This window comes from Manacus vitellinus, unplaced genomic scaffold (assembly GCF_001715985.3).
Source record: "Manacus vitellinus isolate BGI_N305 unplaced genomic scaffold, ASM171598v3 scaffold_3_pilon, whole genome shotgun sequence".
NCBI classification, from domain to species: domain Eukaryota; kingdom Metazoa; phylum Chordata; class Aves; order Passeriformes; family Pipridae; genus Manacus; species Manacus vitellinus.
In genome coordinates, this window is record NW_021940535.1 from 8,774,257 (window position 1) to 8,842,653 (window position 68,397).

The 68,397-nt window shown below is 40.8% G+C and overlaps 1 protein-coding gene across 1 annotated transcript; it reads left to right on the top strand.

Moving 5' to 3' along the window:
- Nucleotides 1-22,244: 22,244 nt before the first annotated feature.
- TBX20 (T-box transcription factor 20) lies at nucleotides 22,245-56,268 on the top strand. Its single transcript, XM_008920948.3, has 8 exons — nucleotides 22,245-22,371; nucleotides 24,540-24,774; nucleotides 26,082-26,246; nucleotides 31,477-31,585; nucleotides 37,072-37,230; nucleotides 40,692-40,768; nucleotides 51,525-51,634; nucleotides 55,915-56,268. The coding sequence occupies exons 1-8, from the start codon at nucleotides 22,245-22,247 to the stop codon at nucleotides 56,253-56,255; spliced, it is 1,323 nt and encodes a 440-aa protein (XP_008919196.1). The 3' UTR covers nucleotides 56,256-56,268.
- The last annotated feature ends 12,129 nt before the right edge of the window (nucleotides 56,269-68,397 follow it).

Genomic DNA, 68,397 nt, shown 5'->3' on the forward strand with positions numbered 1-68,397 from the left:
TCTTTTTCATCTATGTTTCTGATGCCATGGTGCAACAGGAGCTTTTACAGCAGCGCAACTGTGGCTGTGCTCAAGTTAGCTGTATTATCAATATATGCTGTTGGAACATTATCCAAACACATGGTAATAGGATGCAAGTAACCAGTTCTTTCACAGATGGGTAGAAGATTACCACTGACTCTTCTGACTGCATCAGAAAGCTCAGAAAAAATGTTATTTTGTATTTAAAAAGAAATATTGAAGGACCAAGACAGGATTTGGAATAAGCGCTTTGATCTGAATGCAAACTTGATGTAGGACAGTGCTTCTAGCATTCTCCAAGTCCTCTCTTCTGTTAGAAAGCAATTCATGAGGACTTGCATGGACAGATGTCATGGCTGAACAGGGAAGCTTACTGCTTTGGTTTTGAAAGGCTTTATGGTAATGGGTATACCAGGTATGACACTTTGTGACCTCTCTTTTACATGTTTGGGTTTTTTGGTGCTTTTTAAAGAGTTTTCTCAAATATATTGTTAATACACCTATGGATAAAATTCTGCAGGAAAGTTTCTTGCAAGTCTGTGCTGATTTGAATGTGGAGAAAGGTGTTGATGAGATAATCTTTCCCTATTTAGACAAAGTGTAGACTACAGAAAGTTGAAAACCCATCATTTGAATGAAAATGAGGCCTACTGCAGATGCAGCCAGAGATAAGGAAGCTGTTTTGGTGCTAATGCGCTAAAATAGAAAACCTGTGCTTTCCAAATATAAAAGCAAGGGTGTTTTGTTATTTCTGGATTTTTGTTATTTGCTATTTTTGTTATTTCAAGGTGTCATGAGTGAAAGATGACTGAGGCGAATTTTTGCTTGTGCTATTCCTTTGATTCCAGACCACAGTAGAGCTAGAGATGGTAGCAGGAGAAAGATTGCATGGTCTGTGATATTGCAGCTCTAAATATATATGCTTGCAGAAATTTGAAAGAGTCAGCTTTTAACTTGAATCCCCAAAAGTTGAAAGGCTGAGGTGACATTTTTCTCTTGAGGTGTCACAAGAAAGCAGGACTGGAGCAGTCTTATCCACACTAGTGGGCTATTAAAACAGAAATGCAAAATTCTTTTGAACTGTTCTAGAGAATTATTAAGAAAGGTCTGGTGTGGGGGGTTGTTTTTTGGGGTTTTTTAGTATATATTAGCTTCTACCTCTGTCATAGATTTTAAATCGGATTGGATCTATGACAGTACTTTGCTTCTCTAGGGTCTCCTTTTGCTGATTTCTCCCACAGTTTTGTGGAGTGCTGTCTTTCACATTCTTGGACAGTCTCACTGAAAATGGAAGCATATCCTAAACAGAAAATATTTTAAATGTCAAATCTTGGAAGAAAATTTGAAAGTCATATTAGAAGTGCTGTGTAAAGCCCTAAACCCCTTGTAATTTAGTAGTGCCTTCTATGAGAAAGCTGATGTTTAGCATGCTGTACTGATTAATACATGTTCCTAGAATATCTAAAAGACATTTCAAAGGGTGTAATTTCACAGATCTTCAATAATTTCATAGTTCCTGTCCAGCCAGTTGAACTTCTGCAGAATTAATTTATTTGGAGGTTGAAACATTCTACCTGTATCCCTCCCACTTTCTTACGATTCCAAGCAACTAAGGTGGAAAGGAATATATCTGTACTGTGTCTAGAAATAAGATTTCTTGTTGTCCAAATTCTACTGAGCAGCAAAATAAGAACTGGAAGATATAGAGATGTGTGCATATGTACCTATGTAGAACATATTTATTTGAAGGATACTGGACAAAAGGAGCAGAGCAGTTGATAATCACTACTTTTCCCAGTGGAGTTCAAACAGAGATTTCCAGTAGAGATCATAGCTTGGAGTTTCTTTTCTTCTTGCTGTTGACATCACAGTCAGATCTTGTTCACTCTTTACCTCCAACTCACATTGGATAGTTGAAGTCCTCTTGAGAACATCATGTCTGAAATCAGACAAGAGAGTCTTCACTTGGCTGAAACCTCTCCTGTTTCCCTTGGACATCTATACACAGTACATGGAAAAGTCTGTTAAAGTTGCACAATGCCCACTTTTTCAAGTCAGGTTCTGAGGATGATGATATATATGCAAGTGATTTCCAAGCTGTCTTCCCCTGAAATCAGAAAGCTATGTCTTTGTACTCCTGAACTCATCAGAAAGAACAGGGGGAAAGCCCAAACCAAAAAAATAGAAATATCTCTTCCCTCTTTTGCAGAGTTGTCATGCTTCAATTGTAAATTATAATTTTAGGACTTTAGAGGAGAATGGAGCATTTGGCTGCCCCATTTCATGCTAAACTAGAAATAGCAGAGCAGAGCACTTATTTTGCAAGGAACAAAACAGAGACTACTGCCCAGAAAACTGCCAGTTTTCTCCTCCCTTTGCAGCCAAGCCCTTGGGCCCCTTTCATCTCAGACCCTGCTATAATTGTAACACCTGCTCTGGAGTTACACTGAGAACTGAGTCGATAAAGGTAGTGGTTTGCAGACCTGAGCACACTGGAGTGCCTTAACTTTTTGGAAGGCCCTGCTTTACCTGGCCCAAATCCAATACACCACTTAGACATCTGCTTAACTTTAAGCATGTGAGTATCCCCTTTGAAGTCCTATGTATATTGTTTTGCCGGACTGAGGTCAATGAGCTCAGTACCTTGCAGAATTGAGCTCCTGAATGTCAGATTTGATTAAATGCTCCCCCTTTCTTCCCCCCTCCTCCTCTCCTACCATGAAAGCCTGACCAGAACTAAAACAGCCTCAGAAAAAAAAAAAAAAAAAAAAAAAAAAAAAAAAAAAAAAGAAAGAAAAAAAAAAAGAAAAAAAAAGGCAGCTGTTGGGAAGTGAGCCTGGCTCAGCTGTGGTAGTTTGGTTTTAAACTGTTGCAGATCAAACCAGAAGAAAAGCAGAGAAAAAAATCCAATTGGAGATCTGGTTAAAAATTAAACCATCTACATTTTCCTGAGGGAGCTGAAGAATCTCAGCTAGAAGTGACCTGTGTATCGATCGTGCTACCTTTTCCTCCTCAAATTCTTTGTGCTCTCGCTTCAGGCGTACGACTGCCTGTTTTATCTAACTGCTCCCTGTTAATTGTACTCCTGCTTCTGATTTTTTACTGTGGCTCAGAAACGCGCTCTCTGCGAGCAGAAAGAACCGTGTGCGTGCTCTCTCTCTCTCTTGCTCTTGCTCTCCCAGTCTGTTCCTTGTCAATTCGCATCAGTTTAAGGTCAGGAAAGCTAACGGGGAACAAGGCACTGCAGCATTTGAACTCAACCTTGCCTTTCCAAGGAACAAACTGACAATTAGCACAGGGATCAGCATCAAAAAAGAGCAACACAGCGTGAAGCCTGTCTAATTAGTCATATGAACGGAGGGCTTCCCCTCCACTTCCTCAGGAACACATGCCTGTCAGATCTGATACAAAGAGACTTCTCTCCCTAACATAATACTGAAATAAGGTTGAGAACAGGTAGCTTTGGCTGAATTGCTTGTTTAAGCAACAGGAAGCTTAGCTGCAGCATCGACTTGCACACCCCTATCTACAGTTGCAGTGTGCTTATGACCATGTGTTTTGCAAGTGACTGCAGGATGTTTCCTTCCTTGAAAAATACAGGGAGAAAAGAAAAAAGAAAAAGCATTAGTCTTGTTGCTAATCTTCTCGATTTAATAGCACTTCTTATTTAGAGGGAAAAATGAGCAAGGGGAAAAATTAGAGATGAAAGCTGAATGGCAGTCTCCTAATCTCAGAGAATTGTGCTGGTTGAGAGACTTCATGTGTCTGACTTCTCTCTTTTTTTCTTTATGAATCAAACATTCCTTGATCTCCTACAATCTGAAAATCAAAATAAGTAGCAATATAACTTAAAACTTCGAGTACTGCTAATTTTGCTATAGTATCTGGATAGCGGCTAACAGCTTGAACTGAAATTAAGATCCTGTTGCATTCAGTCTGTGATGAAGACAACCAAAGCTCATGCAGCTTGTCTATTCAGAGACATGCAAAAGAAGAACAAGCCAAGTGAACTAAAAGTGCATATTTTATGATTAGTTATACACCATTTAAATTCCTGAGTCAAACTCCTAATTCAGAGTTTAAAAGTCCTTCATCTTATTCTGTGATTCTGTTGAATTTACTTTGTAAGTGAAGCAAAAGAGATGAAATAAAAGCTGCTTTTACCATGTCCTGAAATTTTCTGATGTGGGCTGCAGAATATATGTGGCAAGCTAGCAGTTCTGAATTTTCATTTTGTTCTTGAGCATAAGGTATGTTTTATACTGTCATACCTTATTTCTGGAAGGAAACAGGCATAAACTACTCGGACATAAAGAACTTTTGCATAGGGGTAAAGAAACATCTGCATAGGGGCTACGTGCATACAGCAAGTAAAAAAGAAACACACCCCTAGCACTGCCACAGTTTATCAGTGCATCTGCTGGGTTTTTGTGATGGTGACATGTTGCAACAAGTCCCTCAGCACTGGATTCTGTACAGACCATAGCCTAGACTGGGCTTTTTTCTTTTTTTTTTTTTTTTTCTGTAACCAAAGTGCTTTATGCCTTGGTTTCACTGACACATCTGTCCTGTCAGATAGAAGCTCTGTTCCTTCTGTAGGGGCTGCCAAACAGCCATCAGCAAAGCTTTGCTCCTGTAAGGTACTTCAGGCTGCTTGTTTCTGACAGGATACTGATGCATTTCCAGGTGTGGATTCCGGGCATGGCAGGAAAACACCAGTACCAGTCCAAGCATCTGCATTCAGGTTGCTTCTTCATTTGTATACCAAAAAGGAGCATGGATGTTTTCTATTTATTATAGCTCTGGGCTGAGTCTTGGAAGACATGCATATGCTTCCTACCATGACATTTACCTTCTGGTACTTCAGGGGACAGAACTGAAATAATTTGTGCAGTTCTTCCTTTCCTGTCTATCATGATCATATGCTTATTTGTGAAAAGCTTGAGCTGTCCCACTGAAAAGTGCAATAGGAGGCTGTTTCACTGTTACTCATTATTATTAATGCAGAAGCATGGGCTCGTGAGGAGCACCACTGTCCCTGAGCAGAAATGACTGAGCTGTTTGTTTCCTCGTGGATCAGAGGGGGGGGGGGAAAGAACGATTCCTCTGATTCATTGAGTGATACAGAAGCAATGCCACATGCCTGCCAGTGACGCTGCACCTCTCTCGTATTCGGATAAGTACTCTCTGCTTTGTTCATGCAGATGCTCCATGCATTAATTAACTTATTTCAGATACTTGTTGCTTTTAGCAGCTTATATTTAAATAGACACTTGGTGGCACACTTTCTCTGAAGAGTGCTGTGGGAATACATAGCTGTTTTGTTATCTTCCCTTGCTCTTGGCATGGCATGTTTGTACAGGCTGCCAGCCTTGTCCTCTGGCTTTTGCAGTTTACCTGGAGAGGATGAGCGGATACTTTTATGAAACAAGCAAACAAAATGCTTTCCCACAGATCCCTCTTCAGTTTCCCAGAAAGAGAAGAATATTGACAGCTACAGTTTTCTGCAGGTTTTGATAACCATCTGCGTCATCCAAGCTCAGCTGAATTTCACTGTATTCTGCAGGTACTGGATACACAAAGTCCTTCTCTCATAGACTTCCTGGACATCCCTTTCTACTCCTGCATTGCTGCTTTCTACAAGGCACAATACTATTCAGTAATCACATATACTCAACAAAATACCATCAGCTTTTGCATTAGTGAGTCCTGGTGATACATATTTCTGTTACATTCACACAAAAGGAAGACTATTGCTGTTTTAAAATAATAAAAAGTATTGTACAAATAGTAAGAAGATAAGTGCCTTATGACTTTTCCTCACACAAATATTCACAACTCATGAACAGTACTTACACCACTGCCTTTGTTATATGAATACTTGCCTAATACTATTGTTCAACCATAAAGATTACTTTAGCTTCCAGCAGAGTTCAGTGGTGTGAGCTGGCTAATACCAGTACCGTCTCAGTGTGAATATGCATTAATGAGTCATTAAAAGAAGAATTGTGTGTACATTGCCCTGAAATTTTACAGTTTTACATTTTACAATTTACTGTTGCCTTCTGGTGCTGGTTCAAAATGTTTGTTGAAATGTGGAAAAAGTATGGGCAGTACCCAGTGTCTGTTGAACTTACCTCTCTCATCATCTTTTCTGCATGCTTCTTCTGGCAGCTGGGACTTCAGCAACGGACTGCACAGGACTGGGCATGGGGCCGGCTAATGAACCAGCAATAAAGAACACCACCGAAATCTATTGCCATTAGAGCACAAATGTAGAGAAATGGCACAAATGGTGTCAAGTCTTTCATATATTTAGCCATGGACAAGAATTGAAGGGGAGGGGGAAAGAACAGCAGGACAGTAGTATGTTACATGTCAAAGGTGCCTGTCATATTGTGATGAACTGGTAACTGGTTCCCTTGTGTTTTATCTGCAGTTCCCCCAGCCCTGCAAGTAGTACATTAATTAACAGGATAGTTGTCCAAAACTGCCTTTACTTACTCAGTGTATTATAGCATTTGCTGCTCTGCAAAGCTCTGAGGACTTCTGTGAGGAGGAAAAGAAACAGCAGATTCAGTTCCCAAATGTTCTAAAGCTCCATTTAAAACCAGAGAGCGAGTACAGCCTTCCCATCATTCACAGGGGAATGTTTCAGATGATATAATAGAGTCTTTTTCATCCTTTACAGCTCTGGTTCAGGTCTGTTAGCCATTTCAGCAGTGTCCCTCTGAGGGAACACTAGCAATGTTGCTGCTGCTGACTCACAAAAGGCTCCACTTCCTTGACACATCACAGTGATTGCAAAGAAAGCCTTTCTCCATGTGAGCCATGCTGCAGCTCAGCCTGGTTCTCGTTATGTTCCTCTCCATAACACTATACTTCTGCATAGATGCAGTACCCACCCAACTGGGGTCACGTCTGCTGCTAACAATCTGCTGACATATTAGATAATTTATATGGGTTTCTTCACTGCTGCCAAGGGCAAAATATTCCCACATACACCGGTTTTTGTCATCTTTTTTTTTTTTTTTTTTTTAACCAGATGCAGGTCAAGCTGCAAAAACAGGGAAAGTTCCTGAAGTATTGTGTGTGAAGCTTAATAGTGCTGCCTGGTCTGCTCCCCAGAAGTGTAGGATAGAAAGCAATGGGGAAGTAGCACTTGGCCTGTCTGATGGGTCTTTTGCTATTTCCTTCTTCCTAAACTCACCTGACATGGATGCTGCAGTTTGCTTTCAGTATCTCTTTTAATTGAGAGAGGTCTAATCTAATGATTCACCTGCAGGATCTTCATCTTCAACACCAAAAACATGGCCAGTTTGCAAGACATCGTAATGTCTCTCATGGAGTTTTTGACCCCGAAGCACTGTCTTTGTTTATATAATACAAAACAGATATGCTTCCTTGTTGTGACATAACCATGAGGGAACTGTGCTTGTTGCCTGTTTCTTAAAACAAACTTCCTTAAGGGAACAAGGCTGAAACAATTCTGTCTGTCTATCCCACTCCTTCTCCAACAAAACTTCTGAACTACTTGTGTAATTTCAATTTAATTTGAAAATAAGGACAGGATGTCAATGATATTTGATGCATGCTTGTTTAGTGACTACAGACAGACTAATATAGGAGGCAGGAATTCTATTTATACTTCCATTTATGGAAGAACTATAGCATGGGTTAGTTCTCTTTCTTATTAGATAATTATTGACATAACAAACTTTATCACAAGTTATAAATTCATGGGTGACCTGCCCTCATAGATTGTACTACTTTATCAGAATATTTCTTTATGTTCCCTTCAATAAATGTAGGTGAGAAATGGTACCTAAATTTGCACATATTGCCTGCTCCACTGCATCACAGAGGAACAGCCCGGTCCTCGGCAAACACAGTATGGGGTAGATGTACTAGTAGACTTGTTCCTTGAGCACAGGCAGTGGGTCTGGCTTCCCAATACACAGAGTTTTGTGAGCTTCCTTGCTTTGTTTACACAGGTTTCATTTGTTATAAGCTGTTAAAACAAAAAAAAATCATAAATTCCAATTATACCAGAGGTGGCAAAATTCACTTTGGTGTGTTGTGTGTGCTACTATCTCATATAATAGTTTAAACCTCTTCCAGTCTCTGGCATGTGGATGACTAAACAAACTTATTGGGAGCTTCACTGTAAGCCTTCAAAAAGGACCTCACCTAGACATGTCTAAAGCTATTTGGTATCAGCATGGCACATTAATATAAGTCTGCTGAACAGACAGTAAATCTGGTTTCTGTCTTTCTTCTTAAGAAGAGAACCCAGCTTTTGTAAAATCTGGGTTCCATATGCAGAGCCAGCTATGAAGTCTTTCCTTTCACAGGAAAAGCCTGCACCAGTGTCCTCAAATTTTCATCAGCTCTGTTATGTCTCTCATGTCCCTTCCTTTCCTCCGGGAGATTCAAAGTACCAGTGCTTTGGTCAGGCCTGCCTCTTCTTTACTAGAGACAGATGATGATAAGTAGGTTTTGTGTCCCCCCTACCTGTTAATAAACAGAGGATAAAAGCCATGTGCACATTGAAGGACCAAGGTAAAGAGCCTAGCAAGGAACCACAGCTTCTGGTGTCAGTTGTATGAGTCAACAAAGAATATGTGACCAGGTTATGAACAGCTTATTAGTATAATTCACTCTTAGTTTGGCTGCAAAAGCATTTGTTGCAATCCTTCCCCCCTGATTTACGGCTCTAAGGGAAGGTTATTTTAAGATACCAAGAGCTAAGTTCAGGAGTGTGGTTTAACTGATGAAATGACTCTGTCTTTGCTAGATCATGCACGGCATGTTTCCTGTGGATAGCTCAGCTAAGTCTACCAGTAACTCTGTGTGTTAGCAAAGCTCCATCTAAACAGTGGCTTAAGAACATATAATGATGACATACCACAGGAAAAACGCTGTGAAATGATCACTGTTTATTAACTCCTCTGGATCTGGGGCTGAATGTGACAATGTTTCAGCTTTACCTCAATGCTTATGTGCTCTGGGAGAGCACATAAGCTGGTATTTCACAGCAGAAATTTCTTTTCTTTAAAATAAAATAAATCTAAAAGTAAAATGAGAACCAAAGTGAGTTATAGATGTCAAGGACTGTAGGCTGCCAGTGGTGACATGAGACAGCATTCAGATGACTTAGGCAGTGTGTGAATAAACTGAAAATTCTTTTGTTGAAAAAAAAAGACAAGAAAGAGAAAAGATGGTTTTCAAAAAGGTTCTTCCTCTCTTTCTCTGAATGTACAATCTCCCTTCTCTACCTCTGTAGCCCATGCAGCTCTCACTTACATGCTTCAAATACATTCAAAAGTTGGTTCTTTATGCTTTTTGATTTTCCGTGAAAGCCCTCTTGTTCCTGTAAGCGTTGGTTCTCCAGACTTCAGCGTTATGCAGCTTTAAGAATGCAAGCTTGTGTAAACAGAAGAAAAACTGGGTAAGTGACATGGATACATTAGAAATCCCACTCTCTATTCAGTGGCTGCATCTCCACCCCCGCCATTGCTACCATCTACATCGCTGTTGGTGGCACAAGTGCATGCTGCTCCTGTAATTCCACCATCACCACCATGGAAAACATAACAGAGACAAATTTTCAGGCTAAAGAGCACAGTCTAGTAAGAGACAAGAAATATCAAGGTTAATATGTTATTCAAAACTGTATATACTAATTTTTTAGTGGAGAAGACCAGCAAAGTGATGGCAACCATTGTTTTGTGCTTGTGACTAGTCTGTACCCATTCAGTCCTTCAGTGCTCAGGTCACACATTAGAGAGGGATCAGTCACTGTAGATTAGCAGATGTCATCCATTTTAGTGACAGCAGAACTAAGTAATACTCCTTTTTCTGCAGCAGTCGGTAGTTTCTATAAAGACATTTCCAAATTCAATTGCTGTTGGGTTAATTCCTCTTCTCTTATATCATACTGCAGACTGGACAGCTGCCTCAGCTGGTGTCTGAATCTTCAATAGAGAAGAGGTCAGCAAAACTATTTTTCAACATTTAGCAGAAATCTACTGAAACTGTCAATTTTAGAAAGCTGATGGCAAGTTGTTTGACAGATGCCAAGTGGTAAGAGCCCAAATATACTATTGGGAATGTTTATTTGTGGGCATAATCTCCCCTGTCAAACTGAAGAAAAGGATACCATGAAGGCTGCAAATATTAAGTGACAGATTTCATACTGTCTTTCCTCTGTTGAAAACATGAGTGCATGTTAAACACAGAAGTGCTCTTCTCAATCCCTAGGAACACATCAGTGCAAAAGGCATGCAACCCTTTGAAACTGAACTGAGAAAATAAAGGGTTCAAGTACTGGTTGTTTTGCTAACAAAAAATTAAAAACCTCTCTGAAATCTGACCCAATTGAATGTGATAGTGTCATCAGCTGTTTGTGGGTGGTAACATCAACTTTAAGAACAGAATCTTCTTCTTTGTGAAAGCTCAGGCAGAGTCTACAAATCAAACTGCCTTTCTAAATGTCCTGTTTTATAAGCTGTACTAACACCATCTTTCTATATGGTGATTTTCACCAGCAGACTCTAAAGCCTTTTCTGCAGCATGTTGGTATCATTGTGCTTGGTTTTGGGCAAAGCAAAGCAGGAACGAAGAGCAGTTGCAATTCTGGGCTGTAGTCTATGACCAGTACATTCTGATCTTGTGTTCTAGTTATCACATTGTACTGATCAAGAGAAAACACGGCATTGCCAAGGAAGGATGGAGGAATCGCCTGAGGTGCAAAGCTGTCATTACAGCTGTGAAAGGTTAGCTGTGTTTAAGCCACTCTTTTTTCCTAGCAAGTATTTCCACTCCGGGGCCTTAGCACTAAATTTTCTCTCTCTCTAACCTTTGGTCTTAGTTTTCTTTCCAATATCAAGTGTCAGATATGTCTGTTTATTTTGCCAGAATTAACCTTGGTTTTCCCTTTTTGATATAAAACACCTGTTTTAAAGTACTGACTAAATTCTGTCCGATCTTTCCTCCTCTCACCTCTGCCACAGCCTACTGTACACTGTTATCTTTCTTTTATGGTGCCAGCGCTGGTTTTACTATCCACTTAGTAAATCCATATAATTTATTTAAATAGGCTAAAGGGAATCTTTTTTTCAATTCTCATTTATTCTGGGAATTTTTAGGCTATCCATGCTAATCACTTAAATAAAAACTTAATAGTTTTAGTATTTTGTACACTATATAAAGGTCAATATCACTTCACACACGATCACTTACATCCAAGTGTTTCAAACCTGAGAGACGAGGTTTGTCTTGGCACTGGCACTCATAGCATTCCTGGTGCTAGAAAGAAAAAATTATTAAAACACTATTTCTTGTACAGTACTTCGGTAGCTGTCTTTGAAATTGAAAGATGCATGACAAGGTTCTGTACTCTGCACTTGTTCAAGAGTTACTGAACAGAAAGAGGAACATAGACTTAGGTATATGAAAAGGATCCATGCCATGGACTTTTAAAGAGAACCCACTCATTTCAACTTGTGCAAGACCTTGATCAAATCCTTAATTTGCCAAAAAGTGACAATGTAAAATATGGTTTTTACTTGAAATATATTATTTTAACCTGGTTCAAATAATAATTTTCATTATTGGAAAAATGTTTCAGTTAATGAAAGAGATTTTTTATTTGACAAAGATTTTTATTTTTACTTTGAATTCCACATATAGGTGGAATTAAAGCTTTTGACTTCAGGCTGACTTTTATCAATTCCTTCATCAAAGAAAGATCTCCTAAAGAGAAAAAGACAAAATGTTTAACCCTGAATTTAAGAGACTATCATGGAAGTAAAGTAAGTTTGCTATAAGCCCAGACCTCAGCAGTGGCTAGGGGGGAAGACAAGCAAGCTAATCAGCTACTAGTGTATACAGGGCTGCCCTGGCTAATAATCATCATCTGCGTTGTGGCGGGATTCAGCTACATTAGATAACTATGGACATACAAAAAGGCCAAATCCTGCTCTGAAGCCCTTGCAGTATTGTAGGCAGGAGAGGGAAGTGGTGAATGGAGGAGTGGTATGGGAGCTGTCTTCCTCAGCTGATGGTAAGAGAAATCTCTTCTGCCTGGCAGTCACTACTGGGGTTCCCCAAAGCTCAGTGTTGGGAACAGTCCTGTTTAATATCTTTGTTGATGATCTGGACGAGGGGATCAAGTGTGACTTCAGTAAGTTCATGGATGACACTAAGTTAGGCAGGAGTGTTGATCTGCTGGAGAGTAGGAAGGTTCTGAAGAGAAATATGGACAGGCTTGATCAGTGGGTGAGGCCAACGGGGTGAGGCTTAATAAAGCAAAGAGCAAAGTGCTGGGTCCTGCCCTTGGTTCACAACAACCCCAAGCAGTGCTGCTGGGGACAGAGTGGCTGGAAAGCATACCAGTGGAAAAGGACATGGGGTGCTGCTCAGTAGCCCACTGAATATGAGCCAGCAGTGTGCCCAGTTATCCTGGCTTGCATCAAAAGCAGTGTGACAATCAGGACCAGAGAAGTGATTGTCCCTCTGCTTAGCACTGGTGAGGCCACACCTCAAGCACGGTGTTTAGTTCTGGGCCCCTCACCACAAGAAAGACTTTGAGATGCTGAAGCCTGAACAGAGAAGAGCAACCAAAACTGGTGAAGAGCCTAGAGAGTTAAGTCATATGAGGAGAAGAGGAGGCTCGGGGACACCTTATCGCTCTCTACAACTACCTGAAAAGAGGTTGTAGCAAGGTGAGGATGAGTTTCTTCTCCCAGGAAACTAGTGACAGAACAAGAGGACAGTCTCAAGCTGTACCAGGGGAGATTCAGCTTGGACACCAGGAAGAATTTCTTCATGGGAAGGATTGTCAAACATTGGAATGGACTGCCTGGAGAGGTAGTGGAGTCAGCATCCTTTAAAGTGTTCAAGAAGATTGGATGTCGCTCTTAGTTTAGTTGACAAGGTGGTGATCAGGCAAATATTGGACTCAATGATCTTGGAGGTCTTTACCAACCTAAATGATTCCATGATTCTTTAAAAAGCTCCCCATTTACCATCCTAATGCTGGGCCAAAAGAGCAAACTGGAATTCAAATGTATCTCAAAAAACCGAGCCCAACTTTTTATCCTGGAAGAATGCTTGAGGCTAACATGTTATTTACTCTCATTTAGCTATATTTTAAACTACAAAATTTGAGCACTGCAAGATCATAAATGTTCTTCATTAGCAAATACTACACACTCATTAATATTAAATATAAATCGTTATAATCTTATGTCTCTCATAGGGCAATGTTAGTTTCTATGTCACCTAGAAGCCTCATTGGTTTGTATTTTCATTACCACCATCATTATTGCTAAAGGCTTTGATATCAACCATGAATAACTTACTATGATCAACAACAAGTTAAGCCATAAAACCAGCCTAAAAATCCCTGCTAAAATTGAACAGAATTATTGGTTCAAGCTCTCCATGCGAAATGAACTGTTAACTTTAAAGGAGCCAGAATTGCATCTCTGATTGCCTGAAAGCTGATGGCAATCTACTTAGCTTGTAGCCATGTTTTATGGTGCGAATTCCAGGTTGATTGGTTTCCTCACTTTGATATAAATAATGGAAGCAAGCTGGCTTCTCCTGCAAACCCATGTGGGCAGAGCAGGAAGTGCTTACCTCGTAAGGTTGTCTTCATGCTGTTGAAATGAAAACCTTTTCAGTGTCAGCCTTCCAGCAAAGTGTATGCTGGGAATTACACAAACTTGTGAACAGTTTTCCCCCAGTGCTATTTATGACCACATTATTTCAAATAAGCTTAGTTTTCTTCTGTGAGCTTAGCTGTTGCCAGATAAATCAGTGGTATGTTATGGGTACTGAAAGATGTTTTTCAAGCCCTAATCCTAAATGCTTTCAAAATTTCAAAAAAAAAAAAATCCTTTTTATGCCAGAACACCCCCAATCCTGTTCCCTACACTGTTAAAATAAGCAAAAGCAAGGCCTTTCACCATGCCACGGTGTGGGAATGCCTGCCTCTCCCTCTATCCTTACAGTGTGGAAACAAGCCAGAAATATCTGGCAGGCCCCATTTGTAGAGCCTGAATGGGCCAGTAGCATGGCCCTATCTGCACACCCGGTTTCTGTGATCATGGCTATAAGGTTTCAGGCAGCAGAAGGCTGCTAGAGCAGTACTTTGGTGACAGCAGTGATGCTCCCAGACCATATCACACGCTCTGTTACAAGCTGCTCTGCGTGATCTGGGAGAGTTGTAAATCACAACACTTCTTCTCACTTTCCAAGCTCACTAGGTGAAAAATGAAATCTTCTTTGTTCTCTGTTCACTTTATTCCTCCTGGTTTTGTAACTTTTTATTTTCTCTCTTTTTTATTTTTTTACTACCATTTGTTTTACATCTACTAGGAGAGATGGGCACAAAATTTAGATACATCACTGAGAAAAAAATGGAAAAGCAGCACTACTGATGTATTTGGAAAATGGCTGATAGCCTTTTTTTGATGCTTTCTACCACTGACCCTCAAAGCAAAACTCGTTGTCTTCACTCGTTGTCTTTGGGCGTATTCTACTGTGTATGTTCACAGAGGGAAAATATGCAGAGGTCAGCAGTTTCAAAGGCACTCTCTAATTTTAGGTTCTTAGCTTTGGATATTTTGGGACAAAACTTTGGACACAACAAAAGAAGTGTCAAGGAACTATAAATCTAGATGAAGTAAGTAACACCCAAGACATCTCGAACTAGAGACCTAAAACCAGACTCCTGTATTTAAAAGAAAAAAAAAAGTTTTAACATTTGCCAGAAAATGATTTTCTTAGTTCTTGAGGTTTCTATCTTTCCCAGCACTTCCCGCTGTTCCTATTTTCATATTGCCTTTCCAGGCAACTCTGAAATTCTCCTACTAGACTGAGGCCTGCAAAAGTCGAGGGAAAAATTTACCCTTTCTCATAATGTGCATATGATCGTCTTGAATGCCGTGTAAAGTCTGATAATTTTTTTTAACCAAAATATGTTCCTTGAGACTTTTTTTTTTAACTGAAATTGTTCTAAATACTTTTAGTTGGCAATTTATTTTTTCTTAGTATACTTTAAATAGAAAATTTTCAAAAAATTTTTAAACAGCAAACAAATTACCTATTTAAATTCCAGTGCTGATTTATTATTTTTAGAGAAAATTAAATATGAAATATGGAAAAAGTCAAGGACACCTGAAAGAAAATGAAAATAAAACAGGTTCACTTAAAATATCTGCCACAGATACAAGAAAAAAAAGAAGAAATTTATATTGTTTCAGGAGCTTGAGTACATTTTCCAGGTAGTCCCACTGCACAGTCATGTCACGCAGTAGCCAGACATTTGCTTCAACCAATAAACAATGGGAGGCACAGCTCTCCTGGAAACTGCAAGCCCAAAATTTCAGGTGGATCACTGTATCTGATCAAAGGAGAGGGAGCCATAATGATCTTGCAGTCTGTCAGGAACTGCGTTTTGACTTCCGTCATCAAGTTGAAAGTCAAGAAGCTCAGTCCTATCTCTAGGACAGATAAATAGACAGACATACATATGTCTGTCAGGACATGTTAACTCCAGTGAGACTTCAGAAGTCATAAACTAGAAGAGATTTTTCAGATGCTCTCACAAACTGCTTCCATATCACTGACATAAATTTTTACATCTTTAAAATGAGCACTGAAATACAGAAGTCTTGTTTTCCCCTAAAATTTTGGTCCAAAGCAGTGGTTTCAGCTTACAGTAAATCTTGCACTCTGCCAGATTGTGGGTTGCTTGTATTGTTTCATGGAAGGCAACTAAGAAAAGCACCACCAGGCAAGTTTAAATGTATGGTACTGCAGATGCATGCGTATAGACATGTGTACACACACACATTTTTTTAATGTTGAATAATACTCCCTAATCTGCTAAGTAAGAAAGTCACATTTTATAATTTATAAAATTTTGCAGTGTTCTGAAATAGTGTGTGAGTAAATAAATTAAAAATTCTTTATACGTAAAGAAACCAGTCAAACAGATCCCTTGGCAAGGCACTTAAATTTCGTTCCCTTCAATGAAGTAGCTGGACAGAAAATTCTGTGTTCTTTTTTGAGGTCTGTGAAGGAGCTTTTCTGAACCCATCCATCCCTCCAACACGCCAGGCTTTCTGCTTAGTTCTGCCAGTTAACGCATATCTCCTCTAACTCTGCAAAACACATGGAAGGGCTCTTAAGGATTTTGGTTTGAAACTGAGCATAAAATGGTTGAACAAAAACAGGGCAATAAAGACGTGGCTTTTTGTAACACTTCTAACTATTGATTTAAACCTCAAAATCCAAAGAGGGTTCTTGGTCACTGCAAGCCTAGGGTGCATTGCATATGTCTTGGCTGCCGTGGGTGCTGAAGGGATGACTCATTTTGCTTTAGTTTTCAATTAAATTATGTTGGGAAAGCAGAGCAAGACAAACTTGTGTGTTAATTATGTATATAAATACCTTCAAAAAAAAAAAAGGCTCATGATTTTTGGTACGAGAGATATGAAAAGTAGCAGAAGTTCCCTCACTGAATGGAGTCAGGAAGGCCCTGCTGTCTCTGCCTACCCCATCTCGCCATGGAGAGCCTTGCCCTTCACCCCGATCCAAGGCAGACTCCTCTGGGTCAGGACGTGATGCTGGCCGGCCACCGTGAGAATCGTCTTCCCTGGGGTGCAAGAGCGTGCCCTCCCGGAGGGAAGGAAGCTCCCATCCCCCACTGTCCCCCGGGGCAGGCGGCTGCAAACCCCCTCCTTCCATGACAAAGATTTTGCGATGTTGAAATTAAATGATCACGTCCGAAGTCGTGCGCTGCTTGGTGGTGCTTCATATTTTAGCTGCAGAGCGTTAGGAGTACCTAGTGAAAGTTTCATCAGCTTTTTGTGACGATTTTAAACCGGAAAAAAATAATCTGTGAAGTACTCAAACTCGGATACTTATTTTTAATAAAAGTGTCGTCGCTTTCATGAAGCATAAACTTTGGGTTAATATGGAAAATAGTGTATTTTCTGCACATGAAGCAGCGTTAAAGTCTGATCGTATCCAGCTGATGTGCCCATGTGTCCATGTGAATTAGATGATCTTTTAGGTCCTTTTCAACCCAAACCACGCTATACATAGTACGGCACGTTGGAATAGGTGCATGTACGCTTATGGATGCACCTATGCTGGCGCCTTGGTAGCGGGTGTGCATGTGCTCGTAAGCTCGCACCAGAAACAGATCTGCTATGTGACTCCGGATCAGAAGGGACGTGTTTAATGATCCTCCTGGCTGCGAGACCTCACGCGTGTGCATCTGTCCGTGTGTCTGTGTGTCGGTGTTGAGCTATGCCCGGCTGTTCGCGCCCTCCGAGGACAAAGATGCCTCCCGTTCTCGAGCGAGGCAGCCTGCAAAGTGTGAATAATTTTCAGCGAGGAGTTACACTAAGTGGGAAAGCTTTTAGCACATTATCCGCTGGCAATTGGGCTATAATCTAATTGTCAGCCCTCGGGTCTTAATAGAGCCTTTCTCTTTCCACCATTGGATTTGCATCTGAGAGATGCCTAATGGGTTTAAATGCCTCGCATTTTGCTCCAATAAGCCACCTTTTCGCTGTAGGTGACATTGAGACGTTTTTGTTGTGAAATCGGATCTCGGGTACCTGGGCTTCTGCCTTGCTGGCGCGACTATTTTCGTGAAGGGGAGAATGCGAAGCGGCGACAAGGGGGGCGATGTCCCCGCCGCAGCAAGAGCGCTGCGAAAGGGGGCTGCTCCGAAATCGGGGAGCGCAAAGAGAGGAACAATCCAACGGAGAGAGCAATATAATTATGTGCAGAGGAGGAGAAAAAAGCTCCTGAAAGCAGGGCTCGTAAACGCGTGAGGTTGCAGAGGAGCCAGAGCTGTAGCCGGGGAGTGCTGTAGCCGTCGTTCTGTGGAGCAGCGATGCGCTCGCAAGGCACGAACGGGAGTGCTTGAGACCATGCCCGAGAGAATAAACAGCATTCTTTACACAGGACAAACTGTTTTCGTCTACAAGGGGTAAAAATAAGAAAAACCAAAAGATTTTAACTCGTCCTCTCCCTAGGCAGAAGTGCCTTCAAGCCCAAAGCAGTGCCGTAGGATACCTTGCAGAGATGCTGCGGGAGAGAGTGTCAGACACAGACTCCGGTCGACACCGGGCCAGCATCGGTCGGGGCGGGACGGCGGCAGTGAGGGTCTCGGCAGCGGCCACCCCGCACCTGTAGGTTCCTAATTAAATGGAAGAGTGGCCCTCGCCCTCTGCACAGACGACGGATCCGGACGGGAGATGGGGAAATAACAGGAGAAGGGATGAGATGCAAATGCCAGGTTATCCCAAGAGGTAGCCGGGAGAGAGCGGGTGTCAGGTCGGCTCGGTGCCGGGCCCCGTTTAGGGGCACAGCCCCACAGGTGCCACAGCGGGACAACCTACAGGTTTGTCTCTGTGGCGTGAAGCGTGTGGTGTGGGGGCTTTTGCGAGAGAAATAAAAAAAATAAAATAAAAAAAGAGGCAATGCCCCCCCATCACTGCGAGAAAGACTTGCTTAAAATCTGAGCGCGGCTCCCTGCCTGATCTGTGCCCCTCTTCACACACCTCGCCCGCCGCCGGGCCTGAGTGGCCGCGCAGAAACCCACAGGGTCGGAGCTCTTGTCAGAAGGTGCACCTGAAACCATCCCTCTGGCTCGGCAGGTTTCCCAGAGGATTCCTGCGGGTTTCTGTCTCTCGTGTCTCATTCCCGTCGTGATTTTGGCTACGTGAGGAAAGGGCCGGGAAGAAGCGGTGCTCATGGTTTTCAAGGGATCGCGTTTTCTCCTTGGCTTTTCAGGGATCAAAGGGACGTTTTGGAGGAGGGCTGCAAGCTCCCTGTGTGAAACCTGACGGCGAATCTGAGACCTAATCCTGATTAAAACTGGGAATCGAATGAGCGCGACGAGGTGTGCACCAATTACCCGCACGCTTTCTTTGCCGATGCACAAGAGAGTAAGGAGTTTTTTAGGCAAAGGAAGATGGGAAAAGAGGTACTTCGAAAGGATAATAAAGCCTAATGAAATGGCTCTGCCACAGCAGGCTGACACTAGCGACAAACACATGGATTTGCTAGACTGAAAACAAACTGTTGTGTAGATTGCGTGTTCTTTTTGTACGGATAAACAATAACGAAGGATTTAATTGAAACGGGTTCAAACGAGACAATCGCCTTGTTGGGGTGCAGCAGGGTTGGTAACTCTGCTCTCGGGAGGGGGTCGGTACAGCGGTGACAGCCAGTCTGTGCCCGGCTGTGGCAGGGATTAGCTGCTCCGGTTCTCATCCCTCGGGAAGAGCGCGCGGACGTTACTGAATACGTCCACTTGGTTGGGAAAGCAGAGAGGGACCAAGAGTACTGGAGTAGTGATGGGTTTCTCAGCTACCCCCTCGTCTCTGGAAGCCCTCACCGTTCCCAGAGAGGGTCATGGGCAGGGACGGTAAAGCAGCTCAGAGGAGCCAGACTCTCACCCCCTTCCCACTCGGGTACCCCGATCCCCGTGTCTCTCCAGTTCAGACCCGGTGGGGGAGGGAGCCGTAGCGAGGATTAGGCGACCAGAGTTGAGCCCCATTCTCTGCCCACGGGGAAGGAGGGGGTGCTCTGGACGTCTAGACAAGGCTCATTTCCTTATCGGAGGCGGGGCGGGAGAAAAACTAAAAAAAATATAGATTCTCGTGGGATAGAGCGAAACATTGCATGGCTTACCCAAGCAAAAGAAAAGCCACCCCGAGTGGACGGACCCGTTTAAAATAAAATAAAATAAAACGAAGCTCCTAGTTTCTTTCATCTCCGAGTTTTTGATCTCCGAGGTACGAGAAGGGACCCTCAAGCCCCACGTCCGGTCTCACTCTCGGGGGGCAAGCCCCTGCCCGGAGGCAACAGCCAGCCCCATCCCAGGTCCACGGCCGTGCCGCGGCCTCGGTTTTCCCCCTCTCTCGCCGCTCTGCTCCCCTCCCCGCCCGACCCTCCCTGCCCCGCTCACCGCGCAGCGCTTCCCCGCGCCGCGGCCGAGTCCTTCTCTGGCGGATAAAGGTAGGAACCAGCCGCTCCACAGGGCTGGAAATCCCGCGACGAGACAGAGTAGAAAAGGGTCCCGGGCTGCCGCAGCTGCGGGGGCTGAGCCAGTACTTTCCATATGGACCGAAATATCCACCGCCATTCGCCGCTCCCTCCCCTTAGCCCCAGTGGGCCGGGGGCAGCCTCTACTAGGGAGAGGTATGTTGCGACCTGTCTGCTGCGGGACGGAAATAAGGAGAGAGCTTTTTTATTTTATTTTTTTAAAATTATCCTTATTTGTGGGGCGCATAAAGTAGGTAGGAAACCAAAGGCATCCCTGCCACCACCAGAGAAACGATGAAGACAATGATTTCCCCGGCTATTTGTACCAGGCCGGACTCTGCTTTTCAGATAGGGCCAAAGGAGCGCAAGGGCCGGAACCCTCGGGATCCCTGTCCCACCGCCCCTCGCACGCGAGGAGCGGGGCTGTCCCGCAAAGAAATCGGGCCCGTAATTGGAGGGATGTCCCTTGGGATAAAGCGGTAAAGCATCTGGGGGACTTTTTGTTTGTTTGTTTTCTTCGGATTGATGTCGACAGAACCGTTAGTCTCGGTTTCGCTGTGTCCAGAGGCGATGCTTCGCGATCTGACCCTCCCGGCTCTCCGGCCGGGCTCTCTCTTTTCTCCCCTTTTCCCCCGCTTATACCTGAAGCAAGACCGGGCCCCCAGACCACGGTGGGCCACGCCGAAATCCTCTGCCAAACGCTTCAGGCTCTTCTAAATCTTCACATCCCGTTTGTGGTAGACACCCTATCTATTAGCAAATTCAGGTAATGAAAGGGCAAACTGCAGTTGGTCCTCTCTGACCTCAAAGCAATATAACACTATTTCGTCTTCCCCACTTCACTGGCTCTGAAGGGTGACCCGAGTAATTATTTCTCAACATTGATTAATTAAATAAGCAGGAATAGGAGTGGCGCAGACTATACCTGACCAGGTATGTCGTGGCTCTTGGCACAAGCCTGCATGCTAAAAACGCTTGGATTCTGTTCTAGGCTTAAAAGGTGGAACTTCAGTGACAAAGTTGCATGTCCTCTTGTGAGTCGTTTTAGCGAGCAAACATTTTCAGTCATATTTTCATTTAAAGGAATTTAATTAAATGCCCCGGGTTTTGTTTTATTTGTTTGGGGTTTTTTTAATTTATTTATGGGAATATGCTTACAGTATATGTGTATAAGAGTACTGGTGAGCAATTTGCTTAAATCATTGCCTTGAAATAATCTGCTCATTGGTACTATCAGCTCGACCCGACTTTCTCTCTGTTTTATGTTCTTGATCAATACCATCTAGTCTGGTGAAGCCGATGAAACGGACTTGAAGTAAACTGTGCGATCAGCGGCCCACGCACTGGTTTGGCTGGGAAGAGAACGCAGCAAGGGTCTCACCTGAAGTCGGTGAGGGAGAGTACGTCTGACCGGAATGATAATATTTGGGATCTTTTGCAGGAAAACCAAGTGCACGATCAGCCTTAAGGAACATTCTGTCCCAGCAGAAGGCACACAACGACGAAAACGGCTGCTTTGAAAGTTGTGGTCTTTTAATATTTGAATTCAAAATAGAAAATTGACACTCACACGCACGCACCAGAAAAATCCACAATTTCTTTCCATCCTTTCAACGGCTTCTCCGCTGATTCTTGCTTCAGCAAAGCGAATAGCCTGGGGACCTTCTCGGGAGCATCCCCGGTCGTGTGGCCTGCCCCCCCCGTTCCCGCCCCCAGGGCTCCGAGGAACAGAGAGAGCACCCCGAACCGCAGTCGGGGCCCCGGAGGGGAGCGGGGCTGGGCTGCGCGAAGGGGGAGAGGCAGCGGGGAACCGTCCCGAGGGCCGGCCGCCCCCTGCCCACCCCACAGGCTGGCAGAGCCGTCCCCTCCCATCCCGCCCGTCCCTCCTCCTCCCGCTGCCCGCCTCCGCCCCCTCCCCCGCGGCCGGGCCGGGCCGGGCCGGGGCCTTGACGTGTCCCCGGCGCCGATTGGCCGCTGGCCGATAGGATCTCGCGGCCCCGCGTTAAGGCGGGGGAGCGCTCGGCGCCGGGAGCAGAGCGCTTCCCGGTATCCCGGCTCCACCACCCTCGGTCGGTATTCACGCCCGCCCCGTCCGGGCAGCGCCGCACCGAGCCGCGCCGCTTCTCCGCAGAGTGGCCATGGAGTACACGCCGCCCCCCAAGCCGCAGCTCTCCTCCCGGGCCAACGCCTTCTCCATCGCCGCCCTCATGTCGAGCGGCAGCTCCAAGGACAAGGAGTCCCCCGAGAGCACTATCAAGCCTCTGGGTGAGTGGGGACGAGGGTGACCGCCGGGTGTCCGTGAGGTGCGAAACTCCCCTCCGTCCGTCTGTCCCTGGCGGAGCCCGCTGGCCTCCCTGACTCACCCTTCTCCGCGCTCCGGTAGCCGGGGCCGGGCAGCGGCGTGTCCCCCCAGCCCGAAGGCTTCCCCTGCAGAGGGGAAAGCCACACCACCTAAATCAGTTGAGTGTCTTCATCACTCACGGTCGTTTTCAGGCGAGGCTGTTTATGGCATAAACAGTTCCCTAAATTCCCCCAGCTTCAGCTATTCCACTTATTTATCCAGCTTCACCATTTGTAGAATAATCTCACACCCTAAGGTAGTTTTATTTCTCTTTGCTGATATGAAATGAATCTCTTAAATATTTATTGCAAATCCTCTCTGTTTTTGAAGTCAAATGAGAAGACTCTCCGTTATCGTACCTAGGCTTACAAGGGGTATAAAACTTGTGCGTAGACCTGGAAATCCGTTTGCTCCACAGCTCCGCGATGTAGGCTCATATAGGCTGTTTTACTGTTCATAGACCGGAAGGATTTTTGTAGTATTGCTTGCGATTTTTGGGTAAGCGATTTCGCTTCTATTCGGTTGCCTCCATTCAGAATCCTGAAAGTTTTTAAAAAACATTAACGTCTTCCCCTCATCTCCCACCCTCCTCCCCACCGAGTTTCTGACGTTTGTCGTCCTTGCATGTATCCAGGAGTTCGCAGAAAACTACAAAAAATGTGTTAAGCTCTCAGGGCGCCAATGAACAGGATTACATTCAACCTTAAAAGAATTTAGAAAAGGCAGCTCCCTCAGCGTCTGCTCCATCTAATCAACTGTCTCAGAAGATTTCACATAGTCCAGGGATTCATTGTGAACTTTATTTTTTTAGTCTAGGCGCTAATGTAGGCCGGGAATGTTGTGATATTCCCATTCGACATGTTTACAACAGCTTGTGTTAAACGCAGTGTTAGTGCTAGTGGGGATTTGTTTGTTTTTTTCCTTTTTCCTGAAACCGCTTGTTTAATTTAACTTTTCAAAAATTTTTAACTCCATCCCACATGCCATTCAGCTTTTAATCGAAGGGAAACGGCTGCCTGTAACTCGACTTTTATTAAGTGGAGATTCGGGTAAAACCTTTCCCTGGAGGGGTAGGGCGCGTTCGTGCACCACCCGTTCCTTGGCGCCGGGCGGCGGATCCGTCGCCGCATCCCGTGCGGCAGCATGGGGCCGAGACAGAGCCCGCGCAGCCCTGGTCCCTCCCGGCCTCGTCTACAGGAGAAACTCCCAGCGGAGCTGCTGAAGCCCCCAGAAACTTCCCGGGACTTGCGGGGGTGGGCGGCAGCGCCGGCGGGACCAGCCGCGGCGGGAGGCAGCGTCAGCAGGCAGCTACTGCACCCACGTAGGTTGCGCGGCCGCACGCAGCTCCCCTGGAGCCTATTTCTCCAAAGGAGCTTGTTCAGCGTCAGCAAACCGGCTGGGAGGCAAGGCAGACCTGGTTTTCCGGGAGGGTGAGCCCGCGCTCGCCGTTGAATTAGTATTAAGGGTTCGCTTCCCCCGCGGAGGAAGTGCGGAGCCTGCGCTTCTGAGTTGCGCGCTCTGCCAGCGGCGCAATCTAGGAGCAGCCTCAGCGCTGCCCCAGCGTGGCCCCGGTCCTCAGCAGCCCCTCGGCGCCCAAAGCTCCCGTTTTAATGAGAATTAGTGACCTTTCCATGGAACGCCTGGGTTAGCAGGGGGGCAGCGCTCAGGGCCTGCTCTGCCCCCTCCGCGCCCCGCAGAGCGGGTCACAGCCGGGCGGCGACTCGGCCGGGGTCGCGCTGCCCCCCGCCGCCCCCCGGCATCTCTCCTGGTGAGCCTCTGGAGAGTGGCGCCGTTCCATGCTCTTCCCGGAGCTCATCTCAAAAAATCACCACCGCTGCTCTCAAAATGATGAGCTGACGCCTAAAGAACAAGCGCGGGTTTGCGGGTGTGCTGGGGCAAAACGAGGGCAGAGGAACGACAAATGCCTTTTTATATGTATATATATATATATATATATATACTAATATACATGTATATTTAAATAGCTTGTCTCGGCGGTCGCCCCGTCCTGGCTGAATGCCCCCTAGACTCTCTCTTTTTTTTTCCCTTTTTGTCTTTTTTTTTTTTTTTCCCTCCTCCCCGAACTCTGCAGAACAATTCGTTGAGAAATCCTCTTGCGCCCAGCCTTTGAGCGATTTATCCAGCCTGGACCCTCACGGGGATTTTAGCAGCAGCCCTTCGTCCCTGTGCACCGAGCCCCTTATACCCACCACCCCCATCATCCCCAGCGAGGAGATGGCCAAAATCTCCTGCAGCCTGGAGACCAAAGAGCTCTGGGACAAGTTTCACGAACTGGGTACCGAGATGATCATCACCAAATCCGGGAGGTAAGGCTGGGCAGCTCCGGGTTTTTTCTCCGGGCAGCTTTCCCCCTGGCTTTGGTCAGGGGGAAATAAGGCAAAATAACAGAAACCCCGCGGGTTTTGTATCGGGAGAGCAGCAAGGCTGGGCTAAGGGGAGAAGAAGAGGAGGGTGAAGCCCCTTATTTGCCGCAGCTCCTCGGCGGGCCCGGCCCGGCGCTGCGCGGTGCGGTGCACGGAACCCCGCTGGGGCAGAGGGAGAGGCGGCCCGGGGCGGCAGCGGGGCGGATGGAATCCATCCGAGGGGTCCCACTGGATGGGTAGAAATGTTGCTTCCCTTATAATTCGGTCTGTAACAAAAACACCGCAGTGATTTTTGCGGGGCTGGGTTGTTTCAGACCGAGGGAAACGCGAGGACGTGGGGAAGTAATTCGGTCAGAGCTTGGCTTGGTTTGTTCTTTTCACTCGGTTGCAAAAACGCGCAAAAGAATCCCACGCCTTCTCGTAATCTCAAACTATGCCGTTTCGTCAGTAAAGCTTCTGGATTTGAGTCAGTTAAACGGAGTCCGGAGAAGCCAGATGTTTTTTCGGGTCTTGTAATCGCCCAAGTTACTTTTTATTAATGTAGTTCCCTGACGGCATTTTTTTTTCCCTAAGTGGTGAGATCTATTGTCATATGTTTGTTTGTTTTTTGTTTTTTTTTAATAATATTAAAAAAGTAGGTAAAACACCTGCAATTTGAAGTTCAGCATTTCAAATTGTTCAAAGGTATTTAACTTTATTTCTGTCTACAACATGACCTTACACTTTTAAATTGTGTTTTGTCAAAACTTAAGTACCGAAAAGAAAGTTTAGTTTTGAGAATTCCGCTCAAAAATATCCTGAGCAGGCTTAGAAGAACACTCATCCAAAATATGTGAGAATAATAACAGAAATAATTTCTGCAATATTTCCCTAACAGTAGTATGGATGCCATAAAAATTAAAAAAAACCCCAAACTTTCTAAAGATATATGTACATTAGGTTCAACTATTTTCTGAAATCACTGTGTACTTTTAACTAGCAGGCAAAGAGTATATTTCTCCTTTACTTTTTATTTTTTACCTTTTTTTTCCTTTTTGTTTTCCAAATATCATTTGGATTTCAAGCTGCTTTTTCTCTGCCTATTGGAGAGACACAAGATTTAACTTCCATCATGCTTAAACAGAATCAACAGATGCTTTTAGTTTTTACAGGTGGTTTAAATATAATTCTTACTTGTAGCAGCTTTTCAGAAACTCTCTTATTTCTGTTCTCTATCCGCATATTTATTTTCTGATTTGCCTTTATTTCAGGAGAATGTTTCCAACGATCAGGGTTTCCTTCTCGGGAGTGGATCCTGAGGCCAAGTATATTGTGTTAATGGATATAGTTCCTGTGGACAATAAAAGATATAGATATGCCTACCACAGGTCTTCCTGGTTAGTGGCTGGAAAAGCTGACCCTCCTCTCCCTGCAAGGTTTGTAGATTTTACTGCTGATCGTTTATTTTTCTTTACTTTTCTTTTTTTCTTCCTTCAAGAAATACTTCCTATTGATTTTTCCACGCTGTTTGCAAACAGTGCTCTGAGATCTTGAGTCCATGCTCAACAGTTGGTTGTAAAACTGATTAATTTTCTGTGATGCAGAATCTGGCGTCAAACCTCTGCTTGAGGTTTGATTTATACTGAGTTTGTTTGAGAACAGAATTTGTTTAAGGGTTCTTTTATACAAATGCTGTTTGTTTTCTAATTTTTTTTAATGAAGTTTATCTTTATTGAGATAAGAAAGCTTGAAAAAAAAATTATTTGTCTCTTGGCTTGCCCTCCCCTCTCCCCCTCAGTATTTGACCCCATAATTTGAAGCGATCCAGGCACCACTAGCCAAGCCAAAGTGGAAATACTACATTTCAGTTCAGTGCTGTTTATGCTTGAAATTATATTATTTCTCTAACATATCCAGCATTTACTAACCAAGAATTCTATTCTTACTTTTAGTCATCTCATAAACAGCAGGCAAAATACAGATCGGTTCTACAGCACAGATACCTTTTTTTTTTTTTTCTTAAGAAATCATGACATATTCTGAGACATCAGGAAAAAAAATCAAATAAATCCTCTAAAATAAATTCCTTTTTCTACAGAGAAAGAAATGCTGTAGAGATTCAATTTCTAAAATCATTCAATTAATGTAATTAATGGCTGATTCCTTTCATCACTGGGCAACTGAGGCTGCAGCACCGGGCTGTACGATGGGAGGGCACTTCAGCGGAGACCCACACTTCATCCTATTCAGCCCAGCACTTCAGTACGTACTTAAGTCCCCAAGTCCAGTAAGACTGCAGCACATGTCGAACGGCTTTGCTGAGTCAGAGCCGGAGATATGAAAATAATGGGGATGCCTCTCTGGCTTCAAAGAAACTTTTCGTGAAGGGCTCTGCACACGGATACAGATCTGCTCCAGGTGGCTTAACCTGGGGTTAAGAACTCACCTATTACAGAGGTAGAAATTAGAAGTGAAACACAAGAAATGGAAACAAATTTTTTTTAGTGTGTGAGTATAGGCACGAAATACTGCACAATTTCCTTATATAAATAGTTGAACTGAAATCTTGGTGACTGGTGATCTCTGGAAGGCTGCTCGGGGAAGTAAACAAACAAAAAGCACAACCAGAGAAGCTGTGATTAAAGACAGCAACCTAGGAGTTATGTCGGCTTTGTTTTCATGGCCAAAAACTCCTTTTTGCAATGTGGTTAACGTCTGAGGGCTTCATTTGACGTATTGTAATGGGCACTGATCGAAACCCAAAGAAAAAACATAGATCCTTCTCCAAAGGAGTGAGCATCAAAAGAAGAAATAACAGAAGGACAGAAATAGTTTTAAGGCAGGGTTCTCCCCTTCTTTTTTCTGTGTTCATGCCCCTTTTGGGATACCTTTAAATAGATACTAATTTGCACTTTATCTGGCACAGTCTAGTTCAACAAGGAAATACAAGAACATAAGACAAGAAACTGATCCTTGTAATAATTAGCAACTGCCCTATTGAGTGTTTTAAAGTTGGGGTCAAAACTTCTTGAAGTTTCATAGTTGGGGTCAAACCTTCTTGAAGTTTCATAGTTATTATCATTGTACTGTGGTAGCTCTTTGGGGTCCTTAGTGGATCAGTACCCCGATGGGCAAATGTGTATCTGTGCTGTTCCAAGGATACTTTGCCTCTGTGTATAAATGTCCACCTTTCCTCTTTCATTTTCACGATGCTTAGCCAAAAAGACTATTGATCATACCACAGGCTTAAATCACTTTTTCTTTGTATGAACAGTACTTAAATATACATTTATGCACTTCGTCCTTTCTATGTTTCTCTTTGGTGAGAAAAAGGATGTCAAGAGGTTCAGTGTGCCAATGTTTGCATTACTAGTGCTTCTTCTACAGTGTTAATGCATCTTTTGAGGTGGGAGTCCTCAGTCTTGCTTGAACAGATTAAAAGTAGTACTCCTCCCATCTTGAAACGAGTTTGGTCCTGCTCCAGTAACAGGAACCCTTAATGAAGTTATGATTTCTTGTCCTCCAAACACGCGGTTTCAGCTCTCTGTACTTGAGGAGTGTCAGCAAGGGGCGTATGTGTGCTTGGCGTCTGGGCACTGGTAACATGGTGCTTACTCCCCACACGCATCACTGCCTGCATCTGCACAGGCACGATGGCAACAGGGGAATTATTCAGGAGTTACATTGTGCATGGGTGTAAGAATTTGCAGGATTGAACCCCTTAGGTGGTTTGCTCTTTCCATTATAAAAATAACTTTCAACACTAAGACAATTTTGTGTTGTTTTTTTGGGGGTTGTGTTTTTTGTTTTTGTTTTTGTTTTTTTTTTTTTTCAAATTAACAAGTATCCTGTGATTCTATTTGAAAGATTAGCCCTTCAGGGAACTTTCTATTGAAACCAGTTTTATCCTTGTCTTCCTGCTGTCAATGTTGAAGACAAGTTTATGTTGCAACGAACACTTAAATAAAAATACTTTTCAGAGACACTTTAGGAAATCTTCTAAAGTGCTATCTGGGGATAGAGTTACTATGTGATATTTTATGTTTGTCTTCCACTTTGCTAAGACTGTGTGAAATGTCAGTTTAATAAGTTTCAGCATGTACTTTTGTTTGATCTTCCTTTATCAACTCCTTTCTTTACTCAAAAGTTTGTCACTTTTTTTTAACTATATTTGTCTACAATAATTTGTTTAATGAAATTATAGTGTTTACACACAGAGAACTCTAGGTAGGAAGCCTTTAAAAGGTATTATATTTTTCAAATTATTTGAGACCATATGGTAAATAAAAGTAGCATGCATGGAGCTTGTGAGACCAGACCGACTGGTAAACTAAATAGAGGGAGTGTGGTATCACATCACAAAATATACAAGAAAGAAGCAGTACCTAAACCTTGCACATATTATGAAACATCATATACTGTGGAGCAAATTCATACCCAAATATGGCTCCTAAATCCTTTGTGAGTCAAAGCAAGTAGGCCCTCACATCTGGCTGGCCTTAGGCAGCTGAGCCCACACAAGCTTCTGGGGGAGCCTTGTGTGCTGCATTGGAATGTGCATATTTATCTCTTTAACCTGTTTGCTCATGGTCTTGCCGACAACTTCGGCTTCAGAAAGCAATATGTCAACTCTCTCTTCTGAGGTACAAGCCTGGGCTGTAGGAGAATTGTGTGAAATAGGTGTAGCTCACCAAGTAGAGCCCCGTGTTGCACTGGAATCAATGGTGTGCAGCAAATGGGCAAATTAAAATTAGGTCTGTTATTACACTTCTGTAACTGATATTATGGTGCCATCCTTCAGTGATTTCCCTGTTGGCACTCTGCTAGCATACAGGAACTTGGTAGTTTTAAAGCAGTGCCAAGCATTAACCACTGATGATGTAAAACAATTGTGCTCAGCTTTGCGACACATGAAAGTCTTCACTCATTCCCCAGCACATATTTGAAATACTTTGCCTTTTTGGTCCCAATTAGCCAAATCTTGCTGAGCCTGACATTCTGTGATCACAATAAACATTATTAGTTATCCAGACATTCAAAATTAGGAGTCAGGCTCCAAAGAGAAATGTCACAAGGCTGGCTGAAACATTGGAGGACATTTTTGTGACTCTTTGTTTTGCCTTCTCTAATTCAGGACTCTAAAGATTGAGATTTTCACAGCTTTTTAGAGGAAGGCAAAGTTAATTTTCATGAAAGCTAAAATTCTTTTGTCATAACAGGGTTCCAGGTCTTAGGTTTTCTGATACATCATCATTTTTTATGAGCTTTGCAGTGCAATCATCAGAGTCAATAACAGTGAGGACACCCACATGCTAGGAATATTTTATTGCAACAGGCCTAGCATCCCATTCATGAACATAGCTAGAGCAGCCAAGCTGTGCTTCAGATCAATGTAAGGAAAACATTCTGCACATCTGAAGTGAGCTGTGCCTGTAAAACTTTGGTTTCATTGTGACTTGGGGATTCTGCCAGCAAAAATGGAGAGTGCAGGATCAAATCTCCATCGTCTTAGAGCAAAAGAGCTGTGCTCCCTAGTGTCTTTAGTATGGTCATTCCTCGACTAGGGATCAGTGTAGCCTATTGGGGAGTTACACCCAATCATTTAGTGGTTTTTCCATTCTAAAATCGTAGCCCAACAACAAGAACAAATGTTTATCTTTCTAACCTCACATCTCAGTGTGTCCCACCCACCTAATGGAAGAAATCCATTCGTGTGGCCAAAGATATCACCCAAAATGAGAGTCAGGCCTCGGGGAGTGATAACTAATGCAGACAGAAGCAGAACAGGGCTGGTTTGCACTAGCTGAAGGTCTAGTCCAGCTCTTAATTCACTATCACAAAAGAACATTTGAGTTAATAATTTTCAGCAATATATTATTCCTATAAAATCATTGTTTTTAAATAGCCTGGCACTTGTAATTAGTCTAGTCATAATGTATATATCATTGTACCTACATGTCTTCTTGTTTCCTTTTCTTCTGCTTAATTTCCCAAGTGGTGGATTGTTAATTACAGAGCTGCAATTAATTTTTCATGTCAGACCACTGTGCTGGACTGCAGCCTTCAACTTCTTATAAACAGATGTCACCACAGCGAACGTGTGATCGAGTGCAGGTTAAAATCATTATCACAGCTTAATGTTACAAATAAAGAAAAATGCGTTTTTATCTACATTCCCCCATTATCTCTGTAATGACACTATGTTTTTTCTCTTGGTTCTGTAGTCATTGTTATTTTAAGTGCTTGTTAGTACAGCTGTGGGGAAAGACATGATCAATTTTTCTTTTGGGAAAAGACACAACAGCAAATGTTAGTTAATGTCTCCATTTTAGATAACTGGATAAAATAATAGGTATGGTTAGGGAGCAGTCTAGCACTCAGACACAGGATTCTTCATTAGGTTCCAGTGAACTAAATAAGTCATGTGTTTTACTGTCTTTCATTATTAGCTGTTTTTCAGGCATTAATTAATTTGGGGGAGATGGTGTCTTGTTCTAGCAGCAATTTGTATTACCCTAAGCTGTCGGGAAATCTGTGTCCGTGAAACTACTGCACATCCCAAAAGCAAGATGATATGTGCTTTTTAATTTCATATGGAGGTGATGCCCAAGCACAAACCAAGAGGCGGGATTTCATACGAGCAGACCTTCTCCCTGTGTTTTTTAGGTTGTATGTGCACCCTGACTCCCCATTCACAGGAGAGCAACTGCTGAAGCAGATGGTGTCCTTTGAAAAAGTGAAACTCACCAACAACGAGCTGGATCAGCACGGCCACGTGAGTAGCCCTCCTGGTGTGAATGGGTAAAGGAACGTCTGTAGGGGAATTGCTCGCTTGTGCCACAGGGCTAAGCTTGCAGGAGAGAGACTGGAATGGGGAAAGGTTGTTATGGCTCCCACGTTACACCTCTCTTGGCCAACCCCTAGTACTACAGTGAAAGAAGATGTTGTGTGAAGCTTGAATGTGCTTGGTTTAACACATTTTAGGGCTCCTTTGGGTTCTTCTGTTGTTGAGGAATAGGCAGCTTAAAAATCAGGTTTTTTTTTAATATTTTATAAGGTAGAGCCCAAGTCAATGGTTCAAATCATGGTCCTGCTGCCATCAGAGGCAGAACATTCATCAGAGACAAGTTCAGGGCGGATATAAGTATCAAAGTAAGGGATAGAAGTAAGGCAGATGAGCCATTTTTTGTGCTTCTGCTTGCATTTTGTGACTTGGCAGTATGCTCTGCCACATGCAATGGCCAGCAAACCCATGTGCTTTTATATGTGTGATTTGAAGCTCCCTCTCACTTCAGGCTAGAACTCCTTTACTTCCAGACTCATTGCAGCCTGCGCATAGAGTCAGAAGAAAATACTGATGTGACACCAAAACAAGGCCTATAGAATTATAAGAATAAATGTGCCTCAGTTGCCCTTGAGATAACTGTAGGTTAACTGCAAGTCAAAGTGCCAAAGTCTGGACTTGGGCCTCTAGAGGAGCAAGAGGTGCCAGTTTGTTGTCACAAGCCCAGAGGCTGGAAGCTGGTAAATAGGATGCAGAACTGCTGGCCACGGTTTCCTGCTATCCTCTGTTAGAGGGGACAACTCCTTTAGTTACCTGACTATCTACTGGTAGGTGGTAAGAAAAGGTACTGTCTGTCCTGTCCTCTCCCTTAAAGTGACTGTGAAGTGCAGAATTGACTTAGTAGGGTGTCCAAATTGCAAAGAAAAAACTAAAAGTGTTGCCTCTGGGCTTGGTGGTTCTCTCAGGGAAGTTAGAAGGAGCATGGGGATGGATTTGAAAGAGTTGTTGGCTGAGAACAGGGCAGTTCAGAGGAGAGAGATTAAAGGCAGTGTTAGTAAATGAAGTGTTGGGAAGAGAGGAGTGATTTTGAATTCTAAAGCATTTGTAGCAGTAACTAATTTGTACAGCTGAATAATTAGGGTGTACAATGTATCAGAAACCCCTTTCCTAGTGTGGCATTTATTGACTGTGTGAAACAGTGGCCATTTGTCTGACCTGTGTTCTGTGAAAATGTTTCTCATCCAAAAGAGAATTTTTACTAATTTCAGGACCTGAGAATTGAATCACAGCCATGATCATTTAAAATACATCCCAGAAATAACAAGAACAAAAGTATTTTAAAAACCCCAAGCAAACAAAAGAAAACCCAGAAAGCCTTGTGTTGTTCTTTTGTAAAGATCCATTTGTGGGTACATTGTTCTTGAATTCAGTTCCCACCGTTGTTCCTTTCATGACTGGTGGAGAATGTATTTTTTTTCCCTCTCTTTTATTTCATAATAAGGGCAAAGCTGAAGATTTGTGGGCTCTATCACCGAGTGATGATAGAGCAGTATACGTGCGCACTTAAAAAGAAGCATTTTTCATCATAACAGGGGCCATGTGTGCCTCTAATAAAGGGCTTGCAGCAGTATATTGCAAGCTAGTTAGGAGCAGTGCAGTTCCCAGAAGCCCAGACAAGTATAAAGAAGAAGTAGGTTGGAGAAGCTGTCGGGAACAGAGACATGACAGAGCAAGAAGATGTAATCGTCTCAAATACAGGCAGTGGGAGAAAATGATCCATAGTGTTTGAGATACAACCTTCCCATTAATTTCCAAAGAAGCAGTAGAGGTTGATCCCATTCTTTACACAAAGGCAACGTGGATGGAAAGTTTTGCGTGTTCAGTTAAGAATAAGCCCTGAAGGCTTGATCCTGTGTTGAGATTTGCCTGACAGGTATTATGCCTTCATGGAGCACTCCCTTTTTAATATTTTGTGAGTTTTTATGTTCCAAATTAGGGTATCAGGTTTTATATGAAGCCCTATTGAAGCTATGTAAATACCACCATTGGATGATCAGTAGAATAAAGAAAGAAATTAATTCTCTGGAGCCTGTAAGGAGGGCTCACTGTGCTACGGCCCATGGCATTTCTGAACTCCTGTGTACTAAGAGAAGAGGAGAATTGAAGCACCATCCAAAATCTCTCCCTTCAGTTTGAAAGAGCCAGTCTTTACTGGTGAGAAGTTTTTAATTATGTTTGATAAAGTGTGTTGGTTTCTGAGGAAGTTTGGATGACCTAAAAGATGCCTTTGGATACAAGTTATAGGTAGAGAAGCTAGATCCAACCTGATTCCATCTTGTTCTAGTTGCTTTCTTTCTTCAACCTCTAGAAGACAGTTTTGGGAGTTCAGGTAATTGTGGTGTTTTATTTGTAAGGTGGTCATTTCCTAAAAAGGATTCTGGAGAGAAGAGAGGCCTTTGTTTGTTCTAGCATTTGTTTGTTTTCTCCTATTCCGAGACTTTTGGTGTTGGCAAGCATTTCTGCATGTGTACCTTCAGCAACATGCGTAACCCCGTAGCTATGCACATATTCTCCCCAAGCATCAGGCAGAAGTCTTATCTCTGTGTGCATGACATACAGCTTGCTCTGTGGAAATGCTTTCAGATATCCTTACCAGAGGAAGGAAATGGCTCCTATCTCTGGATTTTTATAGCCGAGTGAGTAATTCCCATTTTTCTGGCTGTGAAACATTTATGAATGTGACTTTTTTCTCCAGATTTCTGGTGATGTTTTTCACACAGAGTACTTTCTTTAGGACTTCTGGTTGCACTTTGTTGGGGTGGCATAGTTTCTGGTTTCTGGTGAGGTGAACCATGAGTGTATACATTATTGTAATTGCTTTTCTGGCATTTACAATAACAAAACTTAAACACATGAATGTTTGCAAAAGCAAACAGAAAGGTGTGAACATGGCCAACAAATAATTGTGAAAGCAGGGATTTTGAAATAGCCACAAGGAGTTATGCCCAGGATTTTTTAGAGTCAACCACGCAGAAGTTAGGAAGTTCCATGTTTTTAGAAAGAAAACTTTGCCTGGTAATGCTATTCTTTGGTAAATATGGAAGCGGCATTCACAGCACAGTTCCTGGATTCAAAACCACCTTCAAAGTTTGCAGCTGGCATCCAGATTGCCTCTGGTGACTAGTTTGTAGCCAGTGGGAGCCAGATGCCTACAAACCTGCCTGACCTTACAGCAATCAGGATCCTGTAAGGAGGGATCCTGGTCATCTGCCCAGCTGCAGGCTGTCAGCACAAAGGTAGATGGGGTGGCTGGGGGCCTGTGGCTGGGGGGCTGCTGTGAGTATATGTGCACCTGATGTTTCTTTTGGGGCATGCCAGTGTAAGTATCACAGAGCTGGCATCAGGGATTTTCTGCTAGCTACACTATGTGGGCAGGGCACTGGTTGGACTTTGCGAACACTCTTGGAGGCTACTCTGTGAGGTCCACCCTGTGTATCTAAATCGTTTGGGCTGTTTTGATGGTCCTGACATAAGAAGTTGCATGGATATGAAGGGGTATCTTTGTGCTCACTTTATTATCAGTGAGTATTTCAACATTAGCAGCTTGTGTTCGGGGGTAGGTGGAGCACTACATATACAGACCCTCACATAAAGTAAATAGTGACCTTAATCTTGGCCATGGATCTTTTGTGACCTTCTGGCTGTATTTGGTACTTGTTTTGTACCTGAATGACCAGGCTTACCTCTGGGGGGAATGAGCAAGGTAGAGCGTCGTGGCAGGGGATGTTGTGTTTGTGCATTTTAATTTTTGGAAAACTTTCATAAAGGATTACGTGATCTTGTTTTAGAAATGTAGTTTCTTTATCACAATTTGCATTCACAGAGGAGTAAAGGCAAGGGCGTATGTGAGAGCTGCTCTGTCACAGCTTTTTCCTCCTTCCACTCGGCTGCTGCTCAGATGTAATGCCTTGGTGTCGATATCATGGCCATTAAAGGCAATGGAAAGTACCAAGGTCTGTGGGCCAGCCCCTCAGTAAGCTCATCACCATGCATAAACCCTCCTTTAAAATGTCTTTTCCATCTGCCTGGAACACTCCAAGTGATTAAGATGGTAAAACAAAATTTTACGTAGAGACGGAAAAGTGCTAAGGGTATTAAAGGCAAGGTTCATGGTTGTTGTGTGTGTGCCTGTATAAAATGGTGAAGTGCTTTGAGAAAGGACTGAGTTGGTAAAAGCAGACATGCAACATTTTAAGGGAAATGGTTCCCTGTCACTGTAATGACTTCCTTGATGCTGTGTGCCTTCCCCCAAAGTCCCAGTATGAGTCTTGGTAGTATTTGGCCCCAAAGGAGCAGTAAAGAAGATGCTGGTGGAAATTGTAGCCATGATAGAGCTGTCTCTAAGCTCTCCACTCCAATGCAATGTGCAACCTTTCTCATTGACTGAGTTAGCATGAAATACTGCACCGCTTCTGTTGTGTTTCAGTTGAAGTTAACGCTTCCTGAAGAATGCACATTAGCTATTCCAGATGTACGGAGCTGACTGTAATGTCGTTATGGCCCCTGCAAAATAGAACCACCCACACCAATGCCAATTTCGTCTTGTGACTGTGATTATATCCAAAACAAGGGCTGGTGTGAGTCGAGCTCTGTATTTAATTCTTATATTGTAATACTGTGGTTAGAGGCAGCCGAACAGGCCTCCAGCCAGTGGTAACTGAAGCAAGTGGGACTCTCGGTTTGACTCCAGTGAATGTTGAAATTGGTTAGTTGGTACCTTTGGTAGGTTTAGAATTGTTTTGCGAGCTCGTAAACAATTATTAATGAGGACAGAATAGCAAAACCTTGTCATTTTGGGGTTCTGTACTGGTTTCCCTCCTTGCTTTCATTTTTGGTAGTCTGCGGTAAAGAGCATCTATGAAGTAATTTGTTTTAAAGGTTTGCCACAGTGAAAGGATCCATGGAGTTTTATTTTTGGTCAGCCGGTTTGGGCTGCTGCTGGTGGTGGGTTTTTGGATGGGCCTTATTTTTTCTGTCGTTTTTTTCAGAGGGGTTTGTGACTGTTTTCATTCTGCACCTGCACATTTTTGCAAGTGGGGACTCTTGGTCATTAGCTTTCAGGAGTTACATATTTACACCTCCAAATGGGGCACACTCTGGGAGTAACTAATTCTGTGCGTAAAAAACACCTCATTTGTAGGAACAGGTATTTATGCTTCAAAAAATGCATGCTCACCAGTGGCGTAGGAGTTAGAGGAGACTAGCTCCCAGAATGCCTGCTTTTCCACCTTCATTTCCTGGAACTACCCAAAGGAGCAGGAGAATTTTGTTCTGAAAACCAGCCCCTGGCTAGTTAGATTTCAGATGTCTTCCCTGCAGTGTTAATTAGATGGGTTTTTGTCCCCTATGGTTTTATAGCCTTCAAGTGTCCCGTCAACCTTCCTCTCAGGACAGTGCTGTGTCACTCTTTCTTGCAGATTATTTTGAACTCCATGCACAAGTACCAGCCAAGGGTACACATCATTAAGAAAAAGGATCACACAGCTTCTTTGCTAAATCTGAAGTCAGAAGAGTTCAGAACGTTTATCTTTCCAGAGACAGTTTTTACTGCTGTTACCGCCTACCAGAATCAGTTGGTGAGTACAGTTGCTAATTTTTACAGTTATAACTAAATCCCACCCTGCCAAAAACTCCTTTTTGCCCCATCGAAACTAGGAAAGTTTCTGACATAACCTACCTTTCCATGACAATCTTATTCGCATTCAGGAGTAATTCTTAAATATATGAGTAGTACTACTGACTTCAAAGAGCCATAAGGATTATTTATGAGAGTAAATATGACAAGTAAGAGGCTTTCTTTCGTCTTCCCTTCTGTCTATACAAAGCTGTTTGCATATTAACATTTAGTCATTTTCTAATTATAGCTCATTAAAGAACTATTCTTATTTGCAGTGATCTTTCATGCCACAAGATATGAGCTGAGAGAGATTCTGGTTTGCACGTGATGATTTCATGGGCTTAAAAAGTTGACTAATTAAGCAGTAAGGCTCAAACGTAAGGAAAATCACTCAGAGATATGCTTTTCAGAGGCTGTCCAGATTACGTCCAGATGTTTGAATTTCAATTTGCATGCTAGTGAATAATATATACAAAATGGAGGCGATCATAACAATGGATTGCTAATGAGTAATTTTAGGAAGTCTATAAACAATAAGAGACCAGAGGCTCTGCTTGACAGTGGACTGGGCTTTAATATTTAAGTCAGTAGAAATATGTTGTTGCCTTCAGTGTAACTCAGAGCATGCATTAAGGGTTTAATGACTATGGCACTTTGAAAATAAACCTATTTCCCTCTTTAGTTCCCCCAAGTTAAGAAAAATATAAGTACTCTCCAAGCACGTGGGCAGGCAGTGTCACAGAGTCAATGTACCTGATGAATTACTTAAAGAAGTCGGCATTTGTTAATATGAAACAAAAGTAACTGGTTTTGAAATGCTATGAATAAAAGGAAACTACTGCATAGAGGGCCAATGAAGCTCTGAATATAATAGTAGTAATATTAAGTCAGTCCTATTACAGATACCATATCCTGCTTTAAGGCTTTGATGTATTGATTTTAAACTTGGGTTTGTATCTGAATGGTGTAGAAAACACATTCAGCACCTGGCAATCTCAAGAATATGACGTTTGGACAGGCTGTTAGATTTTTTCATGTAACTTTCTATAGAAACCAGTAAAATAGTAACAGGCACAAAACCAGCTAAACCTGGAATTTATTTCTGTAGGATGGATTTTTGTCTACAGATGATATTTACACTAGAGATGTTTCTAAACTAACCTTCCCAAAGCACATACATTGAGTCCTGGAAAATTTCTCAATGGAACATCTCCGGAACCCCTAGAGGCTGATGTTGTCATTTTATTTATGACTAATGAAAATGGAGCCTTTTTTCATTTTTGCCATTTCTTTCAGAACTGTTTTAAGGAGGGATTGATTACATTTCTGGAGGTTATTAGATAAAAGCTAAATACATTACACTTTCAACAAACTATCTCATAATTTAAGATTTAAAGGGCATGCATTTATTTAAACAGTCAAACCACTGCCACAGAGTTGAATTGTAGGTCAGATTTCATTTTAAAATGCTTTCTAGCAGATGTTCTCTGATTGTTTGTGAGACAGTCTCTCAGGAAGAATATGGCCATAAATGATTGTGAGTCTCATCTGGCTTTGGTGGATACAAAAAGTTTCTCTTGTGATGTCATACTAAAACTTTAATATTAGGAAAATGGAAGTTTGATTGGTGAAAATATGCTCAAGAGATGAATAGACATCCTTATTGTTCTGTAGTGCAGTTGGCTTGGTGTGTTGGTGATCTAAGTCAATGGAACTAGTTAGAGCTTGTCTTTTTTCAATGTAGTTTTCATAATGCTGCCATAAAAACCTTCACTGTACGTGAGGGACTAACTTGCCACTCTATGCAACATCACCGTGAGTCAAGGGCTTATGGATATCCTGGAATTAGAATGAGACTATAACTAACTTTCTGAGCTGTTTCAAGGTCCTTGTGACAAGGCTGTAGGGTTGTTTCCACCAGTTGTACCTGTATGATGAGACAGCCTCAGACCCCTGACCAGTACTGAGGTCCCATGGTGTTTGATCAGCCCACTGAAGACCATTAATTAAAAACTCAGGTTTTTTCTTTGTCAGCACATCCCTTCCTCTCTGTGTTTCCCTCCCAGAAGACCTCTTTCTCAGAATTAAAAGTTGGGTTCAGTTGTCCTCTTTATCTTACTTTTTTTTTTATTTTGGAGGAGAAGCCACCCTGTTTTGAAATACCTTTGTTTGATGAGAGCACTTTATTGTTTGAGGATTTGGAAAAGATCCTTTCTTTTTTTTTTTTTTTTCCTGCGTCTTGAGGCCCAGGTATTAAAAATGACATTGTGGCCTCCTCAACATAGTTTTTTTGGAGGAAATTTAGGCTGACAAAGCCTCTTAATACAAAATGTTGAAAGCTGTTTGTTTTCATGGGCTTACACTGGAGTTGATGGCATTCACTGCCTTGCAGGATGGTCCTGTGTTGTACCTCATCAAGCTATGACTCCCACTTGCAATTTTATTTTTAACTCTTGGAAGGAGAGTGGCTGGAAAATCCAAATATTGTAATGACATCTCGGGTTTCATTCACCAAATCTAAATTGGTTGGACATACAGAAAATTTGGCAAGGACAATAGTGTATTTTTTTCCTGCTTCCCAAAAAAACACATTGAAAGCCACTACCATATGCCTGAGAAGTTTCACTGCAAAGTTAGGGGGATACTTTGTGGCAGAGGGATTCCTGGTCAATGTGTTGCTCTGTCGGAATAGGAAGGCTGACTGAATGACTGACAGGTTTGTAGAGGTTTGCAGCTGCTTTCGAATAAGAGTTTTGATTGCAAGATCTCTTGTTTTTCAGTACTCTGATAGTTTCAGTGGGGTTACTCCTTTAATCCAGGTTCAGTCACTTTAAATATGAGTTCTCCCCAAATTTTTCCTTCCCTTCCTCGGCCTCTTTTCATACAAAACCAATTAAACTGCCCAAATGTGATGGCTGGTAGGCCTGGCTGATAACATTCCCATCCTAGAAAAAAAAAAAAAAAAAGAAAAAAAAGAAAAAAGGGGTGCTGAACTGAAGCCATGTCTTCAGGTCTGCAGATGGCAGCTCCTAGTTCGGGCTCTTAGTAGTTCATGTGCAGCTCCATCAGTAAGGCTTAGCTGTTAGCAGTGTGATTTGCATTGCTTGTGGAAAAGACAACCTGATTGATGCTGGTAAAGTATTTGGAAGCTGCAATGCTGCACGTGGGCGAGTTCCTCCTGCTGTGGGCAACATGAAGGCTGAGCCTGGTGTGTCTTTGGATCTTTCCATTGCCATATGTGTAATACACCCTGGTTTGCCTCCTCAGCTTTGCAGTGTCTTGAGAGCGGCACACACTCACACAGACACACACAAGGAACACGGATAAAATTAGCAGTGAATTCGGAAGGATGGATTGGTTGACACTTTGTGTGCTGCAAACACTATATTCATGTAATGTTGCTCCTTTCTGTGTTTCCAGATAACTAAGTTGAAAATTGACAGCAACCCTTTCGCTAAAGGATTCCGTGACTCTTCCAGACTCACTGATATTGAGAGGTAATGGGGACTTTCTGTTTACTTTGCATGCAGATAAGATAAAGAGAAGAGACAGTTTGTAGGAAAAGCATCCTTTCAACTCCTCAGAAGCTATGCATTTTAATGTTATCTTATTGCATATAGTAAGACTCCACCACCTCCTTTAAAAATACTTATAAACTTTATAAAGAAAGAGCTGTTTTGAGTTTTGACATCTGTTCCAGTTGGGGCCAATATATTTGTCTTCCTAAGGGGGCTTCTTGAAGGGGGGAGAGGGTCAGTTTTACAACTTCAAAATGAAAAGCTTTTTTCTTATCATGCCATTTAATGCTATTGAGGGCTGTGAATTGGGTCAATGGGAAACAAGGGCAGTGGTCCTGTGAAAAACATCTTTACATCCCTAGTGCTCAACACAGTGAAAAGAAGAGAGGAGAGCTCCCAAAATACTCTTCAGCAGTCCCAGACGCTGAATTAGCATTTATTGCCATCAGGATGAATCCAATAACTCCCACTCTGACAACAAAGATGCCATTTTTGTTTCACAAAAATTGTACTGCAGGCTGCACCGGGGGAAAGCTTTATCTGGAAACTGTTGAGTTTTGTGTCTGTACAGCTCATTACAAGCAACTGCTGCCATAGGGACAGAAGCATTAACCCACAGCTGAGTAGTAAATAAACTTCAATCTCTTGGCAGCTTTTCAGTACATCACATTTTTATGATATCGTGTCAAATAGTTTGGCAAATGAAGCAAATTAAGCTGCCTGTGTCCTTTAGGCTGGAAGAGAACTCGATGGAGATGGATATAGCACATCCAAATTTTCCTATGAGCACACAATCATGAAAGAAAGTTTGGAGAGGCCAAAACTCTCCAGGCTCCTATGTGGGGATATCCAGATGTATATGTGAATCATCTTTCACAGGTGCATATAGGAGACAAAGTGCTCACTGGAGTCATATTCATAGAGCTAGGCAAAGTCTTTACAGTATTTCAAAAGTACATCTATCTAAGCAGGTCCGTGGATGGGAAGTAGTGATATACTTTATACCTTACTGGTGACTGGATCGTTAGTGATCCATTGAGTAAATGGGTAAAAGAACAGTAATTTGGGGAAAGAAAGCTTGCAGCTGCAGTGCACACTTGCAAAGTTGTTGAAACTTGTTTCCTAAGTGAAAGCCTTTGCTGAAAAAAAAAAAGAATAGGCAGATTTAATAAAAATAGCATAGCCTGCTGTATTGACAGAATACTGAGGTAAACAACATCCGAAGCTCAGGTTTGTATCCAACAAATAGTCAATAAAGGACCTGTTGGAAGAGATTTCCTTGTTTTACAGACAGGAGACATCTAACGATACAGCATTGCAAGGGCGGAAAGAGTCTGAACAGATAAGCTCGGAGAAAAACTTAGTTACCTCTGCACAGATGAAGGGACTATCGTGGTGCTGGATATGAAGGGAATTTTTCCAGAGGACATCTTATTATAACAGCACATGGCATGGAGTCAGAAATGCTGAGCATAAGCTGCAGTGCCCTTTTGTTTATTGATAAGTGTAAGAATAGAGCCTGAAACAGGCAGCCGAGCCCAGGCACGAATGTTACCATGAAAGATAAGGCAGACAAATGTGAAGCCTACAATAAATACAAGAAACAGAATGTGAAAAGTATTGAAATTACATTAAAACTCTGGATTTGAGAGTCCAAGTTTGGTTAAGGTCTTACTTTGACTTAAATTGTAAATCTGAGCCCTGATTAGCAAACAATAGTATTTTAAAATACAAAACCTGCTGCACAACACATATTATCATGAGATAATAAAAGTGTAACATGCAAGAGGGCTAGTAAGAGGTTGTTTGAGAATTTCCTAAGTTATACAATATGGTCCAGAAATACCAAGGGTTTTATTCCGTACTGGAATTAAAATACTCAGGCAGTTGGGAATGTAATTCTCTAAGTGCCCACTAGCTCTATAGATTTCATCTTAGCACCAGCAAAATTGCTTAAAGAAATCTGAAATAAAGCAAAAGGAATAGCAAAGTGAGATATGACAAGAGGAAAAATTTCTTACGTGATGTCTATTGCAACATGCATTACAAGTAGGTGAATATTGAATAGTACAACATAACTCTTGCTCAGCCTAGTTGGAAATGTAGTTATTTCTGTAAGATAGCTGCCGGAGAAAAATACTAATTTGCCAGGGAAAAGACCATGAAAGCCAAATGCACACTTGTGCAGCTCTTGAAAATGGAATAGTTATCTAGAAGCTGTGAAAATACTTTCCATGCACTCCTCCCTAAGCAGGCCTGCATACAGCACATGCATGAGTAATCTACAGTGTGGTGCAGCGATCCTAATGGCCTCCCGTAAAGCATCCTGCGATGTTAGGGCCAAGAGAGCACTCATTTATCGTGAGTTCCAGCTTTTCCAAATGACCTAAGTAGTGTGAAAGCGTACAGAGCTTTGTATTTCATTTCCAGGTATTTAAGCCTGCTTTTTCCTAAACAGCCTTTGGGGAGGGAAACAAATCAGATCAATTGATCTTTAGAGACCTAAAGAAATTAAATTAGTCTGGAGTCAGTTACTGCACTAAACCATCCAGTAATTGGATTGCTCCTTGTAACTGATTGAAAACAGCCTCTATCTGTAACAATATAGGGAGCTTTTCTTTGCAGTAGATCTGAGAGAAAAACACATCTTTTTATGACATGATGACAGAAATTGCACTTTTTTAACCTAATTGAATATGATTTTATAAATATGTGACTTTAACGATTTCAGGCTTTCCATTCTAGATTTATGATCCCTCTGTAGGAAATTCAAGCTGCAAATGCCTTTAGGATTAAATCTATTGGCATTGTATGTGTTGGAGTTAAATAATATGTGTAAAGGTAGTGAAATTAGCAAAACAGTAGAGGAAGTAGGTAACAGCAAAGCTGTCGAAATGCTTGCATTTTCTTTTGTTCCTGTGTAAATACAATGGAATGGTTTTCTTGTACTCATGGCTATATATCTGCAAAGCTTTTAACCATTGAAAAAATCTTTGCTGAGTTTGGTATATACGAGTTTTTAGCAAGATGCAAGATTCCTTCCACAATCAACTCTTTCCCAAATTACTTGTGATAGTCTATTTACGGCAATGGGCAGACTTTATCTGGGGCTACTGTGATTTAGATAAGTTTCTGATTCACCTTTTGATCTTTTTATGTGGTATTTACATTTCCTCTACTATAAAAAAGCTCCCACAGTGGTCATGATTGAAAAAACCAAACATTTAGCAGCAATTGCCAGAATGTGAAGCTTAACATGCTGTGGTGTTAACTATGGGATGCCAAATGCAGTCATGGGGATGAATGTGATATTTTTTAATGGTAACCTTTGTGAAAAAAGACTAATACAGGTTTTCTAATGAGAAATTCACTCTGGAGATAAGATTTCAGGGAGTACCTTTGTGATTTTGCTGAAGAAAAAACTGCCAAAGACACAAAGAATGCAGAGGCAGAGCCCAACAGATGAATTTTTTTGAGTATGAATTTGTCTTTTAAATTGTTCTGAAGAATCAGCCTGTTAAAATTAAATAGGTAAATAAAACCATCATTGTTACATACCATTCAAACAATTCAGTGAAAAAGGTGATAATTTCAAGAGCATGAGTCAACAGAAGACTACTGAATCATAAAATAATGATCCAACAAGAACTGACAGATCATAATCATGCTTGTTTATTTGACATTGCTTGTTTATTTGATTTTATGTGATAGGCAAGTTCAGGGTGTGGACTTGTAACTATTAAAGACAGTTAAGTGAGTATACCCATCTGCACAAGTCCAGTAATGCTTCTGGGAGGTAGATACATACTTCAAGAGGCAATATGGAAAAGTATTGGTTGCACACCCAAGCAATTTTTAGGCAAAGAAGGGAAGGATGGTGTAGGCAGGGTGTGAAGTAAGAGAGCTGCATCCTAGCTGGATTTGCATGGTAATAAGTTCAGAATTTTCCCCTGAGGAGCTTCATGTATGAGATATGGAAATACATCGTACTGGCTTACAAGGCTGTAAGCAAAATGGATGCTAATGCCTGGATATAGGCACTGCCCTGCTAAAGTATGAGTCAAAGCCATATGCTTGATGATGTGCTGTGCACAACAAACTCTCTTCTATCCCTTCCCTGCTCACCTCACAGAGATGCCTTCCTCCCCATTTCCACTGCTTACTGCTCATCTAGAAGAACTTTCCTGACTCTTGAAAGCCCCCTACCAGCAGCCAGAAATACACATATATACACTCTGTGATCTACTCCCATGTGGATGGTTAAGTATAGCTTTGTCATAGTTCTCCAACGACTCAAACTCCCAGATTATCTTTTACCCCCAGCTAGTTCTCAGTCTGTGAATGTCAGCAACCAGCCACGAGGTATCATCTCTTATGTTTAGGTTTGGAGAGGAAGGGAAATCCTGAATTTAGGGAGAAATACCAGAAACTCTGGTACCTAAATGCCTCATATCTAGTGCCATTTCAGATATTGCTGATGCTTTTCCAGCCTTCAGCTGCTGCTCCAAATGGGTGAGGGGATTATCCGTGTTTTCCAGATCATTCCTTCCAGACCACTGCAGATGGCTTGACGTCTTAGCACATCTTTAAAGCACTACCTGCCTTTGTTTAGACACCTGATTTATTCACTTCAAATCTGGTTCCTCTGACTTTGCTTGTTGTTAGCCAGGCAACTGTTCCTTTTTATCCAGCAGAAAGCCCTCTATACCAGTTTAAACCTCTTTAGTTCCCAACGTTGTAAGCATGCATACCCCAGCTCATTTTCTACTTAGTTGTACTGTTATCTAACTTTTTACTTATGCAAAATGGTATAAAAATGTTTGGATTTTCTAGTAGTTTCCACTCATCTCATGCAGATGTAGTGTGTGCATGACAGTAGGGGATGATGTCAAATTAGACCTATGGTTTCAGCCCAGAGTGGGTTTTCCAGGGTCTTCTCCCATTCACTGTTTCAGTACTGCTCTCTCCTCACCTCTCATCTTCTGCCTACAGAAGTAAATGGTTGCAGTCACTGGGTGAGGTGGAGCTCCATGGGGCTGGCTATGTAAGATAGTTTTCTCATTTTTATTTGCAGTTGAGAGAAATGGAGTATATTGATAACATCATGTTCCTTCTTCGTAAATGTCATTACTTTTCCCATGTCATGGATTCAGCCAGGCTACATCACATCCATATGTATTATAGCTCTCCCAGAATTGCTGAATTTTTACTGAGAGGGTGACAGTAAAAATCATTGTGGAGGTACACTTGTTCTTTCTTCTACAATCATCAAAACTTAGATTTTTCGTAATTCAAGTCTCATTTCCCTTCTTTCTTAAAATGGTATATATTCTTGGAGTAGTGCATCCATCCAACACTTACCCAATAATTTTAACTTCATGTGAAAGTGTTTTGTGGCTGTGTATTAGCTTTTGGGCCAAATCAGACTTCAGCTCATGTGGGCCAATGTAGCCTGTAGGCCTTGTTTCATCCCTGGTTGGTTGGAATTGTTTTAGGCTAAGCAGTAGAATGGAGCTATAATGTTTTGGTCAAGGATTTGGTCCATACCATGTCAGAGCTGAATTAGGTTCCTATGGTCAGCCTCTAATATTCATCTACCAGTGTAAGAGCAAGTATATGTAGCCAAGTAATATGTCTGTATGTTTGTGCATGTGTAAAATAGCAAATAAAAGCCACAGGAACACAAAGGCTGAGCAGGGGTTCTGACAGCATATGTTGTTCACTCATAGCTGCTGTTACGGAAATGTATTTGTTCCTCCTGTTGTGTTGTTTTGGTTTTTTTGGGGTGATGTGTGGTCTTTTTGTTTAGTTAGTTTTTTGTAGTTGTTGGTTTTCTTGGGTTTTTTGGGGGGGTTTGGTTTTGTGTGTTTTGGTTTTTTTTTTACAAACTTGTTTTTAGCACTTGTGCCTTGGACAAATTAGTCATCTTTTCCCTTAAAAAAGAAGTTCTACTACAGTTTGACTTCCGACAAGTTTATTTTTGTGCCTTCTCAGTCCATTTATTCCATCTGTCTTCACCTTACCTCACTTCTGACGTCTTCTGTTATCTGGGCATTCTTCCAAACATACTAACTGGCAGCTACGAAAAAAGGAAACCTTTGAAATGCAGAACTAAAGAAGTCATTCAGGCTGCAAACTGATAATTCATACACTTTATATCCTGTTCTGTATTTTTCTTTGTGTTGGACTGAAAGGCCAAGCAAAACATGGTTGTCAGTTTTATTATTTTACTATTTTTCTGCTATTATTTTTTATTGGCATTGCCTTTCCTTATAAAGAAAAAACTAAAAAAAAACAAAGCAAAAGAAAAAAGCAACCCCATGACACCAGGAACAGGGAGCAGATTCTGAGGATATCCTTACCTTTCTACATACCTAGCACCTGGATAGAAAGAGGGAGGGAAAAAGAGATAATGCTAAGAAGCTGCTCAGCTTTGCTCTGAAATTTGTGCCTCTGATAGCCATTCCTGAAGCAGTAACTTATGCAGAGGACATAAGTTCAGAGTGTCCAGCTCTGCCACCTGCTCTTTCTCACTGTAATTTGGCTTTAGCACATTGTATTCAAAGGAGCTTGAACCTGGCTCCCAGTTCAAATCCATGGCAAGATCTTGGGTTTGGTCTGTAAAGTGTTAGTGAGTCATTTGTCAGCTACATAAGGATTTTCCTATCTATTTTTGGTCCCCTGAAGCTACTCTGTATGTACAGGGCACTATTAACTAAACAAGGCCAAAGACTCAGCTTGTAGCTGCACAATATAAAGCATCCCAAACTGGAAGTTTAGTTTTGGAATCATTTGCCAGCAGGGACAAGAGTGAAATGTTTAATCAAGAGGTCAACCTGCAGAATAGCAAGATGCTCCCTGTGCACCCTAAACCCTTGCTAATTGATGAATTCTCTCAGCCCTTCATGTCCTTTGGTTTCAAGTTCAAATTTTGCTGGTTTATTTCTTGCACAAAGGAGAGAAGTGCTTCATTCATAATAAGGTTTATTGACAGGATTGGGCTCAAGGTGTGCTCCTGTTGGAATGTAGATTATTGGGATTAGCCTGAGCTCTTTTTCCCTGTTACCCCTCCTCACATTTGTCCTGCCTCGGCATCTTCTCTGTGGCTGTGCTTGCCAATATGGGCTTAGTTTTTTTCCTTTCCATTTGGCACGAGGTTCTTTTTCCTTTTTCTCAAACAGCTTCAGTCCCTAACTTACTCTTCTCCAGCCTGTTACCTGCTACTATTATCCAGTTGTAAACATTGCAAAACTTAATCATAGTAAAAAAAATTTGTGCCTATGTGCGTGCTTTTTCTCCTCCTCTGGGTATTTCCAATATATGAGTTTAAGTGAAGACTGGGAGACTGAAAATTATTGGTAGACAACACAAAAGAATTTGACAAAAAGAAAACATCTTTCCTTTATTCAGTTGGCAGCTTGTGATCTCTCAGAACAAAGTTTATTGCTAACTTATTGATAATAGAAGAAACTGTGGAGTTCTAAGACACATTAGATAACAATTGTCTGATCATGAACAAAGAAACAGAAGGACAGAAGCTGGGTATTGAGTGACTGGAAGTCACTTTGTTCTTCAAACAGTTTAGTGTGAAACAGCACTTAAAAACACTCAAAGAAAGCTTTAAAAAACCTCCACCATACTCTTCACTTGCTATTTTTTGAAATTGAGCATAGAATCATAACATGGTAAATATTGATTTATCATTCAGTAATTCTAAAAATTATTTCCATAAATCCTTTGAACCATATTGAGATATCTGAAGTTGTACACAGAACTATAAAGCCAGAGTAAATAATGTCTTTCCCTCTTAGTAGTACTGTTATCGTAATATTTTGGGACTTGAAAAATGTGTTGTACTAATCCACTCTACAGAGCACCATATTTGGGTTAACCTAAAGAGTTCACTCTTCCATAAAAAAGATTTTCAGGAAGATTTTGAGATTTAAGTCCTTTTGGCCCCCATGGAAACGAGTATAAGAAGAAATCTGTGTTCCAAACTGCCAGCTTTGTTTCTGCATTTTGAACTAGATTTCACAGACACTTAAATTTTGTTAAAGTTTTTCTTCCTCCTACCTATCTGCATTGGAGTAAGCCCTAAGACACCTTTGTCTTTAAAGGGTAAAGAAGTTAGCTTCCTCTTTCCAACCTATGGAGTAAACTCCAAATGTTTCCATAGATTAGATGAGCTGAAATCTCTGTCTCCTCTAACTACTCTCTGGGTGGTGTTTTCTGAGCATGGAATATTTCAGCATGGTTCAGAGGCCACCACCCCTTTCCTTTGAAACACAAAGGGAAGGAAAGAAACCTAAGTGCAGACTTCTGCTCTTGTTTTTCCAAGTGGAAGAAATAGTGCTTGGAGGAATAACTTAGAGATATACTGCATGAGTGGAGAAAACACACCACTTCCTGGTTTTTTCTGTTTCCTTTTGCACACTTAGTTGTGCTCAGCCTTTTGCATTTTGTAGGTCTGTTTGGGGGTTTATATGCAACATATGTTGTATATGGAAAGAACAGGGTCCACCTAAAGGCTATGGGGGTCAGGTGCCTAAATTCTGGTGTGAATCCCAATGCTTTGCACTCATGATGTCAATCACAGCCTCAACCTCTAAATTGAAAAATCAGTAGGTGTTTGTGATTATAGCATAAATAACCTACATGGTTAGGCAAGATAAGCATATACAGTTTTAAATATTAAATCTCAGCTGCACAAAAGGAACTGCTTTTGTGAAATTAGTTGCCTTCCCTCGTCCAAGCTTCCACATTAGACTGTTCCCTCTGCCATAAAAACCTTTGCCTCTTGTGCCAATGAATGAGATTAATCTTCCAAAACCTTTAGCATACTACCTGCATCACTACATTAAAAAAATTAAATAAATAAACCTACCACATAGTTCCCTGATTTCAAACTTTGCAGATTCAGAGTTCACTTAGAAGTCATCTCTCTTTTTCCTTAGAAAGAAGACAACCATGTAGAATAATAGAGTTCTCTGTCTAGCATACAAATCCATCTGGAAAGAATTTAGTCTGCAATAATTGTGGGCATTTGATTCAGCATTAAATCCCTGTAGGTAATTCAAATGTAAATTTATTAGGGTGAGTTTATCCCCAAGCCACCATAGGATCCAATGTTTGGAGATGAAATTGGCCCACTACACTAAAGTCAGAGCCTGCATTGTTTCTGTTGCATCAGGATATTATTACATGCTGTAATGTCTGTCGGTATAAGCAGACATTTACTAGTAATAAAGTCAATAGAGACAACACAGACAATCACCTGAATTGCATTTATTTTTCAGACCTTTAAAAACTAGTCATTCTTCGGTTATGAATAGGTTTATATACTGTTATCTAAATCACTCAGACAACACTGGTCTAATTCATTATTCTGTTATGCTGTACTCATAGGAGATCGTCTTTTTGGTTAAGTAAAATTCTTTGCATTTCACATTCTGCTTCAGAAAAAAAGCCTTATGTTTCAAGAGGCATTCAGCACATAATGTAAACAATGCCATCTGTCTTTTTCTTTGTAAAATCTTCTTCAAGATAGCCCCGATATGCCTACTGTTTTCAATCACTTAAAAGGCAGTAATCCAATTATATCATCCTCTATGTAGGAACTGCCATTGCTTTCAGTCCACTTCCAATCCTGACACAAGTAAATCACTTTGATAAGATCCTCTTTTTATTTATTTTTTTTCTGAGGAGACTAGCATAAGTAATGATGCCAGTGATAGACCAAGGACAAAATGACCATAATGGACTTTCTGTAGGAAAGGAAAACATGTGCCATTGTGATTTATCATGTTACTTGATAAATATTTTTCCTTGGAATTTCTGCAACAGGCACACTCTCCAAGCGAAGGGCATTAGCAAGTATGAATGGACAAATGGTAAAGTCAGACAAAAACCTTCATTAAACAGCAGATTTTAAGCAGCTATTGCTACTTAGATTTCTTAAATAGGAACAAAAGGTCAAAGCCATTTTGGAAATGTGCCCGGGTCATATTCAGCTTTGGTATAATGCCACCTACTTACATGGAAACGCGCTGGGAATGTGTAAGGTTGGATCTTCCTTACAAACTACTAAGGCTTATCGTGTAGATATGCTTACCTTCTATTTAAAAATGGTTTGGGTAACTTCAGTGCTTTGTGCCACAGTGAGGCAGGGGCCTGGCAGACACATCTAACCTCCCAGAATAGATGTGGCACGAGATCAGTAGTATCTGCAGACTTCCTGCTACGAACTGCCCTCGAGTCTGATGATGAGAAAGTGTGGTTAGAACTGAGCTGTCTCTTGCCCCTGATTTCAGAAAAACGGGAGAGCAGCAGATGAAGTGGTCATGTGCAATTCAAAAGCTTGTTTGAAAGGAGCACTGGTTTCTCTTTGAACCCAGACCAATCACTCAGCACAAATAACTCCAGAGTTTGCATTTTAAAATTTATGAAGAGTGTTGGTCTTACATTTGCTGTCTGAGACCACATCCAGGGAACACAGTAGCAAGTTCACTCTATTTTGCTGAATAAGCAGGTAAGAGGTGATCAGCCATATTAAAAAATCACAGGCCAAATTCAGTATTTTCAATGTCATGCTATGAGGTAAGTCTTTTGTTAAGTAATTTGGAGAGTCTGTGTGAGAGAACTGTGATCTGGACAGGAAAAAGGTACTGTATTTAACCAAATGAATTAGGATGCTGTTTAGGATGATGTTCATACAGGAAGTTGTTTCCTTTTACAGAGAAAGTGTGGAGAGCCTTATCCAAAAGCATTCCTATGCCCGATCCCCCATTCGAACCTATGGAGGAGAAGACGATCTTGGAGATGAGAGCCAGGCAACACAAAGCAGAGGTAGGAAAATGTGCTCAATAGGTAAACTGTGGTGACTGAGTTATGCTTGAGAAAAGCAGGGCCACAATCAGTTCTGTGGTACTCTAAAGCATTTCTCTGATGTGTCTCTCTGCCATGAATTCCTATAATGAAGAAGAGTATTTATTACTTTCTGGTTCTTTGGGACATCTGATGTGCCCACGGCACTGGTGTAAGTGGTTCAGTTCAGGAGGCAGCTCTAGGGTTGCTAATATAGTCTTTGCCATCAGAAGAGAATCAGCTCTGCTTCCTCTTCAAGATGTCTGAAAACCAGGCAACTTCATTACCATGATGCTGAGAACAAGATAACACTGCCCATCTCTTAGCAGGACTTACTAGCTGGGCCCTGCACCATTTGTAAAGTACCCTATAGATGTGCCACTTGCTGTCCCTCCAGCGTTCTGTGAACAGAGGACTTAGTTCTGACTATCTTCAACCAGCCTGTAGTTACTTGCTTTGCCTCCACAGGAAGAAAAGTCTGTAGCTCCCTGGAAAATTGATGTTTAATTGTTGTCTCTTAGTCTCTAAAAGGTGCTTTTCCTGTTGGGGCAATTAGCTCTCAAATGCTTTATCAGTTTGTCTGCTTTAGCAGTAACAAAGTAGTAGCAAGACAGATTTGTTCTTTGTGGGAATACTTACTGGACAAATTGCATCTGTCACAATCTGCCACTGGAAATAGATCTCAAATCCATCCTATGGGATTGCTGACTAGCATAAACTTGTGTTGCATTATACTTTGCATGTTGACTTTGTGACCTGCCTGATATGCCACAGCCACTTGAGGTAAAGCAGTTCTATCTGTCTTCCGACTGGCAGTGCCCTTGTCTTGTCCTCTAACTTCATACAGTGTTGCTAAGATAAGAGCTTTATTTCTGGTCATAAGCTCTTTGGACTTGTGCAGGAAAAACACTTATTTTTAACTATGACTGGCTTTTCAATAAAATGTGATTAGGTGGGCTTGTTCTTACACGTCTGTTCTAAGAGCAGGTTCTTAGATTATGGAGTTTCTGGAGCAACTCCTCACCTGGTATGATACCATCCTTTCACATACTTCTGGGGGATTACCTCGCTTCATGTCATCTTAGATCTTAGGCCAGCTATTGTTGAAGACTGTTAAATTTTCCCTTGTCAGAAGGGCTCAGAGCAAGGCATCTCCTTTTCAAAAACTAAATTTCTCCCTGGTATGCTGTCCTCCTTTGGGAGTGACAAAATGAACAAAGTAAACCTCAGTATGAGAGCTGGTCATTAAATCCTTTCTCTTCCCTAGGAAGGTGGCATAGAAGGAAATAATACTTTATTACAATTAATTTTATGTATAGTAAAAGGGTACAGTTCTGCATTTGCTCACAATATGGCAAGTGAGTAAGTGAGGAAGATTATGAATTATGGCAATGAACTTTTTTCTAATCTGTGAGCCATATGCTAGCGTGGGATGTGATTGTTCTGGGCAACCAGAGGCATGCACAGAGGGTAAAACATACTGCTCTTGCAGATGAGCAACTGGTACTGCCTTCGGTCTCTCTTTAAGTCTGGTATCCTCAAATAAGGAAAGGTCCTCCAAGATACAAGGAGAGAAATAATGTTCTTACTGAAAATCCATGGATATTTTCATTTCTTCCAATGCATTTTAAAACAATCTTGCATGCAAAGCTGATGGATGTTCTTCCATACATATGAGAGTTGACAGCCAAATACATGCATGTTGCTGGGTGGCATGTGTTATAAGCTCTCTGAGGCCTCAGTTGCCTCAGAATTACTAAAGCACATTTCCTTGGTGCTGGCAAATACGGTATGTGACATTTTTTGGAGTACTAAGCTGCAATTAGAGACGACTGCAGTTGGAGGAGTAAAGGATGCTTGAGGAGGTTCCTTGTGAGATTCACAGAATAGGTTGGGTTGGAAGGGACCTTTAAAGGTCATCTAGTACAACCCCCCTGCAATGAGCAGGGACATCTTCAAGCAGATCATGTTGCTCAGAGCCCCACCCATCTTGACCTTGCATATTTCCTGGCCCCAGCCCCTCTCTTGGCCACCTTTGCCAGTGTTTCACCACCCTCATAGTAAAAAATTTTGTCCTTATATCTAGTCTAAATCTAATCACTTTTAGTTTAAAACCATTACTCCTTGTCACAAAGGTCGTGCTAAAAAATTTGTTCCCAACTTTCTTATAGGTCCTCTGTGTACTGAAAGGCTGCAGTTAGGTCTCCCAAAAGCCTTCTCTTCTCAAGGCTGAACAACCCCAAATCTCTAAGCCTTTCCTTACAGGAGAGGTGCTCCAGCCTTCTGATCATCTCACAATTGTTAATGAGAAAGAATCACATACTTTATTCTGCATAGAACAAAGAAATAAATAACAGTGATAGACTTTCTAATTACTTCAGCATCCTCCCAGAGCATTCTCTCCTCAGATGATTTCAGCCATCTAAAGATGGAAGCTGCTAGCCTACAGTAGCATATTCATCACAAGGCATGTATTTCCAAAGGAATTAACAGATAGGAAAGGTACAAATCCAATTAAAAGTCTTTAATGCAAATCTGCATTCACACAGAGGATTCATAGTAGCCACCTGGAACAGAGCCAAATGTAAACCTTCTAGGTAAATCCAGATTAGCGTTCTGCTTTTCCTGTGGCACAATAATGCTCAGATACTCCCTGACTTATCAAGGGTTTTGCTGTGGTCTGTGAGTAAAGTATTATCCTTAGAGTTCGTCTCTAGATCCTAACTTCCCAGTGACTAGGATTTGGTTCAGTTGTAGGGTCAGGATTTGGTTCAAGTTTGTTTCCACTGCTGAATTCACATGATTTATTTTTACTGTTACTGGATAGTTAATTGTAACTATCTGTCTTTCTGATTTGAGAATATATCCCTTAAGAGATTGATGATTTTTTAACAATAACAATTTGCATTTTTTCTTTCTATTGTTTTTTTAGCTTATAGTTTTGGTTTGAATATGTGTCTGTAATTGGTTACTATACTTAATTCAAGTAAGTTTACCTTGACAGATAAATGTCTTCATGTTTTTTTCATTTCACAGTTTGGATGAACCTGTCTTTTAGAATCAGATTCGTGAAACTGGTTTTTTGTCTCTGAATGTTTTGCAATACTGGCTTGAAATTGTATTTTGTCAGACACTCTTGCCAATAAATTTATTTTCTAAATTAAGAAAATTGGTCAAGAGAGAAAACACAGAAGGGACATGAGTTGAATTATTGTTTGAAGAGGAATAAAGAGAGTTTATTTATGGTATTTTATTGTATTCCCCATTTCTAGAAATCAGACATATGATGATGACTAGATGCATAGAGGAACTACAGAAGTCAAGGGCAATACAGTAACCAGATTATTTGAAAATGACCATGTGTAATTATCCAAACAAATTATTGTTTCCCCCAACATTTTACTGTCAACATGAAACAAGTAATTAGTTCTAATTTTAAGAAACCATTTTTATTTTTCTTTATGATTCTTCAATCTTCAGAAAAAAATTATTTTAAAGAGTAGGAAGATTTGTGAAAATAATTTTTGGAACTTTTCAGATTAAACAAACCAAAAACAAAATGGCAAACAAAACACTTCCATTTGATCAAAAGCAGATAATTACCTTCCAAACAAGTTTGGCATCTTAATCATTTAGCATTAGTGTTGTTTCTTGAAGCACTGTACACAGTTGTACAACAAAAGTTTTGACATTTACATTTCTAGAATTTTTTGTTCTATATTGTAGAAATAGTCAGGTTGACCGGAAAGATGTAGGCTGACAAATTTTATTGGAGTAAAAAAAAAAAAGGAAAAACTTGTAGTGTAAATTACATTTTTCTGCATTTTTGCCACACTGAAATTTTAGGAAAAAAATAAATAATTCTTATGAGGATCTGACGCAAAAAGCTACAAGCATGTCTTCAAAACAAGGACGTAAGGCAGTGAGATTCTGTGACAGAGTAGATACTTCAGTGTTTAGTGGCAGCATTACAAGGTGCTTCAGTGTTTAATACCAAAAATGTCTGATGTCCAAAGCTGATTTTACTGTTCAAGCCACTGCAAACAGCTTCTTAAAATGGAAATTCATCTAAGATGTAGTGATAAAGGACAGCAACCAGCAAATAATAATATAAAGAGAGAAGTATTTGGGAAGTATTTCCAGTGACAACTGGTCATTGAAATCAGCCTTGCTGTGAAAGACTGATTTTCTTCCTTTTTGCTGTTTTACCAGTTCTGTGTGTTGCAGTGCCAGTGTCAGGCATTCTTTCTCTCTACTTGCAGGGTCAGCCTTTACAACATCTGATAACCTGTCCCTCAGCTCCTGGGTTTCCTCTTCAACCAGTTTTCCAGGATTTCAGCATCCACAGTCTTTGAGTGCCCTGGGTACCAGCACTGCATCCATAGCTACACCCATTCCTCATCCGATCCAAGGATCTCTGCCTCCGTACAGCCGCCTGGGAATGCCTCTTACACCCTCTGCTATAGCCAGCTCCATGCAAGGTAGTGGTCCCACTTTCCCATCCTTCCACATGCCTAGGTACCACCATTATTTTCAGCAGGGTCCTTATGCAGCTATCCAAGGACTGCGTCACTCTTCCGCAGTGATGACACCGTTTGTATGAGTGACAAGAGAAACACAACATTTTAAATGTGCAAGTTTGGTATGAAAAATACAAGGGACCTTTCTGAAAGGCCTGTGGCAGGCGTGATGAACTTGTAACAAACCAGCTAAGAAAATGCATTATGGATATAGATTCCTCTTTCGAGGGATCACAAGAAGCGAGCGTGCAGCTTGGAGCTGCTCACAGATCTATGTGTAACACAGCCAGAATGGATCCCAAAGTCCCCAGGATTTTTGGTCACGTGCAGCTTGTTTCAAAGGTGCATTATACCTAGCAGAAAAAGATTATGTTTATGCAGCAGTGTACAAATTAATTGTCTATAGGTCTTTTTTCATATGCTAGATGAATTGTGAAAAAGGCAATACTCTCACTCATCTTCATCTCTTCTTGTGGCTGATGAGCATATAAACAGAAAAATGTATTGCTATAACTTTGAGCATGTTTTAGGCTATCTCAGCATACATTTGTGAAAACACAACAAAGTGGAGAAGACCACTGTTCTTTTTAAGACTGGCTTATATTCATGAAAACCAGTATTTCTTAGTTGCTATTATAACCACAAAGAGAAAATTATTGACAAGTATTTCTTTCTTTGTTTCTTTCACAAAACACTTACCAGTTCAAAAAAAAAAAAAAGAACTGTGTTACTGGACTGTAGTAGTAAAAATGTATTTTCTCCTTCAGTCTAAAAATAAGTTTGTCCTATATCCTAGGAGAGCAATTTAACTGTCTGTTAAGGTATAATGAAGGAAAATTTTGATTTAGAAAAATGCGTTACTTAAACTTAAAAACCCAAGATATCAGATTTTAAAACAGTGCTTGTTTGCTGCTGTGTTGCCACTGAAGACCTGTTTCTAGCTGCACATGTGTACCAGTTAACCAAATTCCAGGCTAGATCAGTCTGTAGACTCTCCGGATCAAACTATATCTAGTGGACTAGTATGAGTGGAGTATCTTTTTACTTGTACCAATTTTCTTGGGTTTGGTCATGGCTGTTACTATACAAGCTCTTTGGTCAGGAACATGAGGGTTGTACTGCCAGTTTTAACATGTCCCACTATAATGGTGGAGTTTCGTTAGGAAAATATCAGTGCAGAACTTCACATGAAATTCTTCTAAAATTCATATCTGACATTTTTCAGTTAGTAATTCACGTTCTCACTCAAAGTACTGTCCATGTTTTCTAGTTTGTTTTGTCTGATGCAACAGAGGAACTGTAGAGGTATAAGAAAATAGTGACCTGTCTGCAGAGAGCTAACATGAATCCTTTGCACGGCTGAAAAGAGTACCAGTGTGATGTTGGTTTTCTGTGTGGCAGGAGCTGGGATTTCACTGTAAATAATAAGTCAACACAGAGTTTCTGTGAAGAGTTGCATCCAAGTTAGAGATGATAACACATTACTGACAAAAAAGAACTAGCAATCCAATCTCATATATTACAAATCTGTGTAAAGCTGGAACACAAAATAGAAAACAGACTTGTCCACTTTGGACCAATCTGTGTTGGTATCATATAGAAAAAAGCAGAGTACAGTACACTGAGCCACCTACCTCCCATCTCTGTGAAGTGCAAGGCATGTTACGTGCCTTTATTTGTCCCATTGCCTTGTTTTACGTGCCCCATCACACAGAGCAATAACAACCTTATAGGCTTTTCCCAGCTTCTACTGTAGGACAGTACTTGCATCCCACAGATAAGGGCCATCTTTATATATCTTCTAGTAGTTGAATTTAAAATCTTCTCAAATTGGCCACTTCAATCACCTTTTCAAGTTATCTGCTGTATTATCCTAATTCCCCTTTAATCACTGTTGGACCTGCTGATAAAAAATGACCTGGGGCAATTTGCAACTCCTGTGCTTTGTATGTGAGTGAAAATGAAAATTTATTTACAATTTCTGGGTTCAGAGCTGCTACAAGGAGTTTGATAAATGAATATAATAGGCCAAGCTCTGCAATATTTAAATGGCTTAAAATCAGACACTGAATTTGTCTTGAGGTATCCAAATATTAGATTTTGAAAAAGTGCATGTTGCAAGGTTGTATCTACTTATGACCAGTTTTGATAAAAACCCCCTATTTTTCAGGAAATTAGATGATACTGGCCCCACAACAATGTAACTCTTCGAGTACATATGATTCTACAGACATGAGAATTACAGGGGAAATTTGGAAGAAAGTTTTGTTCCCTCACTTCAGTTGCTTGACTTTTGTTAGAGTTGTATGAAGACCCCAGGATGCCATGCACTAAAGCCTGTGGGGAAATTAGGTTTCTTTTATCTAGTTCCTTCTGCAGTTTCATTAACTTATCTAGAGTTGCAGAGGATATGGTCAGGTTCAGAACTCAAGCCAGTAGTTTTACTACTGATACTTCCATCAAGAAAGGGTCAAGTGAGTAGGTAGCCTTTATATGACTCCAGAAACAAGTTTAAACAGGTTGACTGATTTAGGCATGGTTAAGATGTGACATAAAGGCTGCTTGTATACTGACCTATGCTTCTTTCATGAAGCAAATTTGGAGACATAAACTGTACAGTCTCTTCAGCCCTGTCCCAGTCCCTGCTCTGAAAACACCAATATTTGGCATGCACAAATGTCCCTGATACTGTTTCAGAGAAAATTCTCCAGGCTATTTCTGGAGAATGAAACTAGATTTTGACAACTTCATTCACAAAAATATTAAATGAAAGACAAGTGCTTTTCACTAGCAATAAAGTGTGACTCATATCTGAAAAAAATATGGCAGTAGGCTGTCTCTATATAAAACGTGATAAAGTCAATTCCTCATCCAAATCTCAGTGATGAATTTCATATTATAGATGACGCAGAACCATCTGTCAAAATCCACAACTTGATTTTTCCAGTCAGATCAAGTCTCTCTCAGTGTGCTCCTTCCTCCTCATGCTGCTCTCTGGCATATGCTGCTCTCCAATGGTTTAATTCCTTTGCATCAGAAACCTACTGGGTTCCCCACTAAAGCAGAATCACAAGGAGATCCCAAGCAAGTAAACTAAAGTAGCTTGTGACAGCCTTCCCCAGGAATGAGATCAATAGGTATGTCCAGTCCTCACTTCCTCTTCTTTGACTTCACAATCCTACCTACAAAACCTGTTGCATAGATTTGAGGTTTAAGGGATTAAGTTCACAGAGACCACAGGACATCCAATGAAGAGGTTTTGCCGCCTTGCAATGTTTCTGCTCCCCATCCCTCTCACCCTTCTGTAGGCAAGGGACAGCATGGGAGTGATTCCAGGAATAAGATTCCTGCCCAACTGAAGTCAAATGGAAATTTATTGACTGTAAGGGGGGCAGGCTTTCATTCCATATTGTCATATAAAAATAAAGTCTAACAGTAAGAACAATGACTTTAGTGACAGCAACAATATAGGAACTTTTCTGAAAAGACTAAACCCCAAGAGCAAATCAACTTTAACACTGAACTCACAATTGAAAGAAAATGAATGTAAAGTCACAGTTAATTGGTTAAAGAGTGAAATCACTCTTTAAAATAAAAAAAAAATTAATTATCTCTACCGCTTTGACAATAACACAGCAATTTATTTGAGGAGTTGCTGTACAGCTGTCAAAATTATATCACTTTCAGGTCAGAACATCTGTTCTTGGTGGATGGGCTAGGAATGCCAAATATAACCTAGAGTTTATTTTCCAAATACAACTCACATTTTATATCCCATGAGAAGTGCTCTTCACCTTTATGAGCTTTCTTGGCTCAGCAAAATGGAGCTGGTTTATATTGTTGGGAGTTTTTTTAGGTTTGTTTGTCTATTTTTTAAGAAGGGTGGAGAGAACATACCTGAATATGGTTTTAAAAGAGAATGATAAGATTATCCTCAGAAGTTTTGCAAGTATTTTTCTGGGTTTTTTTGAATTACCATATTACCTATAGATAGTCAACACCCTCCAGTCTTTAATCCAACAAAAGCATCCTATGCACTAACAAAACTGACTTGGATGTATTTATCTGAATTTTTTCTCTTCTACTTTTGGAGCCTCGAGGATTTAAACATAAAAAAAATATTTTTAATCTGGCTCTTTGGTTTGCAGCATTGCTTTATATGGCCTGAGGCATTGTCAAAGACAGAAAATCAGTGCCACTGGGTTTCAGTCATGCTCTTCTAGGTATAAACTGAAAAACAAACATATACCAAGTAGATAAAGGTAGAGTTTCTAATGGGAATACTTCTTCATGAGTTCGAAGATGGTAAGTTGTATGATAGCTAACATGCTTGGTAATACAATCTTCAAAACGCAATTGCAAATTTTCTCCTAGAAGGCTTTATTAATGAAGGCTGTGACACTGGTTGAACGTGTACTCATAGGGAAATGTTGTCATTTCCAACATCCAGCAAACACTAACCAGCACTTGAAAATGAACCTTTTTTATAAAAAGCATTTGGACTGGCAACTTGATTATGCAATATGTCCTTTTTATGTGTGTGTACTATACAGAAACAGAAATATCAACGAAAATTATTGCAAAAACTTGGGGAGATTTCCAAAACTGTAGGTTAATGTAAATTTAAATTATGGTAATTTACTCCTCGATAAGGGGTGAAAGCAACTGTGAGATCAGTGTAACACCTACAGTCTCTTATCTTGAGGGACTTGTGGCCGCAGTGCTTATACTCATCATTTGCAGGGGGATGACATTCACTCACTGCAAGATTAATTTTTATTTTAGTGATATTTTATTCTCGCTATTCCTTAGAGAGCATTTTCTGCTTCCGGAGATGTGGTTTCTTTACTAACCACATATTTGCTGGCCAGAGGATTTATGTATTAGTCTGTAATCAACTGTCCTTGCATATAGTCTCTAGATTATCAAATGACAACTTCTTTTTCTTTATTTTATCTTTTTAAAAGAAAACTAAGTGGTGATTTAAGTAAATTCTGAAGTAACTTTTTATGATAGTTTAAGGACAAAAAATACAGTTTGCTGTATTTTACCTTTAGCACATTTAACAATCTTTTCTTTTTTTTTTTTTTCTTAATTGTACCTTCAGAAACATGAGGAAAGATTTGGTTTAAAAATAAGAAAGGTAAAAAACTGGATGTAACCTCTTTAACAGAATGTACCACAGTTCTTCTGTTTGCTGTGTTGACTTTGTTGTTTATAATGCATTGCGTGAGCACATTCACCATGTACTGAAGTGTGTGTTTGTGTGTATGGGGTGGGGGTAGGGGGAAATCTTTTTATGGAAAAAGAAGTTGTGAACATGAAATATGAAGCAACATCTAATGAAAACTTTCTTTTTAAGTGCAATATATTTATTTCTGCTAGAAATATAATATCAACATTATGTAATATTTGAAGCATTAAATGTTATTTGTAAACAGCTTAAAATTATATATATCACAAAAACTGTACAGAAGTGCAAATGTGTGGATATTCAATTTCTTTCATTAAAATATTGGGTGTTTTGATATATCATTCTTATTTAGACAAATCTTTTTGCTTCTGTTGTTTTTCCTCTAACCAAGTCACTCAGTGCAGTGGAACCAGCAACAGATTTTTCTGAGAGTGCACAAAATTTGTTAGGGCTGCTCATCTGCAAAAGGTGTTCTTTGGGTCCACATGGAGCAACAGTTTTACTGTAGTTAAATACAACTGTAGTTTGCATATAGTTACACAAATTAATTTTTCAAAATGCTTTGCAAATATATTCATAAAAATAACTGGAATTACCAGCAGAACCCAAATAAGTGGCTGAAACAGGGGGTTTTCAAGGTTCCCATGATAAACTAAGTCTAAGAAGAAAGTGGAATTAGGTCTGTTAAGTTAGGAGAATTGAAGATTGTGGGAGGCTACAATAAACTTTTCAAATGTACGAAGAATGTAAAGAAGGGGGGAATAAATTCCTCCTGCTGCAGGCTTTCATTTACCAGGATTTTATTTCAATTATACTAACACATATTAAAGCAAGGGAGAGTTACGTGAGACATCTAAGGTATTTAAAGAGAAAGGATAGTGAAGCACAGCACTAGATAACCTAGAAAAGATAAGGAGCAATACCTATCACTGAAAGTCTTCTAGAACAGGTTGAACGTGCATTAGTCAAAAATGATGTGATGAAAGGTAATCTTGCCTTGGGACAACCAGATGATCTCTTGATGCTTCCAAGCTATCTATGAGAGCTACGCCTTAAAGAAGCTTCTGACAAAATTCTCATGTTTTTCCAAAAGCTTTTGTTACACACCTGTAGTTCAGCATGTCCTCAAATTGAGATCAGCTGCTGAGCCTTTTGCAAGGACATCACAAGAGTCTCTGGTTTGCAAAAATCTTAATGTGATAGAAGAGCTGCAAGGTCCTAAGGAACAGCAGTAGCAGTAGCATTGTCTTGGTTTAGTTCTGTCTGTGAACGTAAGCAAGTAGAGAACAGCCTCAGGTAATTCAAATCTGCTTTTAACTATGCTGAGTTGAAACCGTGCATTAATGTACTTGTTACCATTTGGAATAAATGAAAATTAGGATAGGTTGCTGAGCTGGTAACTCTATATGGTGCCTTTTGTCTCTGTATTATATTTTCATGGCATCTTGGTAGCAAAACACATGTATCCTCTCATGGATATTCAGTGCTGTGAAAGTCTTTTGGTTAACCTTAGGCTAAGGTTAATTTCTTGATTACATGTAAGACTAAGCGCGTGCACTGGCACTTTCCTGACTCAGAACTATTGGCTGCGCACTGGTGCAAGATATACTTATGAAATCAGTAGGCTTGCTTGCTTAAATCAGGGCTTAAGTGTTGCAGTGGCTCTGCAACTGTAAAACTCCTTGTGCTTTGCAGAATTAAGACCTTAGGAAACAAGTTCTCTGAGCAACAAACACCTGTATAATTGGAGCCTTTATTTGCTATTGTCCAAAGAGAAAACAGGGATTAAATAAAAATGAAGATTCTGAACTGCCTCTCAGCAGGGTTACTCTGAAGAGACTGATGAGTAGTAACGATGACTGTAGGCTGCCTTGTGTTTCACATTAAGAAAACAGATTTATATCCAAATTATCTATCTTGGAGATAAGCAGCGCAGAAAACAAATTATTTGGAAAATGCTATTTTCTAAACTTCCTGTGCAAGAGCATGATGAATGCACTGATTTAATGGTATGATAGAAATACAGAGCAATAGACAATATTTTGAATCAAGATAATTTCAAATACACATAAAATATTTAGATTATACGCCAACAGTTCAACATATAAACAAACAATAATCAGTAGTGATAGTTCTAAAAATTAAACTGTCAGTGGTCTAATGTCCAAGACCTTTAATAAAGTTAATCATTGACATCAGGATTGGTCAGTAAGGCTTTAGGGACCTTTGTGGGAACTACTTTTTCTCCACAGTAATAATCAGAGGGCCCAGGAGAAACCTATGGGGATGTCTACTAGGAAAGTTGGACACAGACGTTTCTTTGAAGAGAAGGATAATAATTTCTCCAAATGCAAATAGTATTTGATAAATCTCTGTTAATATAAGATAAAGCTCTGTTAATATAAAATATAGTTTGAAAGGCAGACACAGAAAATCTGGTATTTTAAACACTTTTTAGGATGGAAAATAGGTTTCATACAGGGACTGTATTGACTAACTAACTTGTTGAATTAAAATCAAGCAACCGTGCTCTAGAATTTTGGTCTATTTGTTGACTTTGATTTGCTTTATTCTCATTGTGAAGCCTGCCAAGAATATATGCAGTAATTTTGAGTGGCTTCAGGTTTCTGTGTTCTAGAGAATCTCCTGGGTTTGAGCCGTGTTTACACAAACTTCATGAGTACCTGCTTCAAAGGTCTCTGCTCGCCTCTGTTAGAAGAAGGCTGGTTAGCAAAGACGGTGATGAGCTGAATGATTGTCCTCCAGATAACGCAATCGCAAGCGGCACTCAGCTAGCTCTTTGTTTGCTTAAATTGCTAACGACTGTAGGGGAATAGCTCAAATAGCAAGATGAATTAAAAAAGGGAAAAGGCTTGAAAATGAATCTGTAATAGATGACATTTAGAGCAAACAACCCCCCAAAAGGTAGAGGTGATACAGTTCCTTAAACAGCTGCAGCTTTTCTGTGCTTAGATGCTTAACTTTGGTCAGTTGTTCTGAGAGATTAATAGAAGGAACAAAGTATGTGGCAAAAAATCTGTGTCTTTCACCTGTGTCAGAAGTCTGTTATCTGCTCTTTCAGAGGCAATGCATTCATATGTCTTTGTCACTTCAAACTAGGAATATTTTTGAGCTTTTTACCTGGGTCTCTGTCCTAAGCCATCTTAAAATGAAGTAAAAGCAATAATATGGATTTGGAGAAGTTAAAAGTTCATGATATCTTTGTTTTTAGTCTGCACTGTCTTCCAATCAGCTTCCAGGGACAATGCACAGCATAATTTTAGCTATAAAATAATAAGCAATTCAGGTGTCTGATGCCATCAGAAACCACTCTCCCTGAGTTCTCACAGAGGTAGAGGTAGCTGTGATTCCTAAACTGTAGTCTATGCTTAATAGGGGCTGCTGAAATTGGACTGCTTTAAATTAGGGGTCTTTCTGATGAAAATCCCATATGATTTTAGGAGACAACAAGTCTATGGTCTTCACTGGTGTTCTCTGGCGTAAAAGTATGGGGGAAGTGTGGAGGAGAGCAGCTTTTTTCTCTTTATCTTACTCCTTGTCTTAAAGCCATGGTTGATACATAGTCACAAATCAATTATTATTTCTTCCTGTGCTCTCTCATGGATCAATCCCAAGAGGAATTAATTTTTATCTTGATGCAAATTGTTGGTCATAAAATTTGCATTGATAATATCTGAACATGTACCGAGGGCTTTGGAATGGCAGGCTTCAATTACCTTCCCGCTGAATGGCATAGCTTTTAGACTTGAGACACCAGTCATACTACTCATCTTCAATGATATTACAAATAAGTTAGTAGTACTCAGGGGATTTATCAGCCTGACTTTATTTAATCACTCCATTTTCAGTTAACACAGTCACCCCAAACAGTGCATTTCCAGAGGATGATTAGATTGTTTCAGACAGTTAAAGACTTTGGCCTTCTTTACTCCCGCCCTCGTTTTACAATGCACAAGGAACCTTGTGCATTTTTGTAGGAACATAAAAAAGTCTAACACTTCTGCCCCCGTAATTTCCTTTACAAGACTTTAAACACTTTCCAGTTGTTCTTAAACGAATTAGTATGTATTGTATAGCCTATCCAGCACTTAAGACAACTTGGCATGGTTTCCAGTAGTTCCGGATGGACAACTACTTGTGTTTTCAGTCACAGAAAATGTTTTCCTTCCTACATACCTGATGAGGGAAAAGACTAACAAGGAATATTATAGGCTGAGATTTCAAAGCTCTTATGGAAGCAGATGCACAGCTCCCACAAATTTTAGCAAGAACCATGCTTCTAAGTCCTGTTTGGAAAGGCTGCGCTATAGTGTTTGCTATTTTAAAAGGTTTATGGTTTTTTCAGAGGCCAGCCTAAACGTTTTAACATTCCTTCCTGAATTATTTTACAGCTTCTTTTGCTCCATGCCATAATATTATGCCTTTATTCTCCTGTTCTTTCAACTTTGGCCAAACTGTTAGAGAACACATGGATACTTCCTTTTTATTTGCTACCTAAATAATAAGAGCACTCATGTAAGTTGCAGAGATTAATTTATTTTGTTTGTTTGTTTTTTGTTTGTTTGTGGGGTTTTGGACATGTTGGTTTTTGTGGATCCTCTTCTTAGGAGCTTAGTTGTTTTGTGTTTTGCAGAAGAATAGCCTGTATACTTGTCTCAAAACCAAAACTGCCATCATGACAATATAGGCAAAACTGAATTTTGCTGTCCAGAATTCGAGGGATGGGCTCGAGCTGTCTTGACAAAAGAGAAGCTGGGAGAAGTCAGAGTGTAAAAAGATATGGAGAAGCATTGCATTGGCATGCTCTTACCACAGCCAGGAAGTGGTGCCTCCCACCCTGCTCCTGAGCAGCTGCTGCCACTCTGCATGTAAAGTTTCCCCAACAGCAAAAGCAAAATGTTTTCAGGGTTTTGGTACAGGCAGCAAAGCAGGCAGCAGGTTTGGGATTGGTTTGTCCCCACCTTGTCCAGGAACACAGAGACACACAGACTACTTGATGTTGAGAAAATGCCTTGTCAGCTTGTGCCTAGAGCCACTCAAGGCTGTAGATTCCTGGAGTGATCTAAGAGCCTAGAACCTAAGATCTGCAATGTACAGGTCTCTCTCTCACACACAAAAACTTACGGCTTAAAATATTTTTAATGCCTGTATTATTCTGGAAATGTGAATCCGCAGTGCAGCTGTGATGAGATGGACACTTTCACCAGAATGAGCACACTGGAAAATCTAGAAAGACTTAAATAGCAACTGTCCGGATGTTACAGTAGAAATAAATTGGAAGCTGATCATAAGATCTAAGTGGGTATTTAGAGTTAGTGTAAATAGAAATACCAAATTAAGCAAATAACATGTAATTTTGAGATGAATTGCTCTATGTGCCAAGCATAAAACTTTGTACTGACTATGCCCTGCATGATAACACGAGAATAGGGCAGACATTTTAAAACCTAAAATCACATGAGAAATTGCAAACCACAAAAAAGAATACTAAAAGTCACACGTGCAATATGATCATAAACAGAACTGCAGCATGGTTAAAGACAACTCTAGCTTAGAAAGAAAGTTTCCACTGACATAACCTGAAGGCAAACCAGATCATACATCCAAATTTCAGCTACACTATGTCCTGACTGAAGAAAATTTTAAAAATCACCTGTGTAAGCATGCCTAAATACAGGAAATATGAATGCTTATTCTAATTCTTGTGTTAGAATACACTGCTATTTCCCTGTGTCCTGCTTTGGTTCTGGAGTATGTCCATACAAAATAAGTTGCATGGCTGTGGCTAAACCAGTTATCCAAACACATAAAGACAACAAATGGGACGACAATAATGGATTTCTGCTTTATCTGGGATTCATGACAAGTGCTGAACATGCATCCAGATGGGGAAATTATTTAGAGAAGACAAAAAAGACCCCAGAAAAGGAAACATGGAACTGTGTATCATCTTCATTTAACTAATGAAAGCCATAAGAATTAATAAGTGCACCAATCTGTTGGAATAAAATTGAGAAAAGAAACAGAGGTCTGCAAAATTTCCCCCACCATTGAATATGACATAACTAATTTTAAAATGAACAATGACTTCATTTTTGTTTTGCTCCACACTTCACTGATGTTGAATTAACCAATGCCTTAAAATAGTTTTCTCCATGTGAAGTCACTTTTAAAATTAGTGTTTGAATGAAGCATTTTAAGCTAGTGAGGAAATCACAAGTTTAAAAAGAAAAAAGCAAGCCTTTACAAAAATGTTATGTGATGGTCTGCACTTTTGCTAGTAAAGAAAGCACTGATTCTTAAACATGACAAGGTTTGGGCATAAACCTGATTCTATAGGTACTGTGTATCTCTGTGATGGAAAGGACTGTAGCAGGGAACTTGTTCATGAATATAAGTGTGGTTTCAGCTGTTTTTACTGGATTTCCTTATTTACATATACGAGACATTATAAACTAGTTGTTCCACCCAGACCCACACAGATCAGATATCCAGGTGTAGAGCTATAAAGTACAAGACTAATTTTAAATTTGAATATGGGACGGCTGCCTTCCTCATAATCTAATTTTAAGACTAAATCATTTCAGTTCAGCATTAGGGAAACCTTTTTCCCTCCAAGCAACCCTCTGATTTTTCTTTTGTAATTTTATTGTAAATTTTGTGTTGTTTTGCTGTTCTTATTAAAAGATGGCCATGAGAAACAAAATTTCATGAGAACCCCATCTTCCATTAAAAAGAAAAAAGGTGGCAGGGAAATAGGTGGAGTAAATCTGCTTCAAAATTCAGGATAATAATATTTAAAACACCTTATAATTCTTGTTCGGACACTGTTTTTTCTTTTTTTTTTTAATATTTGGGACTGGAAACAGAATAACTTTTGCTGTTGTTGCTATGTCAGCAAATAATTTTTTTTCTAATATAATTTATTCCAGTAACATAACCAAAATAAACTATGACCACAAAGTGACTTTTCTCTGTCTTTCTTTACACAGCCCTAATTAGGACTCTAA

Bases quoted from the DNA above. Each gene is read 5' to 3' on its own strand.
- TBX20 (XM_008920948.3), top strand. From the start codon at position 22,245: ATGGAGTACACGCCGCCCCCCAAGCCGCAGCTCTCCTCCCGGGCCAAC. The intron at 22,372-24,539 runs GTGAGTGGGGAC...CGAACTCTGCAG, and splicing joins GAGCACTATCAAGCCTCTGG to AACAATTCGTTGAGAAATCC. The intron at 37,231-40,691 runs GTGAGTACAGTT...CTGTGTTTCCAG, and splicing joins CCGCCTACCAGAATCAGTTG to ATAACTAAGTTGAAAATTGA.